General features: G+C 41.5%; 1 protein-coding gene across 1 annotated transcript; it reads right to left on the reverse strand.

Annotated features, from left to right (window-relative positions):
- Positions 1–11,527: 11,527 nt before the first annotated feature.
- LOC122779966 (polypeptide N-acetylgalactosaminyltransferase 10-like) lies at positions 11,528–59,016 on the reverse strand. The gene is made up of 14 exons (XM_044042710.1): positions 58,728–59,016; positions 44,608–44,710; positions 44,094–44,232; positions 40,803–40,969; positions 26,416–26,601; positions 25,389–25,572; positions 21,529–21,646; positions 16,674–16,781; positions 16,199–16,420; positions 14,930–15,046; positions 12,717–12,866; positions 12,347–12,581; positions 12,113–12,269; positions 11,528–11,902 (listed from the first exon to the last, which is right to left on the reverse strand). The coding sequence occupies exons 1-12, from the start codon at positions 58,887–58,889 to the stop codon at positions 12,417–12,419; spliced, it is 1,821 nt and encodes a 606-aa protein (XP_043898645.1). The 5' UTR covers positions 58,890–59,016; the 3' UTR covers positions 11,528–11,902; positions 12,113–12,269; positions 12,347–12,416.
- Between the last annotated feature and the right edge of the window lie 12,762 nt (positions 59,017–71,778).

Here is a 71,778-nt window from a genome sequence, read left to right on the forward strand (position 1 = left end):
GAAATTCTAATCAAGTCATGATTGAGTCCAAGTGAACGTTTTTGCCAAATCTGAGGGAATTCTTGGAGCTTTTTCCCCGAAATATGACGTTCACAAGACAAAAAGAAAATGGATTTTTGTTTGGTGAAACTTTAACCACCAAATTCTAATCAGTTCATCTTTTGAGTCCAGGTGAACGTTTATACCAAATCTGAAAAAATGCTTTTTCTTTAGGTTGAACCACCAAAGTTCAGTTCATGAGTCCAACTGAACATTTAAAACCAAATTTGAAGGTAGTCCCTACAAGTGTTCAGGACATGTGTTCAAAGTATCAAACAAGTGTTCTTTTCCTTTCATCGTCAACCCCCAAATTTTAACCAATTCATCTTTTTTGTCCAAGTGAACGTTGGAATCAAGCATTAACTTTCACCACTAACTTCTAATCAATTCGTCTTTGTACCAAATCTGAAACAATTCCCGGAGATCACCTTCACATTTTTGTTGGATCGGAACTTTGACAACCCTGGAAAGTGTAATCAGTTCATGAGTCCAAGTGAACGTTTCTACCAAATTTGGGGAAGAAAAAAATCCTCCAGGTTTTCCTGAGTTGTTGCATTCAAATGTTTAAACACATGATTTGTAAGGTCACAGCGACATCTACCTTTGACCTTCCACCACCAAATTCTAATCAAGTCATGATTGAATCCAAGTGAACGTTTGTGCCAAATCTGAGGGAATTCCTGGAGATGATCCTGAGATATCAGTGTTGAAACAAAATCCCTTTCAGAGTGTCCTGAGATTTTGCTTTCAAAGGTCTAAACAGATTTGCACGGTGACATTTACTGTCCTCTCATCTTAAAATCCATGTGAACGTTGACACCAAATCTGAAAAATAAAGTTAATTGCGTCCAAATGACATTTACCTTTGATCTTTCACCACCAAGTGAAGTCCAGGTGAACCCATGTGCCAAATTTTAAAACTTTTCATGAAGTTAATCCTTACGTTCATGTGGATATTTGTTCCAAACTTGGAGAAAATCCATCCAGATCTTCCTCAGATGTTGCGTTCAACATCCTCGGGTCCAAGTGAACGTGTCCAGCAAATGTCGAACCCTCACCCTGTTTAGTTTGAGTCCAAATGAACGTTTCGTGGCATTCTTCAGCTTCAGAATGGAACAGCTGGACCACCTGAAAATATCAGTTTGAAGACCAAGAGAAAACACCACATGCTTTGTTTTTAGGATGTTGCGTTGTCGAGGCAACGGTGGATTCAACGGGGAGAAAATGCTCATAAAAGAGAGAATCTGACAGCTTTTTAATACTCGTTCACTCGCTCAGTGTTTACAAACACACACAGCAGCAGATGCTCTCCTCTGTTTAACGCTCTGAATTATTGAAACGTGAGCAGACGTCGTCATGAATTTAAGATGGGAGACTCACAGAAGCTGTCAGCGAGTGACGGAGCAAGCGACGCAGCGAGGGATCACGATCGTAACCTGATTCAGTCGACGCGCGTGTGGAGAGGAAGACTCAAACCCCCCCATGATAATTCCCGCCGCGGAAATCAGAGAGTCTTGATGAGTTTTCAGAATTGGGGAAAACGCATGTTGTGTCAAAGCATTTTTGCAGAATGAGATTTGCGTGTCACACACACTGTGAGTCGATTTTCTCCACGGAGGAAAAAAAACACAACATCATTCTGACTCTCAGTCGTCGTGACACAATTTTAATCTCAACAGCTGAAACATTCTCACTGAAAATTCTTATATAAGGCAGAGAGCCGGCCTGAGACCTCGAGCTCCAGTCTCTTAGACAACTGTCTTTACTCCCAATACCAAACCCCATAGAGAAAACGAGTGATTTTAACATCACAGCACACAGGAGGTGTTGATCCACTGCTGCCTCCATCAGTAAATTCAGACTTCTTATTTTGTAAAATTCGGCATTTGAAATCCTTCATTCAGATTGACCTCAGTGACCCAAAGTGACCACAGGAGGCAGCAGTCGACCAGCAGTTCCTGTGTCCCTGTGAGCTAAAATCACTGGTTTTCTCTATGAGGTTTGGTGTGGGAGAGTGAGTGGTTTACAGACTTCAGTTACCTGTTGGAAAAGTCCGTCTAACAGTGAGACGTGAACACGTTCTTCAGATATTGTAGATGTAAGCTGACGTAGATTGTATTGAGGTGATTCATTTATTAAATGTCTAAAATCGGCTTTTTCTACAAAAAAAAACAAAAACTCAAAATTTGGCACAAATGTTTGTTTTGTTTCACTGTTTCGTCCCTGAAATGAGAACGAATAAGACTCAATTGTGGAAACTTACAATAGAAACTTTTATTTGGGCGGGGGACAAAAAGGGAAAAACAAAAGGATAAAAACAAAAAATGACCTTGTAAAACATTTGGTTCCTCTTCAAAATGAAATTCTTTTCAAGTGTGGAAACACGTTTATATATAAATGGAACAAGAATTAGAAGAAAAATTAAAACCTTTGTCGTTTCAAACTGTATTTTGATTTGAAAACAATGAATGGTCCGGCCCTGGTGGACTCTGATGATAATTCTCGTTGTTCACACAGAATCCGGCGGCTGCTGTCAGTGATGCCAGGAGGAGGAGGAGACGGAGCACTCACGATTGAAAAGCTCCGGTTAATGGAGCGAACCCGAGTCCCGCCAAATTAAAAGTCATTTACACGAGGCTTAAGTGCATGTGGCGAGTCCATTTCCATAAAGCAGTCGGAGGCTCGGGGAGGGGGGCGGCACTCGAGGCGTCGCTGTGCTTGTAATAACGGAATTAAATTTTTATTAGAAGCAGCAAATTTCAAGTGAAGAAATTGACTCTGACAAGTTCAGATTATTTTTGGGGGTGGGGGGGGCAGTAAACGGAGCCGAGGGAGGCACATTAGAGAAGCTCCTCACTCTTCACACGACACAGTCAAGCTGCTGAACATGGAGCCAGTTTGTGAAGGTTACACACTCTCAGTCTGTGTGTGTGTGTGTGTGTGTGTGTGAACAGTCTTCCATAAAGGATTAATGAATTTTCCGGGCTGGATGAAACTGAAACTAAGTGGGTCATGTTTACAGTATTAAGTGTGAAAGGAGTGAAACTCACCGCCGGCCTTTTTCCCTGCCCGGCGTAAGCCTCGTTTGTAAATGATCGGCTCGCAGCAACTTAAAAGTGACGACCTACTTTTGCCACTTTCACACTTTGTAGAAGACGACGAGTCGCCCAGCATCAGTCAGGACGGACGCCGTGTTTCGCCTGAGACGACAAACATGCGGCACTTTCATCTTTAAAGTTATCGTTTATTTATTTAGGTACAAATGTTCATTTTTATGTGATTTTAACCTATTGTTCTTTTTCTCCGACGCGCGCTCACTTTTGATGGCGTCGACATGCGCAAAAAACTCGTGAAATTTGGCACAGAGGTCGTGTCGGTGGAAAATATGATAGTGGCATAGGGCACATACCTGTTCGTAGCCCCAGGGCTTTATAGCGCCTCCTGGAAGCCAGACATTTTGGAAATGTTTGACGCGAGATAATGTGGCCAAAATTGCGTTAAATGCTAATCGTGTCCAAGTCGCACATAGTTGTTCGGATTTTAAACAAACTTGGCACACTCGTTGCTCTCATGATTCCAAACAAATTTCACATTCCATTAGCTCCACCCACCCAGAAGTTGGCCATTTTGTAAAAACAAAAATGGCTCGTCTGCGCATTTGAACAAACTCGTCCTAGCACCTTGTGAGCTAGCCGCGTCAAACTGGGTCCATATGTTCTGGACAAGGTGATGATTTAAGTTAGAAAAAAACATTTTCTTTTCGTCAAAAGGCGTGGCCTCAGCACTCTGACAAAGTTTGCGTCAATTTGCCTGGAAATCTACTTTAAATTGAAATTTCTCAAAATCAGTGAACAGAACAGGCTGAAGCTCGAGGCTTCTTTTGGCCAAAGAAAAGATAAGATAAGGTAAAATAAGATAAGATAAGATAATGTAAAATAATCTTTTATTCGTCCCAACACAGCAAAGGTAATGACTAATAAAACGTGCATTTTTCACATCTATGAATATAGAATATACAATAATAATAATCATCTTTTAGGATCTTGGTCAAAGTTGGTGAGACAGAGATTTCCTCAGACGCTCTGTCTTTAACTTTACTCACTCATTGTTCTGCACGTCATTATGACGACTATTTTACCTAAACATCCACTTCACTTCTTTCTTTCGCAAAATTCAACCGCTTTCAATGACCCATGTCTATTTAAGGGCAACTTTCAAGGATTTCAAGGACGTGTGGGAACTCAACAAAAGAAGGTTAGGATCAGAATAAATGAGTGGATTTTCGCTTTTATTTTATGAATATTCTCAGCATTTCCGTCATGAATAATCATAATTATTAGAGTATATATTCTATTGTATCACGCTTGATCTGGAGAGAAAGTTATTCAAGGCTTAAGATTTAACAAGATTTTTATGGAAAGGAAAGTCCGGGGACGTCCAGAGTCGCTCATTTCAAAGACGCAGAGAATAAAGTAAACAAACATCGATTTGACACTTTACATGAAATACAAAATAGATTAAAACACTGAAGAAGTCTACAAAACCTTAAATAAGCAAATTCACAATTGATGAGATCCAGATATTCTCGGAAAACTCATCCTCAATCTTCGATCTTGGTTTTCTAATCTAACACGTTCAGGTTTGTGGTCGCCCTTCGCCGTGCGGTGAAGGACTTTGTGAGATTCAGCCGAGGAGTGTGTGTGTGTGTGTGTGTGTGAGCAAAGCCCTTTATTTACAGACGCTGGATTTCTCCCTGGTGGAGATTTCCCTTGGATAAGCGCCCAGACGATGAGTTTTCTGAGAAGCCTCTGGGTTTGAGTTTGTGATTAAACCAACAGGAGTTTGGGTGGGTTGTTTTTTTTTTATTTATTTATTTCCCTGCCGTCACATTTAATTGAAGGAGAAAACGACATGCGGTGAAGTTGTTGTTGCAGATGGAAACGACGAGTTCGTCCTTGTCTAAATTCATATTAAAATGGCAGCGGGTGATTGCTTCCTCTCACCTGTGCTACGCTAAGTGAGCCATTCATACGGAACATCGTCTCTCCGCTCTGCTCAAGGATAATGGTTCTGTGGCTGTGTTTTTATTTATCTTACAGCTTACATCTACATATGCAATTCCAGGAGGATGAATGCTAATGATTTTTGCCAAAAACTCGTCTTTTAAGCAAGAATTCCTGGTGTTTGTAGCTCATTTCCATCAGACGGTGAAGCAGAATTATTTTCAGGATCCATAAACATCTGACACATATTATTAGATCCTAGAAGAAAACATTCAAATACAAATACAGGCCATGGTTTTGTTCGTCTTGGTCGATAACATCTTCCCAACAAGTTGGAACTCAATTTTGCCTCTGTTTTCACCTTCGCGCTATAGAGCCCTTGAGCAACGCACAGCCTCAAAACTGACCGCAAAGCCACGGATAGAAGAATAATCTGAAGGATAACGATTGGTCCTGCGCACAAATTGGTGCCAGGAGTCGTTTCGAGGGTGAGCGTGAGAGATTTTAAGAGACAAGAAAACAAGGAAATAAAAAACAAAACAACAATAATAACAGTATAATATGTAAAGTGACAAATATTTAGATCACATTTAAACATATGAAGCAAAACAATTAACCTTGTGTCCAACTTCACATCAGTGTTGTCTGCTCCCTGTGGACAAACTTGGTATTTACTTCAAACAGTCTAACGCGCGCCTAGGCTGTGTAAAGTATATATTCATGTTTTTCAAAAATCTATCTTGTAAAAAGCAAAAAGAGTCATATTTTCCACCCACAGACAAGAAAATGAAAATTCCCCTCGTTCTATCACCACTGATTCATTTGGCCGCTGACAGTGTTGTCATGTCATGAGTGGTGAGGGATTATTGAAAGGCACTCTGGGAAATGTAGGAAATTACCAGGTGAAGTAGAAGCAGGCAAAGGTGGATTTAAGTGTAAATTGGAACACGGCGAGTAAATGACACCACTCGATCACAGAAAGTCCTCCTGGAGCTCAGCGAGACTCGCACAGTGATGATATACGATGAGGTGACGCGTGAGATTTTTCTCTATCACAGAAACCCTCCCCCCGGGGAGCATTTTTCAATAAATGACTGAAATTTAGGATTGAGAACGTCGACGCTCACGCGGCTGTGATGAGATGTGACTTAGACAAGATGAAATGGAGTTAAAATAACGGGTCTCGCTTCGAGGGCAAGAAAAGTTTGCTTTTTTTCAGCTTTTCTGGCTCTGAAAAGCTGAAAAAACTGTGTGTGTGTGTGTGTGTGTGTGTGTGTGGGATCTCATCCATCCCAACACAAGCCTGTCAGTCGGCTAATTCTGCAGATATCGCTCCACGACAAGGCTTTTCAGATCATCAGGAGTATGAAGTCATCCTGTGACAGGTGAATGTGGCCTGTTGAATGTGACCCTCAAACATGACACATATCCCATAATATACATGAAGAACACCCACCACAGGGAGCCTGAACACTGCACAAAAGCCACATTTCAGTCCATTTCACATCAAGCACAATGCAAACTAGCTAATTTATGGAGGGTGCAAATCACCAAAATGGTCGCCAAGATTCAAAATGGCTGACTTCCTGTTGCGTTGAGGTCAAGGTAACCGTGGAGTTTTTTGTTTGTCTTGGTCTATAACATCTTCACACCAAGTTTCGGGAAATCCGGTGGAAGTCAACAGGCCAAAGTCATCGGGCACTTCCTGTTTCGTGGCAAACTTATTTACGTAGGGTGCAAATAGGGGGCGCTATAGACCTTTCCTTTGTGATCTCTGAGACTCCCAGAGAGCCGGTTCTCTGTGGATAAAAAGTTGATGCGATAAAAAAAACCTTTTGCAGATTCTCCTGAACTAAAAACGGATGCGTTGCTTTCTTTCATTTGCGCACATCCGTCAGTGATGTGTAATATGTTTTTATTCCGAGGGACTTCCTGTCTTTGCCCCGTTTCCCTCTGGGATCGTCTGTCTGATGTGTTTCACCAGAGTCCAGTGATGCGTGAGTGGATTCAGTCTCTGGTTGTTACTCATGTTCTCTTTGCTCTGTGTTCACGTCCCTGTTTTTCAAAGGACTTTTGTTGTATTCTGTCTCTTTCTGTCCTGGTTTAGTTTTTGCCACGTTTGTTTTCTTGTGTTTTCATTTTGTTTGTTACACCTTAGAACACGGAGCATTGCGGCTGCTTTTTTCCACGATAACGTTAAAACGTACAGTTTATACAGAGTTTAGAAGAATAACTCCTGAAAAGTGTGAAATTTCACAAAGTTCACTTCAAGCTCATTTTTGTGAACAAAAAGAAAAGTTATTTTAATTATTGCTACATTTTATATCACAACTAAAAATGCGATATAAAATGTAATCATAACTTTGACTCAACATGTAGGAAGATGGATAAAAATGTTTTTTAAAGCCTGAATATGTGACCATGGCAATTTGCCAAGTGTTAACACCGAGTAACAGAGCGATTATTTTTACTATTAATCGAGTAATCGCACGGTCAATAAGATGTCAGAAAACAGTGGAAATGACGATGTTCTCGGACATCTTTGTTTTTGTCCACAAACACAAAATGATTCACTTTTTAATGCTTTCTTTGTTTTATGGAGCAAAGAAATGAAGAAAATAATTCACATTTACGAAGCTGAAACCATCAGAAATCTTGTTGTATTCTTTAAAGAATTTAATCGTGAAAAAAAAGTTTCAAACCGATTAATCGATGATCAAAATCATCAAAAGGTTTAGTTATCGATTCATCGTTTCAGCTCCACCCAGCGTCACTGGTGTGCTGCACACAGGAAGTGAGACGACTGAAAAAAGAAAATGAAGCGCCCTGAAGTGACTTCTACTGCACAAAAACCCTCGGTCCCTCTTGTTCCCGCCCGCCCCTGCTCTGCTGCTGTATGCACACCAAGCCTGTTTTCAGGCCAAAGACGCTGCAAACAAACGTTAGCAATCAAACAGAGGCAGAATAATAACAATTCTCCATAATTCACGTGAGCATGTGTAAATACTTGTCGTGGTACGTGTGACTCTGCTTCTCCGCGTATATTTTCTTCTACAAAGGGGCAAATAAACACGTTTGATTTGCAGTTTGTTGGGGGGAAATAAAGAGAACAGATGCCTGCAGGGTGACATAAACAAACCTCACTCCTGCAATAAAGAGCTGATCTGTTATAAATTGAGTGAAAATGTGAAAACACGGAGTGTGGACCGTGTTTTTGGACGCGCGCCGAGCAACAGAAAACAACCTGAGGAGAATATACGAGCGTGGGCTGTGTGGGACGCTGTGTAAATCTGTGAGTTTGTGACGTTGCTGTCAGAAGGGTTGTTTCTCTGAGATTTACTCACTCAGGCTGTTTATGCAAATATGACATCAGGTGTAAGTAAGTGACCGAGCGTCAGACGTCGTTCGAAGTAACGACAAACATGATTTAAGGACTAATCTTCCACAGCATGTTAGACACGCCCCCTCACTGTTAGACACGCCCCTTCACCGTCCACTTTTATCTTAAAACCCATTTTTACTCTTTGGCTTTCGACCCAGGATGATGTTTTATTGTATGACTTGTTTATTTGTGTCGTTTTTTATTTATTTTCTACAGCGTTTTATTCTTTTGGGTCTGTTAGGTCACACGTTTTCATATTTCTTTTCCGCCAGCTCTGCCGCGACGAGCGATTCGCAAGACCCGCGAGAAACTTGGCCGCCCTGATCTTTAGTCTTTTAAGTTTCAGTAAGAATTCAGTGCTGCTTCTTGATACCCTCGAAGAATCTAGAGGAGGGGAAGTCTAGTTCTCTCTTGGATTACTTGATTTACATAATGATGAAAGATTAGACTGAATTACTGATCAATACTGACAAAAATCTGTTTCCATACCTTGAGTTCTTATCGTCAGAAATCTTCTCCTAGCTCTTGCAGATTAACATGTCGTCTGATTAAATCTCTGCTCTTGTTCTGCAGCAGTAAATGAGTCGACAGGTCATTTATAAAACAGTGGAGATGAACGGCGAGCAAAAGCGTTCCGCTCTGAGCTCCTTTTGTCTTTCCTTTGAAAGGCTTGCACCACTTTTCCATTCACATCCACACAACTCAAGGTTGAAGAAATAACGCTGGGGGGAAAATAATTGGCTTTGCATGTTTTGAGTAAATATCACTTTTCGCTCTTCATTGTGAGTGCCTTCAAAAAAATAAAGAGAGAGAGAGAGGGAGGTTTTTGTAACTTTGATCACTTCAGCTCCAACACCACTGTCATTCAAAAACATCCTCCGCCATGTTTTTGACCTCCAACATGGCACCGACTCCCTTTTGATGATGCTTCGTACGAACATCAGACAAAAATGCTAATTAAACGAAGAATAAAACAACTTTTAATCTTTCGAATCCATACATTTGCAGAAGTGGGTCAGAGTGAGGAGCATGTTTTTAGCACATGTGTTAACCAGGGTAACAGAAGTCTGAAGAATGGAGTCTCACCCCTCTCTCTCTCCTCTCTGGGGAGACACTCACTGGCAGCATGACTAATATCCCCGACGCTCCTCTCGGCTTGTGATTGGCTCAGTCGGGGGATGTGGGAGAGGTGTGACAGTCGCGCCCCGCTCGTGACCTATCAGCTGAATAATTACAGCTAACCTGCTTCTCCGCAGGGCTTTGCTGCTATAAACGGCGCCGCTGTCACGCGCTAATGGAAAATCACGGCCGTGGCGGAGCCGCAGCAGCAGGCCCGGGTCACAGGAGACCGGGGTGGACGGATTCGGGTCAAATCCTTTAACGTGACTCGCTGTCTCGCAAAAAAAAAAAGAGCAGGTCAGAGCTGTGCAACATAAGTGGTTTAGAAATCAGACGGTAAATTACAGACTCCATGCTGTCATTTCACTTCCCTTTATTTTCTCAGTCTAATTTGACTGATTTCACAGCTTCCCTAAAGCAGAAAAGATCTCAAGGCCTCGTGATATCAGGACTAATGAGTTCTGCATTGATTTTTGAAACAGTTTATTTCAGTGATTCCCAAAGACTGGGTCTAGACTCGCAGATGTCACTGTACTTAACAATGTGTGTCTTAAAGGAACAGCTACGAGATGCATTCAAGGAACCCTGTAACACTCATCGCTTCTGCAAACATAATTCACTCCCCACCAACCAAAATCTGCTCCTGCTGCCACCTAGTGGTGATGGACTCACTGTTCACACACATTTCTCTGGAATATAATGATATAATTTGCAGCTTCCATCGCTCAGCTCTTATATAACGTCTGGGTGTTATCATACACACGGCGTGTGAAAAGACCAAGGTTAGAGCAATTTGTGCAGCAGCTCCCACTGTTTGTTTGTTTGACCTTGGTGGCTGTAGACAGCAATAAGATCCCCGCACTCATACCTGGGGAGTGGAATTGACTCTCACTTTGATGATGACTTGCTCTGTCAATAAAAAAGTGAGAGAGGTAAATGAACTCCGTGCCTCGGCGGCGGCTCGCTGCGCAGGTTTGGGTCTCCAGACTGAGCAGAGATGATGAGTTTGTGTGACCTCGGTTTTATCACTTTTCCAATAAAATGTCCGCGCTCAGATATCGGCGGGGAGCGGAAGACTCGAGCGGTCAAATACACGGCAAGCGGTGGGATGGGGAACGCGAGCTCCAAATGACTTGCACAGACCTCAGAGTTTGTTCTGCGTCACAGAACTTCAAACTGTAATTAGGAACTTGGACCTGTGGAGGGCAGCGTTACCTTTCTCAGAATAAACGAGCTGCTTTCATGACATTTTGTGCTTTTTTAGCAAATATATTTAAATTCCTTCCTTTTTTTTCCTTCCATTGTAAGACTTGTGTACTCAAAGTAGGACGTTGCAAGTCTGGCCGCCCTTTCCACGACAGAGCTCCCCCTACAGTTTCGGAGTACATATTTTTTACGACACCACCGTTAACATCCATCCACCTCTTTATCCTTATTGTCATGAAAACTGACTGTTTTCATGACAATAAAACGGACCCTCGCTCGATCCTCTTCCTCACTTCCACCCACGACAGTTTTCTCTGCTTCTGTCTTGATGAACGTCTAACTTAACGCCGTCACTGCCTTGAACTTCAAGCCAATACCTGGCTAGGGGGTGTTGCTGTAAAAGCAATTCATCACCTTTGCGAGACCTCCTGATTCTGAGGACTCCGGGTCTAGCGGCCCTGGTTTTCCCACTAAAAGACATTTTACCGTCACAGGCTGCATCCTGCATAGTTCTGCTTTCAGCACGTTCCTACCCTAAATATTATTGCCACCAACAATCAGACTTAAGGCTCATTGACGTAGAAGTATCACTGCCCACATCCTTGCTTCCAACCATCCTTTACTTTGATCTTGTTGTTAAATAAATACATCCCCTAGAGGGCAGCAAAGAGTCGACACACGGGGATGTGTAGTTAGCCTTTGTGAGCAGTTACCTTACCTGATAAATGTCAAAAAGCACAACATATATTTCAATACTTTGTAATCAAAATAGATACAATTTCTCGTGTGAATCTTCTTGTTTTATTGGGACGTAGAAAAAATATTTGCACTTTCAAAAAAAACAACGAGTCCGTAAAAGATTGTGTTCCACACATTGTGCAGGGATGATTCCGTTTCCACCAAAAAAGGTTCAGAGAATGCCCGGAATGAAACAAAGAGCCGATTCTGTAAATCCCAGGGTTGGAATTCTTTTAAGGCAACAATAGAAGAAGAAAAACAAAAATGAGGCAAAGTTGAAAACATCCGCCCACAAGTCTGTGTCTGGCAGAAATACTCCAGCAATAAAAGACAGGAGTGTCTTTGCTGAAGTTTGTGTCTCAATGTCCAAACTTCAGTTTGTTTGGGTTTCAGGTTTCACTGTGGTTCCTCCAGCCTGCACACAAACACAACACAGACACACAAACACGACACAGAAGTTTTAAGTACAGTATTTAATTAATTAAACAAACTTATTCCCAATAACATTCACAATCCCAACGATTCTCAGTCCTAACTTTCACAATCCCAACGTCTCTCAATCCCAACTTTCACAATCTCAAAGATTGTCAATCCTAACATTCCCACAGTGGAGACTTCCTCTTACCTTGTTCTCCTTCACAAGCTTGTGCTGTATGATTGGATTCAGGATGAGTTTGGTCCGACCAGCGCTCTGAGCTCTGAGTCTGTCACAGTGTCACTGCTTCACCGTGGTGAACGCTTCCAAAGCAGCAGCTTCTTCATATTCTAGCCTCTAATCTCATCTAAAGAAAAAAAAAAAGAACAGTTTTAGACGTCGTGCAGAAGCTCAGACAATTAAGTTTTTCTTATTTCATTTTACCGGGTCAAAGGAGATCATCGTTCCTCGATGGGTTTCTTTGGAAGATGCCTCGTCTCGCAGCACGCCGCCCTCAGTTGGTGTCCCGGTTGAAGTTCTCCAGCACGGTGGCGTTGGTCCTCTCGAACAGCCACTGCTGGCTCGTGGAGGAAGGGTCGCACGTGTTCATGAAGACTCGCCGCTCGCTCGGGCTGCTGTCGATGCAGCTGTTACTGACGGGGTGGTACACGCTGTTGTCCTGGAGGAGAGATGGCCACAAAATGTAAAGTTTTTCACTTGGGAATCCACTGTGACGTCTGTTGAAAAGGATTCCTGCGATTTCGGTGAAACAGGAAGCCAGAATGCAGAGATGTGACCTCTGAACCCCTCGTACCTTCCTGTAGCGCCACAGCTGGTTGCCCTTCATGCCGTGACAGTCGTACAGAGTCACGAGGCTGTTGTGGGAGACGGCGTCGAAGCAGACCTTCCTCGTGTGCATGGGGTCGCCCACACGAATGTCCTCCCTCCAACCGAGGGTCAGCACCTGTAAAAACACACACACACACACAGTGACATCACACGGTAGCAATTGCAGCGTTACAGTAGGAGCCAGGGTTAGTGTTAAATTGAGCTCAACTTACACTGTTCCAAAGTGCACCAACTATTTTACTAATTTACTGTGTAACTGTGGTTCTAAATTTAATCTAGACCATCACATTTTGTGTATTGATTGTGTGTCCCAGTTACAGTTGGAAGTCGGAACTGAGATTTTAACAGGATGTACAGCATCTGCCTAGACAGGTTGGGGCGAAAGGCAAACATGGGGGACAAAGAGGGGAGAGAAAGGACAGGGGGTGAGGTGAGGTAAAGACAGAAGCTATGTGTAGAGTTTTGTTATCATTAAGTTTTGCGAACAGCGACTAACAATGGCTAGCCTGAGATATGTTTGTGTATGTTTGCAGTGAAACGACCTCTTCGACGTGAATGGAACGTGCCGTTACTCAGCTTTGCTGACAGATGATACAATATATGAAAATCGTGGCTTATCAATAAGTGACAAGATAATATTGGTTAAAAGGGTAACAATAAATCTGAATATGTGTCAGAATGAAGACATAGTAGATGTAGTTTTCACCACGTCTGTTTATGTCTGTGCCCTCGTTCCTGCAATCAGTGCCGTCATGTGGGCCGATCATCTTTCCAATAAAATCATTTTTAAAAATGTGTTATTAGGTGCCAGTGTATCGATAATCATCAGGATGAGCAAATATTGTCGACCCTAAAAGGTTCATACACTGAGCTTAAGTTTCATTCAGTCAGAAAAACTGATTTTAATTAATTTTTTGAAAATATGTTGTCATTTTTAAGTCTTTACTGTGAACTATATACTGTTGCATGTTAAAAACAAACACTTTTATTTTGAAATTCTGTATAACGAAAGTCACAGATGTTGTTATTGTAATATAAGAATGGAACTTTGTTTTTTGTAATTTTTCACTTTACAAAGTGTAAAAAATACATAAGTAAAATAACACCACGGTTATATGAAGTATCAATGAATTACTTTGGATTTGTAGTGAATATAAAAGTTTTTCCCAACGATCCACAGAAAACGTCAAAAATGGATTGTTGAACTGTCAACGTTAAAAGTTAAAAAAAAGTTCATTAAATTTGACCCTTTTTGTTCTGTGTTTTTTAATATTTTGTACATTTAAACCTTTATTTTCTTAACTGTTCTGTTTTATTTGAAGCTAAGATTATAGAGATTTATATTTGACCTTTTACGTTTGACTTATACATATATATCGATATCTTCTCCCAGTCATTAGACTGTGAGAACATGAGCATGCACATCACTTGTTTTATTATTAAAGTCCACGTGAAGCTGAGGTCACGAAGGCGGAAGATGAAAAGTGAGCTCATGAAACAAATTCATGGTCTTCAGGTCATAAACATAAGCAGCGTTTTTGTTTAATGGCAAGGACGACAACAACAACAACGTGGATATTTATTGGGATATTTCAAAGCAGTGGTTACTGTGATTCCTTTAAACCGTGCCAGTGGATAAGGAGTGACCTGACAGAGTGGAACACTTTGGCTCCCGATGATCAGTCCATTAAAATAATTGGTGCGCGGCCCGGACGTGTGAACATCAATCCTCTGAGAAGCCGGCGTCGCATTTGTGGCTCAGCGCTGTACGAGCAGAATGTTGCACAATTGCATTTTTTATTTCATAAACGCTGGAAACGAGCAAATAAAGGCTGATGTTTGGTGGTCATGTGACTGAAACATCACGTGATTGGGGAGTCGATGAACGAGAAGAGGAAAGTGTGGACTGACGTGGAAACCGCGAGAAACTTTATTATTTCCTTTTGTGGGAAACATAATATTTGAAATATTCTGCGGAGAATAAAACGTTTGAACGGGTTTAAAAGTGTTTGAGGAGAAGACTACTTTGTGCAGATGTCGGACAATTTATCGCAGGTATTCAGAACATTATTTTTCAAAGAACTCCAAACTATCGGTGCACATTCATCATAGTTTTCAAGTTCCCCCTCACTCATCTGCCTCTGTGGTTTCCTGACGTGTAAAGACTGAGCTTCTCACCTGACCGTGACTCCAGCCCACCTCGCCGCGGCCTTTCACGCAGTTCTCCAGGCGGATGGGACTCCCGGACACAAAGTGTTTGATCTCCATACACATGTCGCTGCCCACGTTCCGTATCTGAAGAGACACACACACAGATGTTTCCATCTTTAGCTGTGCTAATGAAATGTCCCGTTCCTTTAAGGTGCCCGGAGTCAAACATCTTCTGTCTTATTGCCGACATATTTCATCACTTGTCTTTTGTTCCCGCTGGGAATTGTGTTATCAGCATCGCCAGCTTGACGCACGCGTGTCAGTGCTGTCGATTTGGGAACATCCCTCGCAGCATTTTTATTACACAAATCCTGCAGTGAACGTTCTGTCTCCTGTTTGTTAACAGTGTCCTCATTCACTGTAATAAATGTAACTCCTGCAGTGGAGAAACTGGACACATTCAGGCCTGAGCCGCATGGAAACAGAACTCTCCTGACACTATCTCTGCCTCTCTAAATGCTGTTGTGCACGTGCCAGGCCTGTGTGTGGCGCTGTAACTCATGTGCTACAGACTCCAAACACTAGAAGAAGAAGAAGAAGAAGACAAAGATGGTGGCACGCAGAGATCCACTCACAGGGTTCCCACTCTTTCAAATTCAAGGACTTTTGAAAGACTTTCCTGGACCGATTCCCTCAAATTCAAGGTGCACAGATGCTGACACAGCTGAAGATGGAAGGGCCAACTGGTAAGAGCTTGTCTTCGTCCATGATGGTGTCCACTTTTAATGATTTGCAGAGATCTTGGAATTTTCATGTCATTTCACTATCACTTTACTCGCTTGTTGATCAGCACAAAATGTCCTCACTTTTTGAAAATGAAAACAACATTAGATTCAGACAAATAGCAAACAGCAAGCGCTGAAGGTTTATGTTTCTTGTCTCTTATTTCCCTGTTATTCTTTTCCAGCCTTTTTCAAGCCTAACCTTTGACCCAGGTGGTGAGTGAGTGCAATGAGGAAAAATGCAGCAAACAACCTCTCCACTTTATACTCATTTATTTTCCCTCTTGTTTCCTTTTTCATATTTTTCTTTATATCTGAGCCAATAATGAAATCAACGACCTCCATTAGCGATGAACAAATTGAAAAAAGGCATTCCAGGGTGAGTCCTCATCCTCAAGTGCTTTCATCGTTCTATTTTTTTATGTTTTCATATTATTTTTCTGTTGTAAGTTTGTTTTGAAAAGTGCAATAAAAGTATAACTGTATGGACGAACACTTGAATCGTTGCTCTTACCTCCCCCCATGCAGCAGCGGGGGGCTCCACCGGCGGGTAGTGCTTGGGCAGGTCCCAGGCCACCTCGCTCATGAACCACTTGAAGTTCTTGCAGTTGAGCCGGTTCCTCAGCTCCTTCTGCGCCGTCATGTCTCCCGCAGATAGGTGGCGGTACTCGGGTCGGCGCTGGTACACGTACTCGGCGTACTCATCCATCCACACCTCTGCCACGCGCTTCAGGTTCTGAAATGAAATCAAAAAGAAACACCCTGGATTCAAATATTTCATTAACGTACTGGAACCACTCTACGGAACGCCAAGCAGGTCACGAATTACTACAAGGTGTTTCCTTCCATGTATGTTATTGGAGGTCAGAGGTCACATTTAGAGATCACTTTTAGAAAGAGTCCTCACTTTATGAAAATGTATAAAAGGTGAAAGGTCACAGCACTGATGCTGTCATGAACTGTGAAGTTAACGCGGTGCAGTGACTCACCTTTGCCAGACTGATTCCACCGGGGACTTTATAGGGGACGTACTTCCTGTAGATGTGTCCAACCCTGGAGCAAGGGATGTCCTCCATCCGTCCTCCACACATCCACACCTACAGAGACACAGAGAAACCTTATACTACACCACTTAATTGGACGTCCGTCCTTGTCCCAGTAAACAAACACTGGTGGGGAATCGTTCACATGTATTCTTAAGTGTGGTTTTAGTCAAACTAACATGTTGACATGTATTTTTAAGTGTGGTTTTAGTCAAACTAACATGTTCACATGTATTTTTAAGTGTGGTTTTAGTCAAACTAACATGTTCACATGTATTTTTAAGTGTGGTTTCAGTCAAACTAACATGTTCACATGTATTTTTAAGTGTGGTTTTAGTCAAACTAACATGTTCACATGTATTTTTAAGTGTGGTTTTAGTCAAACTAACATGTTCACATGTATTTTTAAGTGTGGTTTTAGTCAAACTAACATATTCACATGTATTTTTAAGTCCGGTTTCTAACGTCATAATTATCATGTAAACACACTGACTCATCACAGGTTTCCATTTTTTTACATCTAAAGACAGATTCGCAGGAAAGGTGAAGGAAACGGGCCAACGAGGAACCTCGAAAAGAACGAAGCGTGAAGTGCAGCAGCTCTGACAGGATTATAAATCCTGGTGAGACTGAGGTGGCAATGAAAGATGAGGAGGAGTGAAGTCAGATTATGATGTGATGGTGACCTGAGCAGCAAGGTCAGATATAAAACGCTGGATTAAATCATAGGTGTGGCGTTTTATGTCAGTGTTTAAACTTGAAAATTCTCTTCTGCTTTTAAAAATGAAGTCCGGTGTAAGAAGTGTCCTTTTTCATATCATTAAACAGATATAATTTATCAAAGAAAAAAAGAAAATTGATGAAATATTGACGCCAAAAAAAAAAAAATAAAAATTTATCGGCAGATAGAAAACCCTGATCGGCCTCCAGATGAGACACAGTTCCTCTGTTTGTCCATGTTTGTGTTTAAATCCAGCTTTTCATTTTGCTTTTGTCTTGAAGACAAAACCCTGAAAGTCTTTCTTTCTCCGTGATCCTCTTCCCTGTCTCTCCCCTTTTCTTTCCCAGGGTTTATTTTTCACCGTCGCCAGTCGAGTAGAAGAATCATCGCTATTGTTTTCGCCGCAGATGAAGGATTAGAATGAGAAATGAGAGGCGTGTGCCGGATGTCTGTGTCGTGTGAGATAGAGGAGCGCGGGCTGAGGGATGAGCGAGGAAAATCTCTGCAATGGAAGGTTGGTTTGTTTGGGTTTTTTTTAGGCTGTTTAAAACATTTTAAAACCTCATCACGGCAGAACAATTCATCCTTATCTAAATGAAATGGCACATTTAAAAGACAGCACAAAAACTGCTCTGTGTTCTTTTAAAAATGCAGAATAATTCATGTTCTTATGATGTCATGAATCCACAGCAGCAGTCGTCAGACTCTTACTCTGCAGTACACAACCAGCATATAGCAACTGCAGCAAATGGAGTGTTCCAGTTACACTCGGAAGTCGGAATTTCCTGTTCAAGTTCCAACTCGAAAATTCGGAGGAAACCTTACAAACTACAAACGATTTATAGCATTTATTTAGCATAAATCAGTCGTATAGCAGCAGCAGAAGAAAAAACAACAACAACAGCAGCAGCAAAAACAACAACAGCAGCAGAAGAAGTAGCAGTGCAGTAGCAGCAGTAGACAGCGGAAGCAGGAAGACTTAAAAGTTATCATAATTTAAATAAAATCAAAACTTAAAACCAAATTAATTGTAATTTTACACTTAAAGTAACACTAAAGGAGTTGAGTTTAACATTTTACAACAACTCAGTGACCAGTTCTATCTGTCTGCACTTTAACCAGATAAGTATTTACCGGCTTTAATTTCATATATTTATAATTATATAAAACTATACGTTTATTTCGTGATCATTTAGTAAATATTTTGTGTTTTATTCTTGTATTTTTGTCTCTAATCTATGGCTGCTGTAACATAACAATTCCCCAGTCTGGCATCAATGAAGTTCATCCATTCATCATCCGTTCATGTATTCATCGCAAGTCATGTTAAATTGAACTGTTTTCGTGTAACTTTAATGCGGCGGAATCTCCAGTGTATGATTATTATTTATTCCCTTCATGCATATCGCATAAGTACATTTGTCCGTTCGAATTGTTTTCATTAAAGTTTAAATAATGCATGCACAGAGGAGGATTGTGGGTAATTCTACCACACTGGCGTCCTCCTCTGAGGTCGTTGAAATTCCAGGAACTCTGAGAAAGTGTTTCTCACAGACTTTGGTCAAAAGTTGCATCAGAAGGAACTGGACTTCACAAACCACCGTCAGATCACATGACCCTCATGACCCCCGCGCCGGCCATCTTGGTTTCCTGAAACACAGTCTCTCTCTCTCGTGTTTTACAATTTCCTCCACCAGCGAACGCAGCTCAGATGATCTGAGGCTGAGCTCAGAGCGAGGAACTACACAACAGCAGAACTCGCTCTGGCCCATGAATAAAACATCTCTGCTGCCACAGACAAAACCTGAATTGACTCACAGTACAAGAGCAACTGTGAGAATAAATAAAACATCAGCAGCACACGCAGCTCAGGATTTTCAGCGGCTGCAGCGGCCGTGTGTGTGTTTGCTTCCTCTGCATGAATAATAATGACTCAACCAAAGGCAGCAGCAGCAGCAGAAGAAGAAATAGCAGCAGCAGCAGCAGAAGAGAGTACAGCAGCAGAGAAGAGAAACAGCAGCAGCAGAAGTAGAGGATACAGCAGCAGAAGAAGAAGGAGAAACAGCAGCAGCAGAAGTAGAGGATACAGCAGCAGAAGAAGAAGGAGAAACAACAGCAGCAGCAGAAGTAGAGGATACAGCAGCAGAAGAAGAAACAGCAGCAGCAGAAACAAACGGCTTCAGCAGAAACAGCAGCAGTAGATGTGAGCTTCAGAGTGGACTGAGTGTGGTTCCACTTGTAGATTTCAGCAGCAGCAGAAATCTTTTGCATCTTTAGCAGTGAAGTTAGTTAGCTCTGGCAAGAATGCACTGTTTGATGGCGTTGTCATGGAAACAAGCAGCCGCGGCTTCACAGCAACAACATGATTCTCTCAATCATGCCCAGAGCCACCACTTAGCTCCTCCTCTTTCTGGGTTTGAGCTCCAGACTCTGGAAACCCAGTCTTCACGGGGGGGCGCGGGGGATGTCCAAATTGCCTAATCCCCAGATTGCATGTATTTTTAAATTCTTCTTGCTGCAAAGGCAAGAGTGCATGTAGAGGGAAAGTCAGCTGGTTTTGTCCAATAACATGGACTCGACCCAAACTGTGGTTCTGGAGTTCAGATCCAACGGGTTGTAACTGGGAAACCAGTAGTGAAAACTTCATTAGATTAGAGGTGGATCCATGCAGGGTACGTGCAAGGACAGAAGACAGTTTTGGAAGAGCTGGGTCTTCAAGAGCTTCTTGAAGACAGACAGGGACACACGCCCCCTGTTCTGGTAGAGCTCCGTAGGACATTCCACCAGCGTGGAACGACACATGGAAAGAGTCTGGATTGACAATCCTTTGGCGAACGGAGTCGCTGAAGGCTAACAGAAGCCTTTAAGTCAGTGGGAGCAGAGCCATGAAGCACTTTGTAGGCTTGCATCAGGGATTTGAGGGTAGCCAGTGGAGGGGTGACGTGTGCCCTTTTGGGCTGATAGCAGGGCGTTGTGAGACGACCAGAGGCTGGATGAGGAGCTGGGTCGTACAGGCTTTATCCACATGGAACCAGTGTTTTTGGGAGCGTCACACCCTTGTGTTCTTGTGTCTATACTTTGGGAACGTTGGGGAAAACAATGATGTCGGAGAGTTTTTTAAAACCCCTTCAGAATGAAAAAGAAAGACGATTGTTCAGGTGAAAGTGAAAATCCGCTGTCATTTCCTGGCCGTGTGTGAGCTGTAGACGCAGACTCTTCCCACACTGGCGTCACTGGGACGGAGCTCCAGATTAACGGCAGCAGTGAATGAAGCGATTGTGTTTGACGCCCCACGCCGTGTGAGCAGCAGTTTGGTTGTAAGGATTAGCGCGAGAGCCCACTAATCTCCTCACCTCAGGAGACAGGGGCTGTCTGCGCTCTATCAGCTAATGGGGATCTTAATAAAAAGGGAAACCAAATTGAATATCTGAGGGGCCTGAGGTAGACTTGAGAGGCACAGCCGGGCCTGCGCTGGTGGCAAAGTTTAATAGTGTGATCATCTTGGCCAAAATAATAACCTCGCTGTGGGATATCATCTCAGTGAGTGCTCGAGCTCCAGATGAAAAAGCTTCAAAAACACTATTAAAAAATAGAAGAGGTTTTCACACCAGGCTCAGCCCCGAGGTCACGACCGCGTTAGTCAAGGTCCGTCATTCATTTAAGGAGAAATCATTGCTCTGCAAACGCTCGCATTCACGGCTGTACTTTTCAAGGTGAAGGCGTTCAGTGCACGGTGGCGTCCTGGGGACGAGTGCTGTGTTCACACAAAGCCGGCGACAGTGTGTGATGCGTGTGAGGTGTGTGCGATGCGTGTGTGAGGTGTGTGTGATGCGTGTGTGAGGTGTGTGTGATGTGTGCAGTGGCGTGTGTGTGTGTGTGTGATGCGGTGAGAGGTGTGTGTGTGTGTGTGATGTGTGTGTGATGTGTGTGTGTGTGTGTGATGTGTGTGTGATGCATGTGTGTGTGTGATGTGTGTGATGCGTGTGTAAGGTGTGTGTGTGTGTGAGGTGTGTGTGATGCGTGTGTGAGGTGTGTGTGATGTGTGCAGTTTATTTGATCAGTGTTTCAACTCAAGTTTACCTTGAAGGAGATCTCGTACTGTTCTCCTCCCCAGATCTCCAGACCTGTGTCGTATCCCCCGAGCTCCCAGAACCACTTCCTGTCTACGGCAAACAGTCCACCGGCCATCACTGGAGACCTGCAGGACACACACACACACAGATAATGGTTAATTAAATATAAATAATGCTTATTCAGTGACTGAACTGTCATAACTGTAGATTTGATAAAAACCTGAAATAATACCTTAACAGGACTAACTGTTATTAAATTAAATTAAATTAATGTAATAATCAAGTCAACAGGAAGTCGGCCATTTTGATTGTTGGCGTTCATTTGGCGATTTCCACCCCCACGTAAATGAGCTAACTCGTCCAAGAGCGAATAAAAGTCTAACTATTGAGTGAGGGAGACAGTGAGAGCAGGGAACTGCTGCACTCCCAGACGTGGGGACGTGAGGGCAGACCTAGTTTTTTATTATTTTTTCCAGATTCTCCACTCTTGAAATCCTCCAACATCCAACATCGCAGCTTCTGACAACGACCTCTGAACTGAGCGCACACAGAACCGATCAACTCTCTGCAGAGTTCAGTTCTGCTGCTGCTGCTGATGATGATGATGATGCTGCTGCTGCTACACACCTGAGGTGGGAGGAAAAGTGGGGCAGCAGGTGCAGACAGACACACACACACACGAAACAGTACTACCGGTGCTGATTTGTGTGTTCATCAGCCGGATTTGACCCTTGACCCCGGCTCTCTTCACCGCGTCGCATCACGTTAACCCAGTTAATGCGATGCTAATCTTCACAGTCCATCAACCACAAGAAGAACATGTATGGGTTTTATTTTGTCTAAAAAAAAACACCACGTCTGACGAAGAGGATCTTCTTCTTCTTCCCTGCTTCTCCCTTCAGGTGTCGCCACAGCGGATCATCTGCCTCTATCTTGTCCTCATGTCGCCCTTCACAACATCCGTGAACCTTCTCTGTCGTCTCTAATCTGTCCACCCTGACCTGTCCCCTGGATTATTACGCTCACGTCTAATCCTGGCCCATCGCGGTCACTGCCAACGAACATCTGCTTGTTAGAATTGGAGTTCTTGGTTTGGTCTATTGTTGTTGTGCAAACCTGGAAATGATGATGTTTCTCAAATGTCTTTGGTTTTTTATGGAGCCAAGAAACCAGAAAATCTTCACGTTTAAAGAAGCTGAGAAATCAGAAGAAACTAAAAACCCATTCATCGCTTTTGATCGTCGCGGACGTTAACATTCAGATGCACAGCCTCCCAGTCAGCGGTTGAAGTTGGATCCTCGTCAGTTAAGTTTCCCTGAAGTTTTCCCCTCAACTGTGACTACTTCCTTCTGCATGCGTGGTTATAAAACATTTGAACTTTCCTTTGCATCCCGCTACGTTTTTTTGCGAGATTCTCTAAAAGCTCTTTGAGTCCGGAGCACAACGACAGCTGCGTTTCCGTCCACGTTGTTGTGTCTCAGGATGAAACCGAGCAAACGATTCCACTCTCTGCGGAAAACTCCTGTCAAAGAAGGACAACAATTGCCCATCACTGCCCTGAAGATGTACACCACTATCACTATCACAGCACAGGTGCAGGGGGTTAAGTTGTCATGGTAACCAGTGTTTCTTCGGGAGGCAGGCGGAGGCAGGCGGTCAGCGGGTTCTCTGCCCTCGTCAAAGACGTTTGTGAGGAGGTTCAATTACAGCGAGCTGCAGCAGCGCGGCAAGGCCTCGGACATCAGAGTCTGAGCCACAGAGAGTGTTTCACAAGTTTTCACCAAAGACAGGAGAGAACGCAAAACAGCAGAAAAAACATTTTACATTGCAGTAATTACACAAATGAATATATATACAGTATATGTATATATATATATATATATGTATATATATATATATATATGTATATGTATATATATGTATATGTATATGTATATGTATATATATGTATATATGTATATGTATATATATATGTATATATGTATATATATATGTATATATGTATATATATATATATATATATACATATATATGTGTGTATACAATCCAACTTTACTTTAAAACAACCACATTGCATCACAGCGCTGCACAGAATAAAAAATAAAGAGCACAGAAGCTCACGCAAGACGATGACACGATGATCTAAAAACAACAAAGATGAATCAACATAAAGAACAGATCAAATGAAATAACACACCAAAGAAAAAGAAACGTAAAGGTAAATAACATCCACAGCCGTGTCAAAGGTCAGTATTATGTTAAGTATATTAGGCTCATTTGTTTTACATTAAAAAAATTCCACAAGAGCAAAACGAAACTCGACATAAAACATGTAGAAAGAATTCATTCATATAATATGACATGAAAGGGCGTAATTAAAGTTCAAACACGTGCATTTGCCCAGAAAATGCAGTTGGAAATGCCGTGTGTGTGTGTGTGTGCCATTACATCGCTTTATTGATTTATAACCTTTCTTTCACCAGGAAAATGTTAAAAATCCCACTCTTTTACAGGCAGACGCACATAAAAACATAAAAATATAAAACATAAAACAGAGTCACACACAAGCACAAACAAGGATTTACGGTGAGAAATCCGACGTGTCATATTCACAGAATCCCATTTTTTCTGTGCAGCTGTCTTTAGCTTTGTGTTTCAGGGGGCGTGACCCGGTCGGCTGGGCGGAGTCTCTTAAACTCTGACCGACGAGTGTTTGTTCCTTTGCTTCCTGTCCGGCCTCTGCTCTTTTTGTTGGCTTTATTTCCTGTTCCTTTTGTGTGACCTTTGACTTCCGATAATTTAGGCTTCAGTTTGTCTTTTTTTACTTTTTTATGATCGTCTAAAAAAAAAACTTTTTCCCAAAGAATCCTGTGTACAAAAACTTCTGCGAATCAAAATATGCACAGTGACAGTGACACAAAACAAAGGAAAATCATCTTAAAAAGAATCACTTCAATCTGTAGTTTTTAGATTTTTGTCATTGTTGTTTCCATGTGTTGTCCGCGTGTATCACAGTAACGTATCATAAATAGATAAAAAGTCAGTGTTTCAGTGCGGGAATGTAAACCTGTGACCTGACTGATGGACACAAAACAAATAAAAAGTCTTTGTTTAATGGCTCCTTGCACGTCTTGTACCTGAGTTACTTCACTGCATGCGGCCTCACCGGGGAGAACATTCACTGAGCACAACATCAATTACGGTCTCACCTCATTTACTCCTAACAGCTAATTATACAACACAGCACAAGTCGACTTTCGCTCGCTCTCAGAGAAGAAGAGGAAGAAGAAGAGCAGTTTGATCACAGTCACTCCCCAGACACCGGCGAGCACTGCGATCATGTTTCTCTTCGATGTCGCGAGGATAGTGCAGGTTTTAGTTTCGTCACAAATCTGTTGGTCTGCATTTCCTTTTCAGACTGGAAACTGAACTCTTTTAAAGGTCCTGGGAAACTTCCACGCACAGCGGCTCACCTCCCTCTTGTCCTTTCTGTCCCCCATTTATCCCTTTGACCCCAACCTGTCTTGGCAGATGGCCGCGTATCTTTGAGTCTGGTTCTGTCACAGATTTCTTCTTCTATTGAAAGGGAGAGAGTCTGTCCGTCTGTTTCAGACAGAAGCTTTTAACAGCTCAAGTGCAAACGCTTGAAGGCGAGACACCGTCGTAATTACAGCAGCGACGGAAACACAGATACTGTCGTTTAAGTGTCATTTGCTTTCATCCGAAAACAATAAAAAGCTGATGATAAGCGATGATGAGTCGCTCAGCTGTCACTCGGCGTAAAGCCTCCACAATTGGAGTGTGATATTAGAAAAGGCACAGCGTGAATACTTCATACCCACAGTCAGACGTCAGCGTTACACTCACTCGAAGGGTTCACTGGGGTCGTCCCACTGCAGCTCCGGGGGGATGGGGATGCGCTTGTAGTACATCTCCCAGTCAAAGGCTCCGCGCATGGCGTCGCCCGCCTGCGTGTCGTAGCCGAAGTTGTCGTGGTCGATGACGTCGATCATCGGGCACACGATCGTCTTCCTGTTCTGGGCAATTCGGTCTGAGACACAGAGACAGAGAGACGATGGCTGGTGGTTCAAGTCCAAGATTCTGTCTGACAGTTTTGGACAAATCACACAACCCAAAACTTGTGCGTGTGTGCAGGATCAGACACTCTACCAGCAGGCCCAATTTCATCCAAATCTGATCCGGATTACGGATTTGGCGTCCAATTTAAATGTAACACAAAACCATCTTTTGGAGGTGCAGAAGGACACTATTGAAACTGAACTAGTTCTTTATTATTCCGCCAGATTTCGATCGCATTTTTGAGGGCCTAAGCATGCCCCATGATTGCATCAGACCAATCTACGTCTGAAAGTGGTTCTGTGAATGTGCATGGAAAAGGGGAGGGGCTAATAAGTGCGCCACCCCCAAGACAAATTTGGCTAGAGCAGCAGGTTTATCGTACATGCACGGAAATGGGTACACATGTGTAGAAGGTCAGGATGAAGAAATTAGTCAATTATACCCATGATCAACAGAAAGGCCGCCATTTTGGATCAAAGTTCTAGTTTTGGGCGATTTTGCACCAATGCTACTTGAACGGATTGTCCTAGAGCTTTAGTTTTTATTCTAATTACATAAAGTGCTGTAGTGATCATAGTGAGACCTGTTCACACACACACACTGTGCAGTGTAAACAGACATTATAAGGTTGTGCTTCCATGTGCGACGACATCGTGCTGAGAAACATCTCAACATCAGTCCTTGATGGAAAAAAGGGGTAATTGGGGAATGTGAGATGAAGTGATGAGCAGGTCTGTGGATATAACAGGCACTCAGACTCACAGCGGGTGTGTGTGTGTGTGTGTGTGTGTGTGTGTGTGCCTGTCTGTCTCACCCAGCAGTGGAGGAAGCCAGTTGACGTTGGCCTCACAGTGAGAGTCCAGGAAGGTGATGACTTCCCCTTTTGCGGCAGCGGCTCCCAGCAGACGAGTGCGGATCAGTCCCTCCCTCTTCTTCGTCCTCAGGATTTGAACCTTTGGCAGACGCGCCATGTACTTCTGCAGCTGTGTCTTCAGGTGATCTGCACGGAGGAGGAGGAGGAGCCATTTACGTCAGCTGCTCATGTCACAAGGTCAGCATTTTCCTGAGACGGAAATTTGATATTTTTTACACTAACATTCATGTAAATAGTTACATTTATTTCAATCTGACACGGGAACCTTAGTTTTCACATGTGGAACCTTTGTAGTTTTCTGTCTCTCACTTACTCACTTAAAGCTGCACTCTGTAACTTTTGCTGATTTTTGTTTTTAGCTTAGCATTAGCCCCAGGAGGGCAGTTACCCATTAGCTCCAGGAGCATTTTTGTTAGTTTAGCATGAGCCACAGGAGATTAGCTACCTTACCATTAGCCTCAGGAGAGTTGTTGGTTTAGAATTAGCAGCAGCATCCTAGTTAGCTCAGCATTAGCCCCAGGAGAGTTGTTGGCTTACAATCATCACCAGGAGAATAGTGAGCTTAGCATTAGCCACAGGATAGTTTCTATATTAGCATTAGTCCCAGGAGAGTTATTGGCTTAGAATTAGCACCAGAAGAATATTAGCTTGGCATTAGCTAACTTTGTAATATGGTGGTTGTTGTATCAGACTCATGAAATATTATTTTAAGGTGATTTCCTGCTTGTTTGTAGTGATTATGTGATGTTATTTTCACAGTAATCATCTCTGTCATGAAATTCAGCATATTTTATTTTATTTTCCAAATATATTTGATTTACATATCACTGTAAATTATTAAAATAATTAATGAGAGGAAAAGATAAATTAATAAAAAATATTACCCAGCACATATTGCACGGACGTCCAGTATTAAAACTTAATTTTGTGACCTTGTCTTTTTATAATATGACCCTTTATACTGAGACTTTAATTATTTTATACGTTTAAAACCTTCTAACTTTAATTAGTTCCACTTATTTTTAAACTACAATAAATGTTGTGCTTTTATTCCTCGTTGCCACTTTAGTTTGTTTGTCGTCTCTCGTCTCGTTTGGCACTTTGTGAACTCTGTTTTTCAAATGCTGTTCTATAAATAAAGTTATCATTATTATTATAATTATTGTGTCGCACTCCAGATGGTGTTGCACAGAAATTAAGAGCATATTCTACAGACAGATCCAAAAGTTGGTTTATTTTTAGGGTTCTTTATTAGCTAAACATGAAGCAGATTTTGAAACCATAGAGCCAAAAAATAAAGACATTTGAAATCATTCAGTCACGATAGAAACATGTAATTATAATAAAAACATTACTTTCTGCATAGTTTTATCATAATATGAATTCATAATTAAAGCATTAAACAATTCAAGTAAAAAGAGTCTGTACATCATCCATCAATCATCCATCCATCCATAGATCATCCATCCATCTATCATATCTATACCTCCATCCATCTATAGTATCTATACATCCATCTATAGTATCTATACAGTACATTCATCTATAGTATCTACACATCAATATATATTGTCTATACATCCATCCATCAATCTATAGTATCTATACATCCATTAATCCATTTTTAGTATCTACACATCCATCCATATCATATATCATCCATCCATCCATCTATAGTATCCATCCATCCAGCTATAGTGTCTATACACCCATCCATAGATCATCCATCCATCAATCCATAGATCATCCATCCAGCCATAGATCATCCATCCATCTCTAGCATCTACACATCCATTCTTCCATCTCTGGTATCTACAATCCATCCATAGATTACCCATCCATCCATCAATAGTATCTGCACATCCATCCATCATCTCTAGTATCTACCATCCATCCATAGATCATCCATCCATCTATCATATCTATACCTCCATCCATCTATAGTATCTATACATCCATCTATAGTATCTATACAGTACATTCATCTATAGTATCTACACATCAATATATATTGTCTATACATCCATCCATCAATCTATAGTATCTATACATCCATTAATCCATTTTTAGTATCTACACATCCATCCATATCATATATCATCCATCCATCTATCTATAGTATCCATCCATCCAGCTATAGTGTCTATACACCCATCCATAGATCATCCATCCATCAATCCATAGATCATCCATCCAGCCATAGATCATCCATCCATCTCTAGCATCTACACATCCATTCTTCCATCTCTGGTATCTACAATCCATCCATAGATTACCCATCCATCCATCAATAGTATCTGCACATCCATCCATCATCTCTAGTATCTACCATCCATCCATAGATCATCCATCCATCTATCATATCTATACATCCATCCATCTATAGTATCTATACATCCATCCATCTATAGTATCTTTACAGTACATTCATCTATAGTATATACACATCCATCTATAGTATCTATACATCATCTATATTGTCTATACATCCATCCATCAATCTATAGTATCTATACATCCATTAATCCATCTCTAGTATCTACACATCCATCCATATCATATATCATCCATCCATCCATCTATAGTATTCATCCATCCATCTATAGTGTCTATACATCCATCCATCAATCCATAGATCATCCATCCATCCATAGATCATCTATCCATCCATCTCTAGCATCTACACATCCATTCTTCCATCTCTGGTATCTACTATCATCCATAGATCATCAATCCATCCATCTCTAGTATCTACACATCCATCCACCCATCACCTATAGTATCTAGCTATCATTATTAAATGATGTGATAACTGTGATGATCCAGAAGATCATCACAGTCATTCAGAGTGAACTCAAAGAGACAGAAAACAAAGTATCCGTGTCGACTCCTGTGGTCCACATGAGTCTCCATCTGTTTTTGCTGAGTCATGTTTTTTTTCGGTCTGAAGCGATGGCAGTAAACTCGCTGGCTGCGACACAAACGCCGCCGGCCTCCTGCTGGCCAAAGTGTAACGAGCAAACAGAAAGCTCCACGGCACATTAAGAGCCAAAGGTCTGAGTCATTCATCACCAGGTGGATGGATTATTTTTATTTTGCGGCGCCACCGTGGGCCCTGAAACTCAAACACCATCCATCACTGATCTCAATCTGTGTGCAAATGTAATGCCACTGACGTTTAAGGCTAAAACAACATAACACTTCATATTCTCCAGTTCACCTCCTTATCCTGATCTTCACATTCTATTGGAAATGTATTAAACATACTTGCTCTTTTCTTTATTGTTGGCCTTTGTGATGCAACATGATGTTTACTGTGATTTATTTTGGGCATTTTGAATCATATGTATATATAACTGTGATATATATGTATAAATAACAAGGCTCCAATGAGTTAAACTCATCAAAACATCATCATCGGCCATTTTGACATAAAATAATAAGAAACTAAAAACAAGTATGGCTCCATTTCAATTAGGTTTCCAGGAAACCTGATGATGCTTAGATTAATGATTTTTTAAGGGGAAATTATTGTCATGTGACAGATATTAAAGATAATGACAATCATCAGTCTCATTTTTGGCTTTTGGAAGTCAGTCTGTTGGTGGATTTACTGTAAAGAAGAGCTAATTATTTGGCCGTCTGTTGGTGGATATGGAGAATGGCTCATTATTTGGCAGTTAGTCTGTTGGTGGATACAGAGAATGGTTCATTATTTGACAGTCAGTCTCTTCATCTGATTGTATGAATTGTTGGGGGTTATTACCCCAGAATCAGGAGCAGGCGGCCATTTTGGACCCCCATTTTTATTTTTTGTAGCCCAAAATTAACAAATTGCACATCTTTTTTCATCGTATCTGTGACACATTCTGAGAAGTGTGTGTTCAGAGATTGAATATAGTTTTCTTTCTGTTGTGTGTGAATATTTAACTCTTTCACTACATAGTGTTCAATAACAATAAAAAATGTGTTACTTTTCCCACAAAATAACACATTTCAAATCTAATAAATAGAGACCAAACGTTGATGTGATAATACACGAGTTCACTGAAAAGTTTCATGTGAGAAATGATTCTCTGACAGATGTGATTTGTTTGTTTTTGACACAAGTATTTGAGGAAAAGAAAATGTGTCTTTTAAACATGATGATGTTTTGCTCTTTCGCTGTGTTTGTGTTTTGACTGCATGTAAAAATCCATCTCTTTCTTGGACCGCAGCCCTGACGTGTCTCAGTGTTTTTTGAATAGAAGTGATTCCTGAGGCAGAGAAAACATGAAATATAACTTTGACAGCTGTCCCTCGGCTTCCTTTTAAAAAGAAAAGCCACAAAAACTGTCAACAGGAACTGAGAGCACGAGAGAGAAGTGTTGACCTTTAAACCTCAAACTTTAGAAGCTACTTTCTGGGATGTCAGAATCAGTGAAGCTCACTGAGTTTTGGGGGAAAGAAACAGAAGACAAAGGAGGAGGAAAATGTTCTGGAAGCTGCAGCAGCAGGAGAAAAAAACAATGAATGTGTATGTGAGGAAAATGAAAGACAAACTAAACTGTATATCAAATATTAATATTAAAATACAGCCACAAGCTGCAAGAATCAATTGTAGCAAGTTTGATTCAGATTGGACTTTATATCGAGGAGTTTTGTTTGTTGTTGTTTTTTTGCTGAGTCAGCAGAAATTGCCTTAACTGTTAAGGAGAGAATAGCTTATCATTTGGCAGATTAAGTGTGAAGAAGAGTTGATTATATAGCAGATAGTCTCTTGGTGGATTAAATGTGTAAAGAAGAGCTCATTATTTGGCAGTGAGTCTGTTGGTGGATATAGAGAATTGTTCATTATATGGCAGACAGTCTCTTGGTGGATTAACTGTGTAAAGAAGACCTCATTATTTGGCAGTCAGTCTGTTGGTGTATATAGAGAATGGCTCATTATTTGGCAGTCAGTCTGTTGGTGGATATAGAGAATGGCTCATTATTTGGCAGTTGGATAATATATCTATATATGAAGGCATGGTCGTAATAAACTATCTGTGATGACTTTTCCTGGTTTTATATGTAGACATTATATGTATTACAAATGTCATCCGGCCTTTCTGAAATATTAATTTGATATACATATATATGATATACATATATATATATATTTATATACTGTACATATGTATGTATGTATGTATGTATGTGTATATGTATCTGTGAGCTTTTCCCACTCACTGGGGTTCGGGAAGGACGAGGAGGCGGCGTTGAGGGAGCAAATATACCGGTTTATTGTAACTGAAAATAATCAACCAAACAAAACATAAGAAGTCAGCTGTGGCTGGTGTGTCAGCGCTCTCCTGCGCTGCGCTGTTCTGACTTTCTGTGTCTCTGTGTCTCTCTGTGTCTCGGTGTCTCTCCGTCTCTCTCTCTCTCTCTCTGTGTGTCCGTGTGAGGACCCAGCCTACTGCAAGAGACCAGAACCAGGTTACAAACATGCTTATATAGCTGACTAATTACCTGATTCTGTCCAGCTGTCTGATCACCGGCTGAGCCACTCCTTCCTTTCCTCCAGCAGCCGTCGCTCTAACCAAGCCCCACTGCCACAGTATATGTATATATATATATGTATATATATATATATATACAAAGAATAAAGTTTTTTTTCCCATTTCACCCAGCCCTAATTGTGACTGACAGGAACTGGAGAAGAATATTTTGGTCATTCATTCTCAGGTTGTGAGCCCAGTGAAGGTCGGCCATATTTACTCTTCATCACTGTGTTTATGGAGGCTAACAGCGGCCGACCTTCAGGCCGTTAAAGCTCGACATTGGAACAAGGGCACCAGGTCTCGCCGAGGTCACCGTCAAACTGAGGGGAAACAGCAGAGCTGTCGTGCTCGCGCTCCTCCGCCATAAATCAACCCGTTTTTTAAAAACCTCCCGCTAACGAGAGGCAGTCGGGCAAAATTAATCAGGGGAACATTTGCCCCGTGAAGAGACGTCGTGTGAGGGAGAGGTGAGGGAGAAGAAGGAGATCAGAGTGTTTAATTATGATTGGTTAATTTTCCCTGGAATACATCGGAATACAGCGCACACTGTTTACCCAAAGAGAGGAGCTAATTAATCACACTAATGAGCGCGGGCTGATTTTGGCAAACACATTAGTCTGCGTTACAGTATGAGGCGGAGGAGATTTCAGGGCCGTGGTGTCACCGATGTCGGGGTCATTTAGGGCTGCAACCTTTTCAATTGCACGAGAATTCATGGGAAAAAAACCAGAGATCATTATTTGGCAGTCAGTCTGTTGGTGGATATAGAGAATGGCTCATTATTTGGCAGTCAGTCTGATGGTGGATATAGAGAATGGCTCATTATTTGGCAGTCAGTTGATATATAGAATAGCTCTTGCAGTCAGTTCTCATGAATTCCCATGATTGCAATCCCAAACTAGGTGCACGCACCACAGTTTGAGAACCCACTGCTTCTCTGTCGCTCTTGTGTTTCTCTGTGGTCAGAGCTGAAGCTGCAGCCGGAGCCCGGAAGCCCGGCATCGCTTTCATCCTCTCACAGGAGGCCGCGTTCAAACACGAGTTAGCCGTTAGCAGATGAAAGGTGGCGAGGTTCAGCCCCGGGCTCTTGTCAGAGTGTCGGTGCACATTTAAAAAACAACGAGAACTACACCTGCACACTCCAGGGTTTTAAAGGGACAGTGACTCACTCATTTTCACCGACACCACATCGCCACCGCATAGACAGCTCCTCAGAGACACGGAACACAGGCTCAATAAAGAATAAAGATGTCGTACACTTATGAAGATATAAAAACGTGAGCGTCTTCTGTGTGTGTGATGTTTATGCGTGAAAACACTGTTGTTGTTTTCCTTTAATTGACTCAAAGTCTGAGCATCAGATCTAAGCCAGGTTTACTACACATCACTTCTCCACAGAGATTAAATCAAATCCCTGTTGTTTGCCGATGCCTCTAAAAATAAGCTCTTTATTTTAAACTGCATGTTTAATTCATTTGCACGAGCAAAGAAAAAACAGTAAATCTCAAGACGCACAGATGTGTCTAACGCGTGTCATTTCAGACACTTTAAAAAAAAGCATCTTTGTGAATCACTTTAATGACATAAAACATCTTCTGCAGAGTTAAACGATGCATTAAAGTGAAGTCTGTAGTTATATATTCACTATATTAGAAGAAAGAAGGTCATCCAATACCTTTTAAAGTATGAGTTCCTTCCCTTAGTCGCCGTGGCTTTTCATCATTCGGCCTCTGTTTCTGTGATTGTATGCATTGTAATGTAAACTTATTCACTTATTCATAAGAACTACAGCATGTGGATGACTTAAAAAAAGAGGGGATGGTTCATACAGCTGAAGACAAAGCCTGACACTGAAGCTGCAGCAGACGTCTCTCTCTTTGTCCTCTGGGACTCACATGGTCGTCTCCTCTTCCTCCTTCTCCTCCTCAGGAAGAAGACGACTAAAATCGATCTGCTCGCGCTGACGCCCCCGCCGCGTCACTAAATGGCAACACTCAATTAGCTGCTTTTGTCCTCGACCGTCTGCCACGCACTCCAGATCGCCCTCTTCCTCACTTCTTCCTCACACTTCACTGAGCGCCCATTACCTCATTATCACACACACAGACACACACATGAATGAGTGAATGAAGCTTGATCAGTCTTTGTGTCGATGCTTCCTCTGACAGATCACTGTCTGTCTCTTCATCACTGCCTGGTCCTCTCCTCACCTCTCCATCACACACACCCTCACCCATTCACCCCCTCACCCTGCCGCAGCAAAGCAACTCAATAATTAATAATAAGAACCTCTCCCTGGATGACGAATCCCTCAAATTACAACAAAGACTTTTATCCGTCTGCAGTTTTTGTTGTTGGTACGCGATCGACGCTCCGTTTTCAGTGTTTGGTGAGAATCTTTTCACCAATGAACCTGGAAGTTCTTGAGAAAAACAAGTGCAATTTCAAACCATAAAACCATGTCAAATTACAATGTGTGCATCATAGTGGATCTACAAAGGCACTAAACTTTCATTTGAAACGTAGCTGGAAATTTTCAGATGCGTTACTCCTGCCAGGCCAAATTGGACCCTCTGGTGGGCTGCTTCTGGCCCGTGGGCTGTATGTTTGACACTCCTGCTGCAGGTGGTAAATGCACTAGCACAAATGTGTTTCTTCTTGTGTAAAGACCATTAAAGGGAGTAAAGGTACAAGTATTAACGAGTTGAGTTTTTTATATAATAATTACTTAAAATTACAGATTATCCAACTGATATTGGGCTCTGTGGTGGGCACCATTAAGTATTGCAGCCACTTGTGTGTTGTATGCGCGTGTGCGTGTGCATGTGCGCGTGTGTGTGTGCGTGTGGTAATTGGATGATCAATCAGCCAATGGCAGCTTTCCATCACAGAGTCGCTGATGTTGCAGTCCGTGTTTCCGCCACATCAATCTCTCTGAATAAACACTGGCTCCGCTGCTGGGATTACACACACACACACACACACACACACAACACGATGCCGCGAACCACTGATGGAGGAAATGTGCAAGCATCAGCATCCGTACGTACACAAAACTCTATCGTTCAACAAGTACGACGAGTGGATTCATCAACGCAGTATTCCCTCGGTCTTGGATGAATAATCTAAGAGTCTCAACTATCATCTCATTTAATCCAGTGTTTCTTAATCTAAGTTTGTCCTCTTTGCTCCGCCTCTCTCTCCACACCTGACCTCCATCTTTCTCGTTAGCTCTGCCCTTTTCCCCACCCCGTGTCGTTGACTCCGCCCACTGCACACCTGCAGCCCGTTTCCCTCGCCTCGTCCCAACACATTTAAATCAAACGTTCACTATTCATGTCAATTATCCACACACTGCAAAAAAAACACAGCCTGTAAATTGAGTTTTTCTTTACTGGTTTAAGCCGGATTTATACCATAATTTCCCCTGAAATGAGGCTTATTTTACTTTTTTGAAACATTCTGATATCACTGTGAGAAAATCCCACATTCCTGATAAATGTTACATATTGCAGCATCTAAATTTAGATTCAGCTGGTTTTTTTGGGTTTATTTTCTCTGTGTGTGTGTGAGCGCTCACACTGTGAAGCAGTGAAGGGAAAAGTTGAAACCAGCAGATATGAAAGAGGCCACTGTCAGCTCTGATAGAAACACACGCACTCACGCTCACGCTCCGTGTCACGCTCCGACGCCAGCTGTAAATCGATGCTGCTACTGCTGATGCTGCTACTGTTAGTAAGGTTACTAAGGCTACTAAGGTTACTAAGGTTACTAAGTTTACTAAAGTTACTAAGGTTACTAATATTACTAGGTTGCTCAGGTTAGTAAGGTTACTATGATTACTAAGGTTACTAAAATTAGTATGGTCACTATGGTTACTAAAGTTACTAAAATTACTAAAATTACTAAGGTTACTAGGTTGCTCAGGTTAGTAAGGTTACTAAAATTAGTATGGTTACTATGGTTACTAAGGTTACTCACAAGTGACTCTGAAAGACACATGTAGCCAGTGAAACGACTTTGTGCTCTCAGCAGCAGACTGAATACAACAGTGTATGAATGTATGAAGTTGAGAAAATAAAATAAAGATGTTTCTGTTATTCTCTGACAAGTGAACTATATTAGAAAATGTAATATAAAATAATGTCATATACAAATGTGAAGCAATAATCACAATAACGTCTTCTTTACCGAGTGTTGCTGTGATTCTTAACCAGACAGTGATTCATTAAATTATGATTTAAAAATAGATTATCAGTCTTCAGGGGTTATTAATAATTCATACACACTCTGCTGACTTTGCTGCTCCGTGTTTCAGCAGCAGGAGACGACGTGAGCCGCCATTAACTTTACACGTGTTGTAATTACAGAAAAAAAAAGTGCCCGCCCACTTTTATTAATGAGGCCTGCGATAAATGGATCTCCCTCTGGTGTCTGCGACAAATAGAATTTTTCCTCCACCTGCTGCAAGGAGTGAATTCCCGCCCCACCAGGCGGAGTATTAAGCCTCGCTCTCGAGCTTCGACCTGCCTGACACCCGATGCACCTTTCAGCTGATGAGCCACTCAAACCTGACGTGTCCGAGGGAGCTGTAGCATCCCAAAACTAGCCCCTGCCTTTAGGCGACGTCATGCCGTTAGGGTTCCCAAACCACCCTAAAAATAACATTTTTTGGAATATAAAGCCTTTTAGAAAATGTTTGACCCTCGACGGGCAAGAAACCTTATGTGGTAACTTCATTGATCTTTGTTTTCTACATGAAAATTCATAAAAATATCACAAAAGTAAGAAAAAGACAAAAGAGAGCCAATCCAAGGCGAAACCAGACACAACCTGGACCCCAATCAAAGACAAAAACCAGAGCCCGGTCCAGTCCCACACCAGTCCAACTCGCCCGATGACTCATGCCCAAACTGGACCCAACACAGGTCCAAACTAGACCCACATAATAGAAAAGCCAGACTCAGCTCCAACTCCACCTCCTGCTGCACTTAATAATAATACATGTGCTTTGATGTGCAGCTCATGAACGCCTTGATTTGACTCTGACCAACCAGAACTTTATTTAAAAAAACTTTATTTAAAACAGGTCCTCTTGGTCTTGTCTGGTTCACTTGTTCTCGTCGTGCCCTGTAATGACTCTCTGGGCTTAAAACTTAGAATTTCCAAGTATTTATAAGCGATAATATAAGAAACCGGTGACTAAAGTTACTAAATGACTGAGACCAAACTGCCTCTGGATTACACACGTGTTACGATCATTTACGGGCTTTATTTTGAATGACAAGATAAACCTTTCCTTAATATAATCCCATTTCTCAGTGGAGCAGATATTTATCACCACACTGTCAGAGTGAACCACAGATTTAGACGAATCACTTTCTTCCTCCTCCTCCTCCTCCTCCTCTCATGCCCTCGCTCCCTCATCTATTATGCCAGATTTCAAAGCAGAGCATTGATTTGTGGTTTTTCTGTGCAGGGATTATTCTCTCCATCAGTGTAACAGCAGTGACTCAGACCACAGAGCAGAACTGATTCAAGTTCACTTTGTCCTTGTGTCTCTTAAACCTTAATTACAGCCAGATTCATTTCCTATCAGAGGGCAGAGATGGTGAGAGGGGAAATCAGAGCAGGTTAAATCCTGCTCCTTTCCCTGCTGTGGGATCCTCGACCATGAGTCATGGCGACAGAGGGATGTGACAAAACCAGACCCAGTCATGACCCAAACCAGGTCCAACCCTGACCCAACCCTGACCCAAACCAGGTCCAAACCATGACTCAATTCAGGTCAAAACTATGTAGGTCGACACCAGGTCTAACCTGGACCCAAATCAGTTGGAAAACAGACCCAAACTTAGCCAAAACCAAACTGAGTGCAGGCCTAAAACCGGGTCAAAACTAAGGCCAAACTAGACCCAAATCAGGTACAACCCTGACCCAAATCTGGTCACAAGCATGTATGTCAAAACCAAGTCCAAAATAATAGAACTGGAGTGCAACAGAGGTCAAATTTTCTGCTGCTGCTGTAGGATGTTCTACTCTATTTTTGACAACAAAGGGATCTGATATACAGGCCTAAAACCAGACCTAAACATGACCCAAACCAGGTCCAGCCATGACCCAAATCTGGTTGAGATGATGAGAAGGTTCTTCTGCAGAGATTAAATCCTCTTCCTGCTGCTGCTGTAGGATGTTCCAACATTGTGATGACAACAGAGGAATATCTTGTCCGAACAAGGCCTAAAACCAGGTCTAAACTACCAACCAGTAACCAACATGGACCCAAGTTAGACAAAAGACATACCAGGCCAAAAGTAGACCCAAAGCAGATAAAAACCAGAGCCCAGTCCAGTCCGACACCAATCCAACTGGACCCAATACAGATCCAACACAAACGATGGCCCAAACTAGACCCAAATCACAGAAAAGCCAGACCCAGCTCACCAGAGCAGAACAAAACCAGACCCAGCTCAGACATAATCCTCATTTAAAACATGGGAATAAAATTTCAGTTGAATTATTCTTCAACCTCCTATTTGTTTTTCTCTGATGTAAAATGATGACCTGACTGCACATTATTGCACCTCCACAGTCGGCATGAAAGCCTTGATTTGACTCTCTGAACAAGTGCTTCATTTAAAAAGTGGTCTTGGTTTTGTCTGGTTCATTTGTTTCGGTGCTGTAAAATATTTCCGACGTGACACAGTGCTGCTCTGCTTCTAAACGAGTCTCAGGCCGCGCAACGTCTCATTACCGTGGAGACGAGAAGTAAACACATCCTTCAGCGAGGGACTGTGACAAAGAGCACTAATTAACAAGGAACTAAACACTTTCTTAACGGAGCTGGTGAAGGCAGCGCGAGCGAGGGAGACGCACACACACACACACACACACACACACACAGAGCGTAACAATGGAAGACAGATGTTCACAGCTGAGTCACGGTGACACATGCTGAACCGAGTGCCACGCGCTGAAGGAGAGACATTAGAGTTTTGTTTGGAAACGTGATTATACTGTCATCATTCCTGTGAAAAATGGACAGCCGCCATTAAATGACTAATTAACGGAGCCGCGCGGCTAAATGAACAACAGACCGGAGCCTCTGAGCTTTCAAAGGTTCTCATCCTGGAAAAATGCTGTTTTGCCGCTTGGTAAATTTTACGTTCATACATTCTGTGCAGCATAAAATGGAGATCCAATCTAGGTCCAAACCAGACCCAAAATGAAGCCAGGCCTAAAGCCAGGTCAAAACTTAGGCCAAACTAGACCCAATTCAGGTTGAAAGTATGTGGATCAAAACCAAAGCAGGTCGATACTAGATCGAAACAGACCCAAACTTGGGCAAAACCAAACTGAATGCAGGCCTAAAACCAGGTCAAAACTAAGGCCAAACTAGACCCAAATCCAAACCAGGCCAGTGATGGTGAGAGGGAATATTAGAGCTGGAGTCATACACAGGTCAAGTCCTTTTCTTGCTGTTGTAGGATGTTCTAAAAACCAGAGCCAAACCAGACCCAAACCACGTCCAACCCTGACTCAATTCAGGTGGAAATTAAAAGTGAAAACCAGGTCTAACCCAAACCCAATGCAGGTCATAACTAGATCGAAACCAGACCCAAACTTGGTAAATGCAGGCCTAAAACTCGGTCAAAACCAAGGCCAAACCCTGACCCAAAATACTGATGAGACGAGAAAGAACATGACGCACTGGGTCGCGTTTCCAATTCCAGAAGATTCTAGAAATGAGACATCATGGATGCAAGCAAACGTTAAACTCCATCGAAGAAGAAGAACTTTAGTTTATTTTTGATGTAACATTGTAACAAGCTCGACCTGGCTGAGGGACTGTCCACCAGAAAACAGTGGACATCAAATTCAAGGCCTGAATGTGCTGACTGAGCTATAGACGGGAGGAGCAACTTGTCTTCGTCCAAGATGGCGTCCATGTGTGACTTTTCTTTTTCTTTCTTTTTTTCACAGACTCTCTGAACCCTCGGCGATCGATAAACTCAAACTCTCCACGGTAATAACAGCTCTCCATGTTTGTTGATGGACGTCCGTGCTTGATATTTTTACATCCCATAGAGCAGCACAACAGTTTTAGTACAATGTAACACAGATGGCGCAGAAGAGAATTGCAGCTGGAATGAACGAGCCACCGCTCAGAGTAAAGACCCTCAAAGTCATGGTTTTAATGCTGCTGTAAAGTTACCAACATCATCTTTTTATTTTCAGTCTGTTCACTCCAAGGAATCATGATGTGCACATTTTTATTTAGTTTATATATATACACATACGTATATATTTTAGTTTTTTTTAGGTTGAGGTTAATCTCTTATCAGCACTGCATCAAAGTGGACGTGTTTTATTGTCTCTGCCAACGAAAATTAGCATGAGGATGGGACACGAGAATACAAATAATAAAACTAGGGCTGCGCGCAGTCATTATCGGGCCCTCGCAGTCCCCTGACCTCACTTACTTCGGTGTTTTTTATGTCAGACGACTACGCTCATCTACGTAGGGTGCAAATCACCAAAATGGCCAACTTCCTGTTGAGGTGAGGCCATGGTTACAGTCGACTTTTTTGTCCGACTTGGTTTACAACATCCTCCCGTCAAGTTTCGGGGAAATTCGGTGGAACTCAATATATGCCAAAGTCATAGGACACTTCCTGTTTCGTGGCGAATTGTCAAAATTTGTCAAAAACGCAGAGGGTTGCCGCGGCCGTTGACCAGAGGTCGATTTCAGGAACAATGAAGAAGTGTGTGCGTGCGTGTGTGTGTGTTCGTCCTCTGTACCTTTGTCACTGAAGTCGTCGACCAGGATGATCTCGGCGACGAGCCGTGGCGGCGAGCGATTGATGACGCTGTGAACCGTCCTGAGCAGCGACGACCAGCCCTCGTTGTGGAACGGGATGATGACGCTGGTGTTGGGAAGCTTCTCCGCGTACAGCTTCTGTTTGCAGCTACACACAAACACGCACACATGGTTGGTGCCATTTTTACAAATCAATGATTGTGTTTAGTTTCTGTCAAAGGAAGGAAAGAAGCAAGCGTGTCATCACGTCCTCAGCAGATCTCAGGTCACTGAGGAGCGATGCTTCCAATCATCGTGTCATCTCCATCTCATATTTCTGTTATTTTGCTGTGTCAGTGGAAAACTGTGTCCAACAGGAGGGAAAATACTTTATTTTCCGTAAATGCACCGCTGTACAACCGCTGAAATAAATATATGAGAATACAAGATGTGAATGTTGTTATTATTGTGCTTCTCTATGCAGACGATAATCATTCCTGTTGCTGTTCTGTCCTCGTTCCCTCGGAGGTCGTGCATGTGTGTGTGTGTGTGTGTGTGTGTGGGGGGGAGCAGCCGGTTACGACCTCTTGTGTTTTATTATCAGGCGACCTTGAGAGGGTGCGGTGATAATGAGTGCAACAACAGGTGAGGCGGTAAAGATCAGCGTGAGGAGGACGTTCACCTGTGTTCATGAAGCTCATTGACCCTGAAGGAGGTGCTTCTTTTAACCCCCGTCTGATTTTATGTCGTGACTTCAGTCAAATGTGAGAAATAATGAATCTGTGTCTCAGATCATGAGCGTTTGACCTTCAGCAGAGAGCTGATCAGAGCTCAGCTCAGCTTTTGGAGCGGCTCCCCTTAAAGTACATTCTGCTCATTCAGTTCCGGTCGCCTCTGCTTTTGTTCTTTTCAAATATCCCGAGGTTTGTTTACATTGTTACTATTGTGTGTATAAGTGTATTTTTGAATTTGATCTAAAAGATTAGGGACAGACACAAAGTCGAGAAAAATATCAATTATTATAACTCCAATAAATAAATTCTTCACTCGTGTTTGTGTTCCCATGATGTCATCACGTTGTTTCAGAGTACAGTACTTTTGCAGTATTCAAAAACACAAAAAATACATGACACTGAAGCGTTTGGAAGACATTTTCTTCGTCTCCACAAAACCTTTTGAATGATGTGTTCCCCTTAAGAGTTCCTTTAAAAAAACTGACACATTTGTTCCTAGCGACAGAAAATGTTATCTTCCCACAAACTGCTGTAAAACATTATATATTCATATTTTTCCACTTTAAATTAGTCTTTTAAAGCTACTTCAGCCTGAAATAAATATAATAAATATTAATAATATTTTCTGAAATTTTAACCCTTTAAAGGCCACTATGTTAACAAAACCTTTTTTTATCGAAAAAAATAAATAAACTACAATAATTTCCATAAATTATATTCAAGGAGAATTTGATAATAATTATTATTAGGGATGAGTCAATGATTGTCAGAAACATTGATTTTGATGCACTGTTGTTGTTGCTTTTTGCAGTGTCATATTAAAAAATAATAATTACTAATTTGTTTCTGGCAGCCGAAAATGTCACCCTCGCAAAAACTGCTGTAAAAACATTATATATTAATATTTTTTCCACTTTAAATGAGTCAGTCTTTTAAAGCTACTTCCGCATGAAATACACATATCAAATATTAATAATATTTTTGACATTTTAACCCTTTAAAACATGAGTAGTTTTTCTCCATTTCCTCGTCTCCATTTTACCGCTAATTAGTTTGAAACCTGTTGTTTGTGGGTGCTTTCTGAGCATATTTCTTTCAGAGCGTTGTGTATGTTCCAGCTGTGTTTACCCACAATGCCCCACACCGTCGTCCGCTTCCTGCATTTGGTTCACCTGAAGCAAAAACAGAGACTGGGGTTCGGTTGCTCATTGACACCGCCCCAAGAAACGAACCGGACTTCCCGAGCAAACGGACTAGGATTTGATTAAGAAGGAGCTGGTGTGAATGCAGCACATGCAGCAGTTTAATGCTCCGCAGTGACGGGGCCGTCCACAGCCATCATCTCGCACGCGCTCGTCACAGCGAGTGGCGGGAAAACCTGCAGAGAAGCTAATCATGGACTGAGAGTTAAGATTTCTGGCTAATGGAGAGTGTGTGTGCGGGTGTGTAGTGAACTGTGTCAGTCGATCACTGTCTGTGTTGAACATCAGTTGGCGTGTTATTCATTCAGATATGAACGTGGGCAGACAGGCGGGCAGGGTGATGGACAGCCGCTCCACTCTGAATCTTAACAAACCAAGTCCCACAGCAGGCGAGTGTGCGCGAGCATGTGTGTGTGTGTGTGTGTGCGTGTCTGCCTCAATTAAATCTCTCCAGCATGCAGAAATCAAACGTGTCATTTTGCAGCTCTGCGAGGCGCAGAAAACACACAGATCACAGAGAGGCAAACGATGCTGCCACTGCCCACCCATGTGTAGCAGGTGGGGGAGGGAGAACGGGAGACGGGGGGCGGGGCCATGTGATTCGGGTGTGTCTATCCCATCGGTCACAGCTGAGTGACCAAGCCGTGATGTCACCGCTTAATGTGTATGTTCCAAAAATGATTTATGATTAATTCCAGTTCCGAATGATGAGTCCACAGATTTGATTTGGCTTGCTCATAGGCACTCCTGCCCTTGAGCTATCAGGATATGAACTAGTAACCGACTAGTTACAAGCCAAAGGCCTAGGCCAATTATAGATATAAATAATAATAATGATAATAACTAGGAATGCACGCAGTCATGATAGGGCCCTTGATTTGTCTCACTTATTTACGTAGGATGTAAATCGCCAAAATGGACACCAAGAACCTTAATGGCTGACTTCCTGTTGAGTTGAGGCCATGGTTACGGTCAACTTTTTTGTTTGTCTTCGTTGATAACATCTTCCCACCAACTTTCAGGAAGTTTTATGCACGTGAACGCCCTCAAAAATTACCACAAAGCCACGGATAGAATAATAATCTGTAGGATTACACTACGCTCCTCACACAAAGCCCTTTCAGCCCCTGCCATTTATGGCTCGGGTCCAAATTACAATAATAATAATAATAATAATAATAATAAAAATAGTAATACAGACATTACAAATGACATTAATCATGAATACAATCTATAAATACATCATTAACATTAATTTACTTTGCTCTCTTCCATCGCGTCACGCCAATGACCAGAATTAAACATCTGTTGATACCATAGATAAAGATAAACATGTTCGACTCTGTTTCGGACTCACTTGGCGTGGCGGATGTCGGGCAGCGAGCGGTTGAGGGAGATCCGGTCGCTGACGTAGATATTGAAGCCGTTTTCTCGGTACGCCTGGTCCACCTGCTCGGTTTCCGACAGAGGGAACGCTTTCCCCTGTTCGCCGTTCCCTGCGCCAAACACACAAATAATCATACATGAGGGATTGAGCTTTTACAGGGGAAAAAAACACAGGAGGGACACTTGAACATGTGCATTTAGTGAGGAAAATCCAGGGTCAACAACGTGACTTTGACTCAATGTTGTTGCAGTTTAAAAAACAAGTCAATTGTGTAAAGATGACTTCATAAATATTTGATTTAATCACACTTTTTTCTTTAATTTGCCACAGAAATATCTTAGTCCGTACAAATATGTGTTCCCTGCTATTGTCAAAGATGAACTCTGGTTCATGATGAATTCGCTGCATTGATTCAGTCTCTTCTGAGACAAAGAGGAATCCAGAGAGGGGAGAACACAGGGTGCGAGTGCAGTATGTCACGTACCGACGCGGGCGGCGTCTCTCCTGATCGCCTCGTAGTCGTGCCAGTCTGTGCGCCGCACGCCATCGAGTCCCACCTGAGCCACTCTCCTCCGCTGGTTCAACTCCTGTGAGTACACACACATAGGGTTCACCTAACAAATATATATGCCATCTTAGGCCTGTGGCGTCTTAAGAGTTTGTTCTGGCGCCTTTTCCAGTGACAAATTGAAATTTGAGCCACTCTTCCACACCAAACCCCATAGAGAAAACTAATAATTTTAACATCACAGCACACAGGAGCTGTTGATCCACAGCTGCCTCCATCTATAAATTAAAATGTTTTATTTGGTAAAATTCGGCATTAAAAATCCTTTGTTCAGATTAACCTCAGTGACACAAAGTGACCACACGAGGCAGCAGCAGACCAGCAGCTCCTGTGCCCCTGTGAGCTAAAATCACTGGTTTTCTTTATGAGGTTTGGTGTGGGTGAGTGAGGCTCCATGGCTTTAATCACTGTAATACCATGCCTCTTCTTGAAATATAATGAATATTATTCTTTTTTTTTTACCTTTAATCCTTTAGGACAAGAGCAATCGTCGACATACTGTAGATTAAATCTGTATTTCTTATCTCAGAGTTTTAAAACATTCTCCAGAAAACAAAAATCAATGCTTTAAAGATGCTGAAATGCAATTTAGACTTGAAATCTATTCATATATCTATATATAGATAGACCTGGTGCAATAAAATGCTTGAATAACAGATGCAGCATTTTTTTGTCCTCCACACACACATTTATGGAAGAATCTCAGGCTTTAGACTTCACTTCAATCTTGCTCATGGCAGTCGGCCAAAACCTGCAGCAGTTTTACTTTGCTTGGTGAAATGTGCTGCTGACAGCTGGGTTACACACACACACACACGATGAGACATTCTGCTACACCCGGCATTTAAATGCAAAAGCAGCCATTTATGAAATTTCCTCCGCCTCAGAAATGACTTTTCAGCGAAGATATGTCGGGGTCGCGGCGCAACACTAAATTAATTAGTTCCACGGGAGGATGTAATTAGAGGAGCGCTGTAAACACGGGCGACGCGTCTCGACGGCAAGGACAATTATTAACCAGACGGGTAACCAGGCGGTTAACCAGGCGTTAGCTCGTAGCACAGCGCAATCTCACAAACAAACCAACTGAGCTGAGAGCTGTGTGTGTGTATGTGGAGACCAAAACCTGGTTCTAACAAGGCAGAACCTCATTGAAGTTGTGAGGACCGTGTAAACTTAAAAACCACAGTGATCTGGTCCTCACATCCCTTAAGGGTTTAAGGTTCACAAAGGAATGTGGGCCAGATTGGACCTTCTTGTGGGCCGATTCTGGCCCTCGGGCCGTATGTTTGACACCCCTGAGTTAGGGAATGCATTATGTCCACGAGTGCGCTATGCAAGTGTGTGTGTGTGTGTTTTCTGTCATAAACACTGACCTTGTCAGGACCAGTAGTCCTCATGGAGACCAAGGTTAGGTTAAGGTTAGGGTTAGTCATTAACTGGTTATGGTTAAGGGTTAGTGATAAGGAAGTCGATGCAGAGTCCTGAGAAGAATAGCTGCACAAACCTGTGTGTGTGTTTTTGTTCTTGTATGTGTATCTTCTATCTAAACTTAAACTTTTTTTCTGCACATTAAATGGATTTTTCAGGGGTAAGACCTGGTTTTAGGGTTAGAATCTGTTTTCTGTCAGAAACACTGACCTTGTCAGGACCAGTAGTCCTCATTGGAGACAAAAACCTGGTCCTAATGAGGCAGAACCTCATGAATTCTCTCTTTATGAGGACATTTTGTCTGCTCCTCAAAACTTTGAAGGGCTTTTCAAGGGTTAAGACCTGGTTTCAGGGTTAGAACGAGGTTTTAGACTAAATATCCTCATAAAGGGAGGTTTGTGCAGGGTTTTTTTGGGACCCCACAAACATGAATATGCCCGTGCAGGACAGGTAACTGTGATAGATTCTTTTGTCCGCTGTAATTGTTCATCACCTCCAGATGAACGTGGTGTAAAAATCAAGCGCCCTCTCTGAAGCTGTTCACTGGTCTGATGCAGAACGGCAGTCAAATGAAACAGAACTGAAGGGAATCGAGTTCAACTCAAATGAAGGGAATGAAAATGAATGTGTGTTGGAGGAGAAATGTGGTTTTCCACTGGACTGACGCGTTAATGCAGTGTTCACTTCCATTTCCCCCACATTAGAGGGGAGTGGCTACGACGGCATTCCTGTGTGTGTGTGTGTGTGTGTGTGTGTGTGACATTTGTGCTGATCCTCACTGACACTGACTCTCTCCCCATCTTTTATAAATGTCATCTGTCACTGTCTCAGTTCTTCATAGTGTTGTTATTATTATTCATTGTACTCAGCACGTTCATCTATATGTCTTTCTTTGTCTATTTATTGTTGAATTGTAAAATGACCTTGAGTTGCTGTTGTTTTTTAAAAGGCACCAATAAGCAAATACAAATATGATTATGATTATTATTATTAGTAGCAATATGTGTAGTAATTTGATTCAATCTGTAACTAAGAGGTTATATTTGTTGTCATGTTTTTAGTGTAGCCTGTAGATAAAATGTAAAGTTACTGCATTTTTCCTCAATGTAAACCAGCAACTAACTATCCAAGTTAAACAGTTAACTAGCAACTATCCAGGCTAAGTCGTAAAACAGCAACTAACTGCCCAGGCTAAGCTAAGATGTTGACAAGCAACTAACTATATCTGCCCAAGCTAAGATGTTAACTAGCAACTATATATCCAAGCTAAGATGTTAACTTCTAACTACTATCATTATTATTATTATTATTATTGTTGTTGTTATTATTATTATTACTATTATTATTAGTATTACTATTATTATTATTATTGTTATTAAGATACCAGTTTGTTTTCCAGCCAGCAGTCACACATAAACACACACGTGTTACAACAATGACAGATAAACATAACAATCCAACAAATACGACACTAAGAGCCATTCAGTTTGCCGATCACAGCAGGAATAAATAACATTTCAAAGCCGTTGTTAGCAGCGTGACGCATGTGTGTGAACACTGCAGGTTCTTATAAATATCAGCTCTATTCTATTCTGAAATTCCCCGTTTTTATGAAAATCAACTTCCCAATAAACCATCATGTCTCTTCCGTCTTCTGTGGCGTCGCCTGCTGCTGCCTCACCAAACAAAAGCTGCAGGGAAACAGAGACCTCGTCTCGTCCAATTCAACAAGCGAGTCCTCGGTATTGTGAAGGATCCCATCCTTGTAAAAGCTGCTGTGAGCGTCTTTCATTTTGTACAAAAGAAAATAACATAAACTCCCCTCACAGACCTAATGACGGTCATAACGGGGACGAGACTTCACGCTGGTTGTTTGTTTGTTTTCTTTTTTTCTCCCCACGTGATAAATATTCAGGGTGCAGCACAAACGAGTGAACGGGAGCGACAGCAGGAGTTCTTCCCTCATCAGCTGCTCACGCGTTAATTACAGAGAAACACAGTCTGACAAGTGACAACAGACTGTGACGGAGATTCATATTTCATGGAGCAAACTGAGCGTTTACAGAGAGACAGACAGAGAGAAGAGACAGAGAGACAGAAATTCTTATTTCATGGAGCAAACTGAGCATTTGACTAAACTAGAGAAGTCTAAAACTGGCATCTGGGCTAAAACTGAGGATCGAGAATTGAATGGAGGATTTGGAGAATCGTGACACATGTGATTACGTCAATAAGCATGAACCATCCACTGGTCGATTCTTTTAGCCTGACGCTGCAGCTTTGTTCATCAGTCAATCCGCTCAACAAGTAGCTTCATTAGCTTAATTAGCTTGGCTAGCTTGTGCTGATCAAATAAACCAGCAACAGTTTGAGCTAATTCAGCTTTACACATAAAAACCTACACCTGTCACACCTTTATTCTCCTTTTCTTTCACGTCTTCTTCTTATTCTTGAACTCACTTCAAAACCATTTTAGAATGAGCCACGCTAACTTCTGAGGCTACGTCACCTTTTTTTTCACAGGATTTCAAATTAAAAGTGTTTGTTCACAATAATAATAATTTTAAAAAAGAAATCATGACACATGAAAATGAAACAATTACATTTATCTGATCTGATTAAGTTTAAAACAGCAGCGCAAATAATATTTAAACTCAACAAAGTGACAAAAGAGGATATGATTTAAATTTAAAAAATGCAAGTGTGCCAGGACTTTAAACTTTAAAAAGTATGTGTGTCTCAAATCTCTGAGGTTAAGTTATGGAAAAGCTGAATTAATGCATTAAAGTTCAAAACATAAATCAGGATGAAGAAGGATGAAGAACAGCAGTTTAACGCAGGACGTGTAGTTTGTATAAAATACTGTAAAAACATGTGGTGACGGGATAAAGTAGCATCTATAGATGGGGCTGTGCGACAGCAGAATCAGAAGAAAACACCTTTGACCTTTGACCTATGACCGTGTTGTCATCATGAAATCAACGTTTATGTTGTAGACACCAAAAAATGGGATGTTTTAATGCTCTCTTCATGTGATCAGGCCTCGTTCTGCTCGTTCTCAGCTGCTTTCAGGTCAGTTGTGCTGCAGAAGGAGGAGGAGGAGGAGGAGGAGGAGGAGGAGGAGTGTTGTTGTTGCGCTGCTTTTGTTTGGAGAACAGCTGTTATTACCAGCAGAGATAAGAACAGAGCTCCCCATTCATTCTCAAGAGGAGAAGATGAATCAGACCACCTTGGGTCAATACTTGCCTCCTCTGTTTCCTCCGCTCCTGCAGAGAGTCGACAGGCGCTCGCAGCGAGGAGAGGAAGCGTTTCTCTTCTTCTTGTTCTCTTTCTCTTCCTGTTCTCTCTGATCACAGAGATTCACCTCCAACCCCCAGAGACACAATTACCTTTTTGTGGTCTCACCTCACCCTCTGCTGCTGCTGCTGCTGCTGCTCCTCCTCCTCCTCCTCCACCTTCAGCCACTTCACAGATGAGTAAGCCTGTTCTGGAGACTCATAAAGCTGCTGTTCTCTCTTCACACAAAACTTTTGCTGAGCACAAACTGACCTAAAGTGCTTCCACAGCAAAGAGAGAGAGAGAGAGAGGAAGAACTCCTGCATGATGTTCATTTACATGTGGCATTGGCTGACCAGATAATTCTTTGTGTTTCTATTAACGTTTTTTTATGAATGAACGCTTAAATCAGTGTGTTCTGTGCACTTCCTGTGCTGAGAGGCGTTCAGGTGCAATAATAGAAAAGGGTAAAAAAAACACATTTTTGCCACTTAACAAAACCCTCACCCAATAAAATCTAGGTCAGTTTAAGTCCACGACATCGTAAGAACATGTTCACGTCTTTATCTCACTGTAAAACCGCTCACTCTCCCACACCAAACCTCATAGAGAAAATCAGTGATTTTAGCCCGTGGGGACACAGGAGCTGCTGGTCTACTTGCTGCCTCTTGTGGTCACTTTGTGTCACTGACGTAAATCTGAACCAAGGATTTTTAATGCTGAATTGACCAAAAGAAGACATTTGAACTCAGTGATGGAGGCAGCAGTGGATCAACAACTCCTGTGTGCTGTGATGTTAAAATCACCAATTTTCTCTATGGGGTTTGGTGTGAGAGAGTGAGTGGCTTACAAACTTCAGTTTCCTGCAGGAAAAGTGTTTCTAGCAGTGAGATAAAGACATGAAAGCATTCTTAAGATATCATAGACTTAAACTGACTATAGATTATAGATTATATTTAGTACAAAAGGCCCAAATAACAGGAAACTTAAGTTTGTAAACCACTCACACTCCCCCACCAAACTCCATGGAGAAAATCAGTGCTTTTAACAACACAGCTCACATCCACTTGTTGATCCACTGCTGGCTCCATCAGTGATTTCAAAAGTCTTATTTTGTCAATTTGGCATTTAAAGTCCTTGGTTCAGATTTACCTCTGTGACACAAAGTGACCACACGAGGCAGCAGTGGACCAGCAGCTCCTGCGTCTAACGTCCGTTTCCTGTTTCCTGGCTCACCGTGAGATAAAGACTTGTGCAAACTCTTAAGATATCCAAGACATACTGTAAGCTGATATAGATTTCACTGAGTGAGCCTTTTGTTAAAGGGACCTCTGTGGGAGAATCAGTGACATTGAACGGCGAGACTGCTTTGTCAAGTGTGTCGGGGAATCACGGTGTGGCCTTCACGTTCTGGAAAAAAAATGTCACTGTGCCCTATTTGCATAGCTAGCTTGTGCTTCTCAACATAAAATCATGGTGTGGCTGGTTTTTGGGCCCTTGACTTAAATATGCATAAATATGAGCATCCATCGATTCATTTTATGCCTATAAACTTCACCTACTGGACCTTGAATAATATCTAGAATGATTTCAAACGCTCAATCCCTCCACACCAAAGTGAGAACCATAGAGAAAATCCGCGATTTTAGCTGGAGGGGACACAGTGACTGCTGGGCCACTGCTGCCTCGTGTGGTCGCATTGTGTCACTGAGGTGAATCTGAATAACGGATTTCAAAAGCTGAATGTCACAGAATAAGACATTTGACCTCAGTGACGGACACAGCAGTGGCTCAACCCCTCCTGTGTGCTGTGGCATTAAAATCACCAGTTTTCTCCATGGACTTTGGCGTCTCATGAGGTTTGGTTCAGCGCTGCAGAGGAGCCGCGGCTCACACGGCACCAGCAGACTTTCTCGCTGTTCTGACAGCCGGCAGACACACAGCGGTGTTGTGATTCCTGTGAAGACGTGAGAGACACAATCAAAGAGCAGAGGAGAGTCTCAGGTTTAAGCTACTGCGTGTACAGACTCTCACATCAGGTAAAATCCCTCCAGGTGTCTCCTCACCCTCATCCTCCAGCCCCGAGTCAGACCTGAGCTGGAGGCTCAGGACCTCCAGGCCTCAGCAGTGATCCACTCACAGAGGAGTCCATTATCTCCCAGAAGGAGTCATTATCCAGAGTCGTGCTGTGATGTGAGAGCAGCCAGAGGACCTGAGCGAGGACAGGGCTCGTGGAGTCCTATCTCCACCTCCTGCGGCCTTGCACTCTCCGCCTCTGATATCGTCAGATTCTGATCGGAACATCTTTTTATTTAGCATGGACCACCTGCTGGGTTTTTTTCATTTTCCAGTCAGAGGAGATGAATCCAGATGAAGGCACTCGCTCTTTTTTTTTGCTTCTAAATGTAAAAAAAGAACATGAATAGATGATGGAATGCGGGGTTAAACTTTTTCTCTCTCCCTCCTAACTGGAGCCGGAAGGCTCTGAACTTTCAGGCTGCTGATGAAAGATGGCATAAAGGAAGACTTTCACGTCAATTACGTATAAAAGACAAAATTCTAAGGCAATGAAAACCAAACAACTCTTGTTTTCATGTGATGATGCACTTGTACAAACATATTTCTGCCCATAAATGTTACACACTGGACCTTTAAGAGCTCACCAATGTATCTCACCACGATTCAGGCTTTTCCAACTATGAAAACATTGTCTGTTAATGTTTATAAAGCGCTCACTCTCCCACACCAAACCCCTTAGAGAAAATCAGTGATTTTAACTCGCAGGGACACAGGTTGTGTGGACACTTTGTGTCACTGAGGTAAATCTGATCAAAGGATTTCAAATGCCGAATTTTACAAAATAAGACGTTTTAATTTACGCATGGAGGCGGCAGTGGATCAACAACTCCTCCACTTTTCTCAATGGAATTTGGTGTGGGGGGAAAACGCCTTCTGCTCTTTTTGAGGATGAATGCAGATGAAGGAACTCGCTTTTTATTTCCGTGCTCGACAAACTGAGAGCAATGAAACGCCTCAAGGCAATCACAGTTCAGGCTTTAAAAGCTGCTGCATCTGCTAAATGTTTATTAACCCTCCAAATACAGACGACGGCACACGCACGGTTCATTCACCTCAGTCCTTTTATGAACCAAAGAACTGTTAAATATAACAATAATAATAATTGAAAACAACACAATTTGCACAGAGGGTTCGAGTGCAAGCTTAAAAGGACATGACTGTGTCTACCTCCAGCATGCAATCACCGCACCTGCTCCCAATTCACTCATCAGCTCAGCCTTTATATTTCCTGGTCCTGCAGTCACTCGTCGCCACTCTTTAGTGGTCAGAACACTGTGTGGAAGTCAAAGAGACACTGATTTCCATAAAAAAACCCAAATCCTCCGAAACTAAAAATGCGAACAAATCAATTAACTTAATGTTTTCCTCAAATTAAAGAAGCCGTCCGCAGACAACAAACAAACAAACAACACCGCGGCAGCAGCAGCAGCAGCAGCAGAGTGTGTTGATCCCTGTGTTTTTCATGGTGATTATGACAGGAGGAGCATCTGTGTCACACTTTCCTTTCATTTACTTCACAGGTTTTTTACAAACAAAACAAACCGTGTTAACAGCAGCATGTGTGTGTGTGTGTGTGTGTGTGACTTTAAACCCTGATCTCTACATGTTTCTTTTTTTTTTCCATCAGCAGCTGTTATTAATATCCTGCGGCTGTTTGACAGACTCTGTTAGCGGCTGATATCAGGATTGCTGCTTTTAGCTGGAGGTGGAGGTTTGTGTACACTCGTGCTGCATGTTTACACACACTCACTGTGTGTGTGTGCGCACACACATGCGAGTCAAAGTGCTCATGTCCTGTCGTTTGTTCACTGTGTGTTTGTAGCTGACGCTGATCAAAGCCTCAGCTACAAACAAACGCCGAAGGCTAAAAATAAAAAAATAAAAAAACAGACATTAAAGATTCCTCGTGAACGAGTCGTCACAAATCAGATAAGACAGTTTCAAGCAGGGGTTTGCTCTCGGTGACTCTCGGGAGAAACAGATTTTTTGTTTGAACTCTGACCTCTGACGCACATGCAGATTTCTGTGTCTTCCACAACAAAATCGGAAAAGCGTCTCAGTTCTGTTTGATGGTTGCACACAGACACTGTTCTGCTACATTTCCTTTTAAAATGCATCCTCACTGTTGTCATGGTTACCTGTTCTCCACACGAGGCCATAAAACAGAATATTTTTGTTGTTGTTCCACTGGCGCTAATGCAGAGCTAACTACTCTCCTGTAGCTAATGCTAGCTGCAATCCTGCGATCCAATTTTAGTGCTAATTTTAGGATAAAAACGCTCCTTGGGGCTAATGCAAAGCTAACAATTCTCCTGGTGATAATTCCAAGCCAACAACTCTCCTGGGGCTAATACTAAGGTAGCTAATCTCATGTGGCTCATGTTAAGCTAACAAAAAACTCTCCTGGGGCTAATGCTAAGCTAAAAACTTTCTGGTGGCTAATACTAAGCTAACAATTCTCCTGGTGCTAATTCTAAGCCAACAACCCTCCTGAGCCTAATGCTAAGCTAAAAACTCTCCTGGGGCTAATGCTAAGCTCACTATTCTCCTGGTGCTAAATCTAAGTCAACAACTCTCCTGGGGCTAATGTTAAGCTAAAAACTTCTCTGGGGTGTAATGCTAGGGTAGCTCCTCTCCTGGGGCTAATGCTAAGTTAAAAGCTGTCACAACTAAAATCAGCAAGAGTTACAGCTTTAAGTTTGGGAACAGCCTCATCAGACGAGCAGAGACGCTGACAGGGACTTCTTGGTTTTCTCTCTCTGTGAGTGAGTGTCTCTCTGTCAGCAGAATTGCAGATGAGTGACGTGGCTGGACATGTGACCCGTATGAAAACCAGTCCGAACCCGGCCTATTCTGCTCTGCTGGGTTCCAGCTCTCGCTGTGTTCTGCTGAGGCTGAGGCTGCTTCCCTCAACACAGTGATCAATTCTCAATATGGTTAAGAGGAGCAGATCAATGGGTTTAACAGAGGGAGCTGTCAGTGTGCTGCGGAAAGCCATTTAGCCCCACACACACACACACACATTCTTGTTTTGTATTCTCAGTGGAACTCATAGAGATAAGGCACTTACCTTAACCCTTAACCTAAACCTGAACCTAAACCTAATTCTAACCCTAAGGCTAAAATCCACACCAAACCCCATAGAGAAAATCAGTGATTTTAGCTCACGTGGACACAGGAGCTGCTGGTCTACTGCTGCCTCGTGTGGTCACTTTGTGTCACTGATGTAAATGTAAATGAAGGATTTTCAAATGCCGAATCAACAAAATAAGACATTTAAACTTAGTGACGGAGGTAGCAGTGGATCGACAAATCCTGTGTGCTGTGATGTTAAAATCACTGGTTTTCTCTATGGGGTTTGGTGTGGGAGAGTGAGCAGTTTACAAACTGTTAGAAAAGTCTGTCTCACAGTGAGATAAAGACGTAAACGTGCTCTTAAGACATTGTAGACTTAAACTGATGTAGATTTTATTCGCTTTGGGTTTTTTTTTTTTCATTCTATCTCAACACTCCCTTTATAATAATGTCTATATTTATTGGTCTTCATTTCACTTTAACAACTCTCACTCGAGCATTTCATTATTTTTATTTCATGTCTCTTCATTTACCTGCTGCCTGTGGCATTTCCTCATTAGTGGAGTTATTAGTGTTGTTTTTATTGTGCGGCGTTTGCATGAAAAGTGCTGCAGTCTGATTGATGAGTCGCTCCTCTCAACATGTTGTTTATCGATCGCTCTGATCTTATGGGGCAGTAAGAAGAAAAAAAACAGAAATCAATACTGTTGACCGATACAGTGTACGCGTCTGTAATGAGCACAATGAGCTGCAAATGTCCTGGAAACAAAACCTGTTTGAGGAGAAATAATTATGTGATTCATTCATATTCTATGAAGAGAGCGAGGATCTCGATCCATGGCTTTAAAAACACAGCGTCGGCTCCTGTGATTGAAGCAGACAGGAAGTGGAAGGAAATAGTGGCTACAAACGTCGGGAACAAGACGTATGTGGGAAAAAAGGGCTGAATAGGATTAGAGTATTGATTTTGATCTACTCCACTGAAGCCATAACAGCCCACGGAGAGAAAGTCAGACACTAAACGTGGTCACAAATATTCCTTCTTTTTCTTTCCTTCTGCTTTGTCCATTTGTTATGTTTGTCTTTCGCTAATAAAACCTGCTGCTAAAAAGACACATTTTAGCCACTTAGCAAAAAAACTCAGTGAAAATCAACAAAAGTTTATGAACACAATATCTTAAGAACACGTTCACGTCTTTATCTCACTGTTAGACAGACTTTTCTAACAGGATACTGAAGTCTGTAAACCACTCACTCTCCCACACCAAACCCCATAGAGAAAATCAGTGATTTTAGGTCACGGGGACACAGGAGCTTCTGGTCTACTGCTGCCTCGTGTGGGCACTTTGTGTCACTGAGGTCAATCTGAACGCAGGATTTTAAATGCCGAAAGACATTAGAACTTTGTGATGGAGGCAGCAGTGAATCGACAACTCCTGTGTGCTGTGATGTTAAAATCACTGATTTTCTCTATGGGGTTTGGTGTGGGAGAGTGAGTGGTTTACAAACGTCAGTTTCCTGTTGGAAAAGTCTGTCTTACAGTGAGATAAAGACGTGAACACGTTCTTAAGACATCGTAGACTTATACTGGCCTAAATTTTATGAGCCAAGTCTCTTGTTAAATGACTAAAATCCTTGTTTTCCCCCTCTAATGACTCATCAGAGTCATATTTTCTTTATAAATCAACTATAACATTCTAAAAGCAGGATGTAAAGCTGCGCAGATTTTCATTTGATGTCGTGTTGACTTGTGTATGGGGAGGATCGGCATCAGCCAGTCCATGTGCAGGTATTTAAAGCTGAAAAACTGCACTGTGTTTAATGACTCACCAGCATGAACCATGAGTCATGCGTCACATGTCTAAAAATGAACCACAAAAGAAGGCAGAGTATCTAACAAAGACAATTTCGTGTTACATTTTGACTGTGTTTTGATGTTACATTTCACAGTCGCTGTGATTAGCGTCCAGTTACCATGGAAAAACACCATCTCAGTGACAGGACACGCCAGAAGTTGAGCCCGAAATTCCTGCCAGATATCATGAGGCACAGAAACAAAACAGATACAAAGACCAGAGAGTGAGTCAGTTCAAAAAAAAAAGCTTTGAAGCATTTATCCTGGTTGTTAACAACACATATTGCACTGCTGATGCGTCGTTTAACCTCAGGCTGCTGCATCTGTCTTTAATCCCCTCAAACAAATTCAAATCTTGCTGAATTGAAGCAGAAAAGTGTCTGTTTTTCAATTGTGGTCCGAGTTTAAACACTTTAAACAGGGTTAACAGATTTCACTCCTCCTGAACATGAACGACGGAAACAAACGCCCAGTGACAGAGACACAAATTGCTTCATGACTATTTGATTCAGCCCCGACGACTTGTTTGCCCAGGCCTGCTTCTGCTCATACATCATCACTCTGTGAGAACACGCACTGGCAGTCGTTTCTCATTATTCTTTATGCGTTTTGCGGTTAAAGGCCCAATTTTGTCCACACAGTATGTACCACAGAGGCAGTGTTGCCCACGGCAACGGCTACAAAAAAACCAGGCGCTGTGTAACGACAACTGTAATGTATGGTCACAGAGAGAAATCAACCATATACAGACATCTGCTCATATACAGTATATGTATATATATATTGATCTGGCAGTGGATCAGTGGGAGAGCTGGTCATCTTTCAAGAGTTGAACCCCCCAATCGTCTGATCTACATGCCGATGTGTGACTGGGCAAGACACGTAAACACCATTTCGTTCCTGATTGATTTGCACAAAAAAGTGTTGCATTGAGATGTTCTCTGTAAATGTGTGAGTGAATGGGTGAATGGCTAAGCTGTGGGGTAGAAAACTGCTCTGTAAATACAAACCATTTACCAAAAGAAAAGAAAAGATTCAATATTATACAGTAAAATATTTTCTAATTTTCAAAAATCCATTGCTTTGTGCTCTCCATGGTGCTGAACCTCAGCAGCTCTCAACAGTAAACTGAATAGAATAGAATAGAATAGAATAGAATAGAATAGAATAGAATAGAACTAATCCCCCAAGGACAAAATGACTTGTTTTGCAGCAGCAGAATAATAATAGATGGAATAATAACAAGACAATTAGAGATCATAAATCAATACCAGATACAATGAAATGCAGGATTAGTTAGTGTAAGATAAAATATAATAGAATAATACAATCAGATGAAACTATCCAGAAAATACAATTCTGAGTAAGCGCCAAGTGCATTTGTGAGCAGTCCATGGTTCTGAATCTGTCACAGACTTGCTGTACAAACGCTGAAGAGCTCTCCATGGTGCTGAAACGGGGCAACGCTTACACTATACAGTACATACAGTTCTGTATAAGCGCTCAGAGCTCTCTGTGGTGCTGAAGTTACGAGCTCTGGGCATTAATGCGCAATCCGTGGTGCTGAACCAGCAGCACTAACACTGTATGTACAGTACATACGGTTTTATGTATGTGGGGAGGGGGAGCTCTCTGTGGTGCTGAACTTGGGCCGTGTTCAGACAGTATACAGCGCGGTTGTGTTTAGAGGAGCTCTCCGTGGTGCTAAACTCAAGCCGCGATGGAGGCAGTGGGAGACTCTCCATGGTGCTGAACCCCAGCAGCCCGCCGACTGAACACACTGCAGTTCTGTGTGCAGAGGAGCTCTCCGTGGTGCTGACTCTGCTTCGCGTAGAACAGGACAGAATGCCTCTGTTGTCACTGTGTGAGAACAACTGACTGTGCTGCTCTGAAACAGCGCTTTCATGTTCACGCGTTTTTAACTTCATGAGTTCGAAATACAGTTGTTGTACATATGCAACGATATACACAAACTATACAATGAACACACACACACACACAGATCAAGACAAACCGTTTCAACCGGTGAAACAGGAAAAACGTGTGTTTGTGTGTGTGTGTGTGTGTGTGTGCAAGTCTGACATAAACACTTTGTCAGGACCAGTAGTCCTCATGGAGACCAAAACCTGGTCCTAGGAACCTTGGTTAAGATAGGCATTAACTAGTTATGGTGAAGGTTAGTGATAATGTGTGTGTGTGTGTGTGCGTGTGTGTGTGTGAGGAGACACTCAAAAACAACAATAACCCATTTTTTTCTTTTTTTTAAAAAAAATAAAAATAATAATAAAAAACAGCCACGCGCTTCCTCCTCGTTTCTTACCTGTGTGGCGGAAAAGCGGCCCGGACCCTCCGCTGTGTTTTCCGGTGAGTTGTCCAGCAGTCGGTCCCGGTACAAAGACCACAGCCCGACGTTCGGGAAGAAAAGCAGCGCCGCCACGAGCAGCCCGGCGACCTGCAGCAGCCTCTTCTCCTTCCTCCTCATCACTCTCTCTCGCTCCCTCTCTCTCTCTCTCTCTCTGTTGCAGGAGGATGCCGCGTCTGAAGCAGCTGCTGTAAAAATCCACACTGACACAAGTTTCACTCTGACTGAAGAGAAGAGCGAGGAGGAGGCAAGGGAGTCTGCTTACAAGCTGACCAAAAAAATACAACCACACGTAACTTCCGCTCAGGATTTTCAAGATAAGACCTCGTGTAGTTGCTTCTATGAATCTAAACAGAGAAGAAGAAGAAGCAGATGCAGATTCAAGTTTATTTGAATTGTTATCAATCCCTTATTCCCTCGACTATTCATGTGTCGCTTTGTTGTGAAATGCAAAAAGAAATATACATTTGACGACATTGTCTCAAATAAAGCAAAAACAAACAAAAATATTCACGTTAAAGATGCTGAGATACAGAACCTTGAAAATAAAATATAATTCTGGCATATTAATTAGTATGCACTGTCCATGGCAAATAAAGTGTGTCATTTATTTATGTATTTATTTATTTATTTATCAGTCTGGGTATATTTTCAAGTTAAATCTAAATTTTGTTCAGGGTTCCTTTTCGAGAAGAGGTCAAATATGACGCTGATTATGTCATAAAGTAGATTTAAATTAAACAACAGAATATGTGCTTTTATTTTGAATGGCAAAACACCATCACTTGTTGTGTTCTGGTTTTCTCTGTGGCAGCTTGATGGTGTTTTTTTATTTTTGAAACAGATTTGGCGGGAAAGAACGTGACGTGGATTCAGTCTGAATTCAGTTTTTGATGACGAAGATGAGACAAAACTTAGGTAAAGACATTTTTATTTACACGTCATTTAATAATAATAATTTTAAAAAAATACAGATGCAACATCTGTTCCACAAGAATGTTTAAGAAAATGTGTTCTAGATGCTTAAAAATCTCCAGGAATGATTTACAGGAAATAGTTAAATGAAAGAAAAACCGCTAAAGCTTTCAGGACTTTAAGTTCTGTTTTAAGAGCTTCCAGAAATTCCCATTCATAGAATATCCAGGAATTCCAGGGCTTGAAGAAATTCCAGAATTGTCAGGTTTCCAGAGCTTCCAAAGTTTCCAGAACCTACAAAGTGTCTAGAACTTCCAAAGTTTTCAAAGCTTCCAGAGATTCCAATATTTCCAGAGTTGTAAGAGCTTCTCAAGTTTCTAAGGCTGTCAGAGTTCCATGAGTTTCCAGAGTTTCCAGAGTTTCAAGAGCTTCAAAGGTTTCTAAAGCTTCTAGACTTTCAGGAGCTTCCAGAGAGTCCAATATTTCCAGACCATACAAAGCTTCCAGAGCTTCCAGAGTAAATACTGTGAAGCCAGAGAAACCGGAAAAGAGAGTGATCTGCAGAGGCTCTGCTCCAGGAAAAGCTCTGGGAATAATGAAGCAGCCTAATCCGTCTCTTCCTGCCAGCCACACCACGAGTCAGAGGGAATACTGATGCTGCTGCATAATGAATTAATACACAAAGACAGCAGGCTTCATTATAGTCAACACAGAAAATGTTTGATTTGGCTGCAACAGCAAACACAGCCACAGACGTCCAGCTGGAGGAGTTTGCAACACCAAATGAAATGAGTTCAAGAGACAAATGTGATTTTCATCGTCATGTTTGGCTCCATCTGATCCATTTCCTTTCAACTGAACAAGTTCCTTCATTAACGCGGTGACTCCTGACCAAAAAAATAAGGAAATGATAAATAAATAAAACAAAACAACATCCAAACACAACTGATTAGTTACCAACAAATGTTTTTAAAAACAAATCTTTTTAATATCAAATTAATTTTACTTACAGGAAACAAACAGGAAAAATGGGATACAATAGAGCAAAGGTAATTGAGATTTCTGGGTCATTCATTCAGGAAAAGAAGCTCCTGAAAACTTGAGCTTAACTCAGGAGAAGTTCTCACTTCTCCCAGAACTTCTCCTTAAATGGGAGAAGAGGAGAAGAACTGTGCTTGACAACAGACTTTTGTTGATTCACATTGTAAGAATTACAGCTCGATTCAGAAGCACCATGGTTTTACTGTGGATTCTACTTTTGTGAAAATGTTTGAGAGTTTTAAGAGCTTCTAAAGTTTCTAAAGCTGTCACAGCTCCACGAGCTTCCAGAGTTTTCAGACCATACAAAGTTTCCAGAGTTTTAAGAGTTTCTGAAGTTTCTAAAGCTGTCAGAGCTCCATGAGCTTCCAGAGTTTTCAGAGCTTCAGGAAATCCTTTACCCATACACACACACACAAATAATGGCCAGGTTGCAATAATGATCCAAACATCTTGTGAAGCTTTTCTCCTCCTCCTGCTCTCATTTTCTCCTGCTCTCAACACCTCCATCAGCCTCCAAACAATCAGCCACAGTAATGATTTCAGCTGATGGAGACGTGAGGATGGAGTCTAAAGTGGAGACTTGAAAGCCGTAATAATCCCTGATGGTGCCGCGACCTTTGAGGACAATAAACGGCGTCGGGTGAAAATCGCTGCAGACGCTTTTGAACATTTTTATCTCACAGAAATAAAAGAAAATAAAAGTAAAAACTTGTTTGTTTGCACCGGAGGCTGTTTTTATTACGACTTATCGTCTATTCTGAATCAATGGGTCACTGATTGTTAGTTTTAAGTAAAAACCACAACAGTGGAGAGAAAAGGTTTATTCTGGTAAATCACCCACACACCAGCTGATTATCTGTGAAAGACATAATTACAGCGCAGAGTCAGTCGGTCCGCAATCTAATATAATTCCTATGATTATGATAAAGTGTAATATTGGCACTTCTCCTCCTTCTTGTTTGGGTAGCCTGAAAATTCAGTTTGTGTTTCACTGGTGTTTTTTTTCTTGTTTTTTTTTTTACACCAGAGCTCCTCGAACTGACTCGGGCAACGCCATTTTGGCAGTAGGTGGCAGTAAACCCCTACATGCTTCATTATTGTGGATCTTAAAACCATCAACTTTGTATTTGTGGTTGTTTGATCGCTGGGAATTGACTGTGACAGTGGATGCACTAGTGTTGTAGTACCCGAGATCGGTCCCTTTTTGAAGTTTTTGTCACCGTTAACGGCTGTCACTCCTCCCACCCCCTTTCACACGCCCCCCCCACAAAACGAAAACACAGCTCAGGTTTAGGTGGTCTTGACTAACACTAGCGTGCAGAGACATTTTGGGGGGCATGTGGATCGGCTGTCCTATTATAGCAGTGGGAGATTTAAACATTACAGGCACTGTAATATGTATTATGGACAAAATAATATAATTAGCTCATGAATTAGTGCCGCCAAACAACTTTGTGTAGTTAAAATTGTGTTATTCAACTTTAAAATCTGAGCTTTAAAAGGCCCTAGACTCTGACTTTAATCTCAGAATTATGACTTTATGCTCAGAATTATGACTTTATGCTCAGAATTATGACTTTAAATAGAATAAAGAATAAAGTCAGAACTCAAATGTTTTTTTCGTCTGTGGTCCTAATCCTCTTCCGTATGATCGTGTCAGCATGGGCCACATAGAACTTTCAAAACCTGGTCCAGAGGGCAGAGGGCAGGTGCTATAGCACCACCTAGTGTCTACCTGTGCACGCCACTGTGCGGCAATATCGCATTCCAGTGCTTTTGTTGTTTTTACAGCTGCTTGTCACAGCGAAAACACATGGCTACTTAATATGCAGCCGCTCCTCACTGCTGCTGCTGCTGCTGCTGCTGTTGTGAAGCTTCGAGAAGCTTTGTGTATGTTTTCACCGTTAAAAAACGCACAAGACCTCAATCGTGGCTTCCGGTCACACAAGTTAGCATTTAAGACTTTATGCTAAGGCGTTAGCATTTGGAGTTTGACTTTATCGTGGCAAACTTTCTCCAGAGTTTATACACAAACGGACGGATTATTTAGCGGCAGGACACGAGAACAAGGCGAACAGACATACAGTCGTTACTCCTGAGATGACGACATGACGCCAGCGATGAAAATAAAGAACCCTGAACTTCTTTTTAACCTTCTGTCTTCTGATGGGGTGAGTTTTCTTGAACGTCGTTAATCTACGTGACGTTAGTGTTCATTCGAGGTCACATAAAGGGATTAAACATGTTTTTTTTTTTGTCATGCTATAGACGCTGTTTTTGTGCGTTTCAGACCGTTATGTGACTACATTGTTATTAATCAGCTTCAGGGCCGGCCCAAACATTTATGGGGCCCAAAGCGGAATTGGATTCGGAGGGGGCCCTCCCAGGCCCTCCCACCCTCTGAAATGTACCTGAATAAATTGCATTAACTCTATTATAGCTGTGTCTGGGTAAAATCACTTGACTTTTAATTTGCATATTCAAAAGTGACAGTGAACAGTGAAGATTTTCCTGCCAACATGACGCTGTGAGCAACATAATGTCTGGAGCGCTATAGTTTCCCTTTTTGATAATAATAATAAAATATTATTATTTTATACCTTGTGTTTTAAATTTCAGCTCTGGTCTTTGTTTGTATTTGACGTATACATCAGTCAGCGTTGGTTTACTGATTCTCCAAAGCCTCCATGTTGGTGTTTGTGATGCTTCTTTCACGTGTAGCAGCTCTGATTTGTGTAAAAACCACATTATGCAGGGGTATGAACGACTCACACGCAGGCACATACGGTCTAAATGAATTCATGAATGAAGGATTTTTTTTCATCTTCCTCCTTTATTTCCCCAGCGATCTTCTTTCTTTTTTTTCCCCTGGTGGCAGCGGAGCAAAGCTATCCTTTCCACATGGATTGACAGGGAGGGATTTACACATTTGCTGCTTTGACGACTCATTCCACTGAAATGACTGAGGAAGAAGATCCATTGTGCAGACGCGAGAATCCTCGCTGCATCGACCGATCACTGGAATCACAACTTCTGTGCGTGTAATTTTAACGTATTTGCATTTTCATGCAATGAAATATAAGCGATACACTCTCCCACACCAAACCCCATAGAAAAAATCAGTGATTTGAACGTCACAGCACACAGGAGTTGTTGATCCACTGCTGCCTCCATCACTTAGTTAAAATGTTTTATTTTATTAATTCGGCATTAAAAATCTTTTGTTCAGATTGACCTCAGTGACACAAAGTGACCACATGAGGCAGCAGTAGAGCCGCAGCTCCTGTGTCCCCGTTAGCTAAAATCACTGATTTTCTCTATGAGGTTTGGTGTGGGAGAGTGAGTGGTTTACAAACTTCAGTTTCCTTTTGGAAAAGTCTGTCTCACCGTGAGATAAAGACGTGAACATGCTCTTAAAGACGTCGTAGACTCAAACTGACGTAGATTTTATTTTATTTTAAGTATCAGTACCTCAAACTACCCAAACTATCCCTTTAACTTAATGAATTCTCATAATCCTCGTCCTCTGAGCGGCACAAAACTTCCCCGTAAATGGAGTTTATTGTTGTTATTATCATAAAATCTGCCATAGAAACCATGAAAGAATGCTGTTACATTCATTTTTAAACGATACGCCGAGTCCTCGCTGAATCATCCGTGCATGTTTATGGACTTTAAGAGGCACATAAATGCTATATAAAACACTAATCAGCACAGTATAGAGAGGGCATTGTGGGTTTTACTGAAGACATGGTCACGTCGTCGTCGTGAACCGCGTCTTTCATTCTGGTCCAGTCTCGTCAGAGCAGCTCTGACAGGAGCCGGACCTCCATGCATCATCAATTACTTGACTTCCTCTCGCTCGCAGCTCTCCATGGATCGTGGGCTGACAGTGAATCGCTCGACTGTTGGAGACGGCTGTCGATTCAGCTGAGCCTCAGACCAAAGCAGCCGCACTGATCTATGAAATACAGTAGTGAAGATGCACACACACAGTACAGAAGCAGCTCATTAATCAAGTCCAATAATCTACTGGTTTATCAATATGTTGATGCTTCACCAGCCTGAGGCAGAGCAACACTTTCATCTCTATGTGAAGTGAATGAGGCAGCAATGTAGTGTTTGTTTGTTTGGAGTTGTGATGAAATAAGAGAAGAGGAGAGAAAATAAGATAAAGTAAAGTAAGATAAGATAAAAGAAGATGAGATAAAGCAAGATAAGGTAATCTTCCAAAATCTATCGTCTTGAGGACTGATCTTCAGAATTGCAATAAATGTCCTTCAACTTAAGTCAGCGTCCTACTTTTTATTTCTTAAAAAATAAAAAAAATCCCAGAGCACACAAATACACACACACACAGTGACTCGGACATTTCCAGCAAAATGGATTCTTTTCATTTACCCGGCGCCTGGGAACATGCATTCTAACGTGTTATTAACATTATCATGGATCTGGAGAGTTAACCTGAATTCCACTCATTTCCATTTTGCAATTCGGAGATAAGAAAGAAAGAAAGAAAGAAACCAAACACGACAGCGCCTCGTCAAAGAGACGACACAGAATGACCTTTATGACTCAGCAAAAACCCGTTTTTTAGAAAACCAGAGAATAACCTTTTAGTTCATCAGAGCTCTGCTGATGGAGCTATATTCACTTTCCTCTACATTCAAAAAAAAAACCTCAGAAACAACAATCCAATCAGAGGCAAACACGATGAGAGTCGTTCCCTCGCTCTCCCAAATGTCGCGCATGCATCTTTCATGCCGCGTCGCAGTCGACACTGCGAGGAATCGGAGATTAAATCATAGATGAGTGCAAGTTTTCACCTCCGTCTTTGTCACGGCGGCGAGCAAGTGTTCGTTGGAGACGGGGCTAAACAATTTATCGGGAATTTGGTCAAAGTCACAGTACGCAAAATGTCTATGTCATATTCTACAAAAAATAATCATAAAATATCAATTTAATCATTCAAAAATATTGGATTCTGTCATTTGAAAATACATTTGTTCTTACGCTCCCTCACTTGGAGCCATCACTGTCTCTGTTGGAAAATGATTGCCCAGATTAATTATTCTATTAATGTCGAATGAAAAAGTCCTGTGAATTCGAGCCACAATTTCATATCACAATCTGTGATTAACAATAGGACAATGATACATTTGCTTTGTACAAAAGTCTTTTGTGTCTGGGGATGAAGGAACATGTTGTGATCATAATAACCGTTGAAACATAGTGTCACGCTGTCATGATGATTGCGTGTGATTCCAGGGAAGGACGTGTCCGGCGCGAGGCGTTTCCATTTCCCTCACAGAAATGTCTTGTGAGAGAGAGAGAGAGAAAAGGGCCGATGGCGGGATTCTGATGAAGACGCCGGTAACCTTTTCAACAATTCCATCTGAACGTCGTCAGCAGCTGTGACTCACCTGCTTCACCTGCTGTGCTTTGTACTCGTTCATGAAATGACTTCCACTGCAACTTTCTTAATACATATTTACATATATACGTATATATCTATGTCTATAGCAGCCTGACTAACAGATGCCTTAACTATAAGCTTCATCAAAAAGGAAGGTTTTAAAGGCCCTGGTATACTGGTAACAACGCGTTTTGGCTGCGTGTGCAGACATGTACCACAGTTTGAGAACCGTGGATGACTCACTTTTAAAAACAGGTGGTAAAAGAAAATTAAAAATGTAACTAGTAGGAGATCGGTACATGTAAGTAAGAAAGGATAAGACCAATGTTACTCATGTTTCTCCATGTGTTCCGAGTCATATTGTACTTTACTGGCGTCTCCTGTGACTTCCAAATGCTGCTGTATATCACGAGAGGCAGCTGCTAATCAGTGTTGATCATAAATTATAAAGTCAAACACTTAATATGCTGATATGTTCCCAAAACGCCGCGGGATAATGGAGGCAAACGAACCTTGTTGTGCTCTTGACAAAAGATTGCTGGGAAAGTTAGAGATTAATTACTGGCCATAAATGTTACCTCGTAAATTTGATCATGACCTTGCTCTGCACTTCCGTCTGGCAAGGATCAGTGATCTCAGCCACTTCTGTAGCAGCTCAGGTGTCACCGGCTCAGCATAATGCTAATCATGACATTACTGCCTGAGTTATACGACAATGATCAACCGGATCGAATAAATCAAAGAGTTTGACAGGAGTTACAGCCGCGAGTGTGTCGTGCAGTTTACGTTTCTGAAGAGCAGCACACAAGTTTTATGGCACTTTTCCACGTTTTTTTTTTTTTCCTTTTCCATCAGAGATAGTACTTGGTACCTGACATGTATATTTCAGGCGGAAGTAGTTTTAAAAGATTGACTCATTTAAAGTGGGAAAAGATTATTAATATAACATATTTTTACAACAGTTTTGGGGAAAGTGACATTTTCTGCCGCTGGGAACACGTGTGAGTTATTTAAAAAATCTCACACTGTGTGAATCAAAAATCAATGTTTTTGACAATCATTGACCCATCTCAGGGCCTAATAGTAATTATAACTTCTTGATTTGTAATTTATGGCAATTGTTGTTGGGGTTTTTTTCTGGGGGGGTATGTAAACATACTGGCCTTTATAAAGAGTTCAAATCTCAAAAATATGATTCATTTTTTATATGTATATTTAAGGCTGAAGGAGTTTTAAAAGATTGACTCATTGGGAAAAATTCCATCCATCCATCATCTACCACTTTATCCTCACGGGGGGAGCTGTGCCAATCTCAGCTGACAAAGGGCGATGTCTGGAGTCACACCCTTGACTCACGACAAGGACAAGGACATAGGAGAGGATATTTGTGTCTGTGTGCATGCGTGTGTGTGTGTGTTCTCTGTAATTAGGATGTCAAGGATGTTGGAGAAACGGAAAAGGGACAGTGTAAGTTACTTAAAGGTTCAATATTGTAGAGCATCAACAATACTGATATTGAATATAAGGCAACATTTAATGCCAAAGAGACACACTTTACTTTATTATGTTCATGTTTTATTTGTGTGGAAGGGAGCAACTGTTTAAAAAAAACACTCATAAAGAACATTATTGTGGGGGGAAATACATGGGGAAAATACAATAAAACATCAGATACCTGTGTGTACAAGCATCAGTTTTTCATCAGAGTCATTTCAAAGACATATAAATACTTCTCATGTTACTATTCATATATTAATTTTTTTTTTATCTAAAAAGGTTAAACAAAATCAGCTAAATGAAAGTAGAATATAACAATGCAAATATTTTTATATATCTCATTTTCAGAAAGCACATGCTCAGTGGAATGAGTTTGTATTTGACACAAAACGTCCAAATATAAACTGTCAAAAGTGTCCTAGTAATACTCGGAAACAACAAGGAAAAACATCAATTTACTGTCACAACATTTATTGTTGATCATTTTAAGATAAAGAGCTAAAACTGGATCATTTAGGCAGATTTTATAAGGTGGGGAAAAGCAGGGGAAAGCATTTCCTACAGGTGGTGTTTTCTCCAAGACAGTCTAGCTGCAGACCTGCACTGTCAGGACCCTTCGTTGCAGGGTCCTGACACTGAGGTCTCCTGCACTGTCAGGACTGGAAGTTGATTCGAAGCCTTTCAAAATAAAAGCGACCATACCGGAAGCACGTATTTTTCGTTCCCAATGTTTATTTCTTGGATCTTTATTTTATGTATACAATGTAAATATGTGTATGTGTATCCATGTGTTTAATGAAAGAGATTAAAAACTGTATATCTTTCCAGTTCAACTGTATAAGGTGAAAAAACTCAGGAAAATGTCAAGATAAAAAAATTATATATATATAAAAAAAGAAAATACAAAACGTTATGACCACTTCTAGGGTTATTCTACAGATAATCAGCGCAAACTAGATGTACAGCTATTGTTATGATCCCCTATAAACATTATTAGCCTACTCAAAACATGCATTATTTTACGCCAGTATTTTAATTTAATATAATTCACAAAAAGGACAGCTGTTAGTTTAGACTGCACTACAAATTCATATTGAAACAATACATCTCTGTAAATACACCTTAATGTGTGATGGCATAATGCATCTACACTCCAACCTATTGCTGACTGTTCTTTTATACCATTATTTATCATTGAAAATTTAGCCACCTGCACTGTTGGATCAATTTACATATTGATTTACTTATTTTTTTATATAGGCATATCTTATGTTTGTTTGCAATTATAACACCTCATAATTAATTTAATAATTGCTTAATATTGTTTGTGCTATGTTCTTACCTTGTGCTGTTGGACCACATGGAGGGTGTGAGGGTTGAGGATTTTAAATGAACTTAGCTTTGTGTATTCAAAGTGAATTACAGAATACCTAGTTACATGACCCAGATAACCAATATCTCCTAAGCAGTTTTTTTAATGATTTTAATTATTAGTGTTTTAACAACAACAACAACAACAACCTTTTCCCACAATTTTAACTTTTTTTTTTTTTTCTTTCTTCTCTTTGTACTCACAGTACGCAAAGTACCCTCATTTGTCCATAATCTATTCACAGAAGAGCCACATATCTTCAATCTGGTAAAAAAAATAAATTTAAAAGGCTCAAAAATTAATTATTTCTCTTCACCATTCGAATCCATGGTGTCAAACAGCTTTCCCATTTCCTGCGCAGGCTCCTCAGTTTGGGTGCTGTTTATTACATTACATTACATTACATTACATGTCATTTAGCAGACGCTTTTATCCAAAGCGACTTACAAAAGTGCATTTAAACCTTTGGGTACAAATAAGAGCGAGAAGTAAGTAAGAGCTTCAAGTAGATCAAACTATGAAGTGCTAGTCATAAGTGCGATGTACAGATGTTTTTTTATTTTTATTTTTCGCTTTTATTTTTGAAAGGCTTCGAATCAACTTCCGGTCGTGACAGTGCAGGAGACCTCACAGTGCAGGTCTGCAACGAAGGTTCCTGACAGTGCAGGTCTGCAGCTAGACCCCTATCGTTTTTTTTCTTTTTTAGCGAAAATGTTTTTAAATAACAACAATTTCAGCTGGCATTTTTCTTTTATTTTATGAACGTTGATTAATTACAGGTGGAGCTGCTCCTGTACAAAGACACACTGATTTAAAAACCTTTGTGTACTTTCCGTGAATTGGTACATTCCACTCCTCCCCTCTGAGTCGATTGTATGGAATGTTCCACTTCCTTTGTCGGAGGCGAAGATTCTTCCATTCGGCGAAAAAAACAGGAGGACGAGGAGCAGCGGGAACGAACATGTGAACAAACATGGTAAATGCTGCTTAAAATGATCCACACATTTCTTAGACTTTCTGTTGACGCTCTGTTCACATCTGCTGTTCACATCTGACCACAGGTGTTCAGATTACACCTGCTAGGCTGCTACTGCTAATGTGACGTCACTGCTCCACATGTAAACACACGATCACCATCTAACCATGTACGTGCGTGTTTTCAAAACACTGACTTAGTGTCAGCTATATAATTATATAGTATGACGTCATACCGTCAAAACTGTCCAAATATGAACTGTCTAAAATATCCTAGTATAATGTCAACAAAAGGTTAAAATATGAACTGTCTAAAAGTGTCCTAGTATAGTATGTCGTCATAAAAACATGTTTATTATTTAGTAAACTGTCCAATTATAAAATGTCAAACAATGTCCAAATATAGTATGCCAACAAAAAATATCACTAGACCATTAAAACTTCAGAATGAGTATCTAGTCTGGCCAGTAGGGGGCTGGTTAAGTAAAAAAAACTCTTCAGGAGCAGTGGTTTAGTAGAATTTCAAAATAAAAGTGTCCATGTCGATATGGATCAATAAATAGTTGACAATAAAAAGGTTTTCATGTGTTTTCATCACATTTCTTCACTCATTTACTACAGTGAGTACATTTGAACACTTTAAAGTGGACACTGCTTTGTCTCATCATGTCCTCTGACAGACCTGCAAACAGCTGCGGTTAAAGGCACAGTTCATGTGTTTTCAAGTCATTCCATTCACAGTCGTCACTAAATACATCAGAATCCTCTGTTAAATATTGAGATTTTACAAATGTTTTCAGGATTTTTAAAGTCTTTGTAACTGATCTACAGCTTTGTTTGGAGCAGGGCTGAGCTGCCGGACCAGGAGCCAGGGCCAGGACCAGGACCAAGACCAGGAGGAGCTGGAGGAGGACGAGGTGTGTGGTAGCTGCTGCTTAAAAATGATCTGCACATTTCTTAGATAGTCTGTTGACACTCTGTTCACACCTGCTGTTAACATCCAACCTGAGGGATCCAATCACAGGTCAAAAAAAACATAAAGACTATTTAATGATTACACCGGCTAATGTCACGTCACTGCTCCACATGTAAACACACACACCTTTCATTTCTCTTCACATATGTGATGTTATGATGTTGTTTTCTGTTTGTTACAGAAAGACAAAGAATCCAGGAAATGTTCATTTATTTATTTTTTATCCACAAACCAAAGATTCTGTTTTAATTATTTCTTTGTTATTATTATAATAATAATAATACTAAGCTCATATATCAGAGTGCTGTCGACAGACCTCACACATATCCCATAATACTTTTCAAAGCCAATATCTGCCCATAACGATAATATTGTTCATCCCGACACATTTCCATGTCAGGTGTAAACTAACAAGAACGAAATCAAGCTTTGTGATTTTACAGCTTCTTAAATGGCAACACTATCTGTTTTCAACAACACGTTTGACAACATCATCATTTCCACCTTTTAAAAACACTCATCAACATTTTAGTACATCTTCTGGAGAAAACCATCACTCTTTCACCTGTGATTTCATCCCCTCACACCGACGTTAACAGCACTTGTCAACTGTTTAATGTGTTCACATCATTTTTACATTGTTAACAAGTGAAAACTGTGGACGAGTCAACAAGTGACAACATTCAATCAATAAATACACCTTTAAATAATGACTCACATGTGTCTCACATTCATTCATTCACATTGGAATTAAATACAGAAATATCTCATTGTTAAATGTGTCATTCATTCATTCACATACTCAATTCATTTGATG

This window comes from Solea senegalensis, linkage group LG13 (genome assembly GCF_019176455.1).
Source record: "Solea senegalensis isolate Sse05_10M linkage group LG13, IFAPA_SoseM_1, whole genome shotgun sequence".
NCBI classification, from domain to species: Eukaryota; Metazoa; Chordata; class Actinopteri; order Pleuronectiformes; family Soleidae; genus Solea; species Solea senegalensis.

What these genes read in the sequence shown, in the direction of transcription:
- LOC122779966 (XM_044042710.1), bottom strand. Translation starts at nt 58,889, where the DNA reads ATGAGGAGGAAGGAGAAGAGGCTGCTGCAGGTCGCCGGGCTGCTCGTG. An exon ending in CCCGACATCCGCCACGCCAA is followed by an intron (nt 40,970 to 44,093) that starts GTGAGTCCGAAA and finishes GTTTGTGTGTAG; the next exon opens with CTGCAAACAGAAGCTGTACG. An exon ending in AGTACGAGATCTCCTTCAAG is followed by an intron (nt 16,782 to 21,528) that starts GTAAACTTGAGT and finishes GTGTCTCTGTAG; the next exon opens with GTGTGGATGTGTGGAGGACG.